At 34.3% G+C, this 72089-nt stretch overlaps 6 protein-coding genes and 1 pseudogene across 7 annotated transcripts; 2 read left to right on the top strand and 5 right to left on the bottom strand.

Annotated features, from left to right (window-relative positions):
- Positions 1 to 11201: 11201 nt before the first annotated feature.
- On the bottom strand, positions 11202 to 11813 carry LOC110690066 (protein FAR1-RELATED SEQUENCE 5-like). Its single transcript, XM_021866890.1, has one exon. The coding sequence runs from the start codon at positions 11811 to 11813 to the stop codon at positions 11202 to 11204; it is 612 nt and encodes a 203-aa protein (XP_021722582.1).
- Positions 11814 to 18806: 6993 nt separating this feature from the next.
- On the bottom strand, positions 18807 to 19456 carry LOC110690065 (protein FAR1-RELATED SEQUENCE 5-like). The gene is made up of 2 exons (XM_021866889.1): positions 18914 to 19456; positions 18807 to 18818 (listed from the first exon to the last, which is right to left on the bottom strand). Exons 1-2 carry the CDS (start codon positions 19454 to 19456, stop codon positions 18807 to 18809), a joined length of 555 nt encoding a protein of 184 aa, XP_021722581.1.
- Positions 19457 to 34306: 14850 nt separating this feature from the next.
- Positions 34307 to 45958, top strand: LOC110689994 (vacuolar fusion protein CCZ1 homolog B-like). Of its 2 annotated transcripts, XM_021866813.1 has the most exons (10): positions 34307 to 34802; positions 35797 to 35890; positions 36672 to 36855; positions 36941 to 36979; positions 37086 to 37195; positions 41602 to 41697; positions 41811 to 42260; positions 42711 to 42866; positions 43124 to 43353; positions 45708 to 45958. In XM_021866813.1, the coding sequence occupies exons 1-10, from the start codon at positions 34618 to 34620 to the stop codon at positions 45730 to 45732; spliced, it is 1569 nt and encodes a 522-aa protein (XP_021722505.1). In that variant the 5' UTR covers positions 34307 to 34617; the 3' UTR covers positions 45733 to 45958. The 2 variants fall into 2 exon arrangements, with proteins under 2 accessions (XP_021722505.1, XP_021722506.1); XM_021866814.1 differs by lacking the exon at positions 36941 to 36979 and having other exon boundaries at positions 34308 to 34802.
- A 1305-nt stretch (positions 45959 to 47263) lies between these two features.
- Positions 47264 to 49611, bottom strand: LOC110689991 (annotated as a pseudogene).
- A 143-nt stretch (positions 49612 to 49754) lies between these two features.
- Positions 49755 to 51604, top strand: LOC110689993 (histone H1.4-like). The gene is made up of 2 exons (XM_021866812.1): positions 49755 to 50087; positions 50983 to 51604. Exons 1-2 carry the CDS (start codon positions 50042 to 50044, stop codon positions 51264 to 51266), a joined length of 330 nt encoding a protein of 109 aa, XP_021722504.1. The 5' UTR covers positions 49755 to 50041; the 3' UTR covers positions 51267 to 51604.
- Positions 51605 to 55800: 4196 nt separating this feature from the next.
- On the bottom strand, positions 55801 to 56403 carry LOC110690064 (protein FAR1-RELATED SEQUENCE 1-like). Its single transcript, XM_021866888.1, has one exon. The coding sequence runs from the start codon at positions 56401 to 56403 to the stop codon at positions 55801 to 55803; it is 603 nt and encodes a 200-aa protein (XP_021722580.1).
- Positions 56404 to 58966, bottom strand: LOC110690062 (protein FAR1-RELATED SEQUENCE 5-like). The gene is made up of 4 exons (XM_021866887.1): positions 58672 to 58966; positions 57185 to 58146; positions 56553 to 57026; positions 56404 to 56472 (listed from the first exon to the last, which is right to left on the bottom strand). The coding sequence occupies exons 1-4, from the start codon at positions 58964 to 58966 to the stop codon at positions 56404 to 56406; spliced, it is 1800 nt and encodes a 599-aa protein (XP_021722579.1).
- Between the last annotated feature and the right edge of the window lie 13123 nt (positions 58967 to 72089).

The raw sequence follows: 72089 nt of genomic DNA, 5'->3' as shown, positions 1-72089 counted from the left end.
CCTGAAAATCCCGTTACGAATAACGGGGTTTTTCATAACAGACACTTGATAAGCCCGTTACAAATAACCCGTTATTCGTAACGGACACCTGAAAAGCCCGTTACGAATAACCTATTATTCGTAACGGACGGTGCCCGTTACGAATACGAAAGGCCATCCGTAACGGCCGCATACGTAATGGTCGTTGCCCGTTACGGATGGGAAGTTTTTGCCCGTTACGGATGGCCTTTTTTCCACTAGTGGCTGCAATATATAAGTAGGTTCATATCAAAACTCACGGCGATATGTGAACCTCTATTCAAGAAGCTTAAGAAAAATGTCCCAGTCACATGGGATAATGATTGCCAAAAAGCTTTCGACAAAATCAAAGTGTACCTGGAAAACCCACCCGTGCTAGCACCAGCAATGCCTGACTTTCCTCTTCGACTCTACCTTACGGTCACAAGAGAAACGATGGGGGCAATGCTAGCACAAGAGATCGAAAGCAAGGAGAATGAAATTTACTATTTGAGCAAGAAACTTCAAGGATATGAGACACGATACACACCGCTCGAAAAGTTGTGCCTCGCACTTGTGTGGGCCACTCTGAAATTAAGACATTACATGCTCACTCATACAGTGCATGTCGTGTCCAAGATGGATCCTCTTAAGTACTTGTTCAAAAAAGCAACACTCAATGGCAGATTATCAAGGTGGATAGTCAACCTTGCTCAATTTGACTTGAAATTTGTTCCATAAAAAGCCATCAAAGGTTCTGCGATTTTTGACTTCTTAGCAGATTTTCCGCTAGAAGAAGTTGAGAAAGAAGAAGATGAGTACGATTTCCCTGACAAAGATTTACTCATGACCAAAGATGATAGCTGGACGCTATATTTCGACGGAGCTTCAAACCAAAAGGGTTGTGGTGTAGGAGTCTTGCTCGTATCACCCAATGAAGAGCATATCCCAATTTCCATGAAGCTCGACTTTGATGTCACCAACAATGCCGCAGAGTACGAGGCATGCATTTTGGGATTAGAAACAGCTGTGGCCTTGGGAATTAAGAAGCTTAGAATCTACGGTGATTCTTCACTAATCATTAACCAGATCTCCAAGAGATGGAAGGTGAGAAGTGAAAGTCTCGCTACGTATCAAGCTCATCTGGAAACTCTCACGGAGCAACTAGATGAAGATGAATATACGTACTTGCCTAGAGAAGAAAACCAATTCGCCGACGCACTGGCAAAATTAGCATCAATGGTGCGAATTCCAACGGATACAATCAGAATGTCGTTGACCATAGAACGAAGATATGAGCCGGCTGATGTTCAGGCACTTGATGATGAACAAGAATCACAAGAAGAAGATGAAGAGACATGGTATACAGATATCCTTAACTACGTGACAAAAGGAGAATACCCTCCTAATACTGATTAAAGGGCACGCTGTGCTTTGAAGCTCCTGGCCTCACAGTATGTGCTTATCAGGGGAGAACTCCACAAAAGGACTACACTAGGGAGAAATCTCTTATGCATAGCCAAGAAAGAAGCACACAAAACCATGGAAAATCTTCATGCCGGCATATGTGGAACGCATATGAATGCTAAGATAATAGTCCAGAAGATTCAACGACAAGGTTATTATTGGACTACCATGGAGAGAGATTGTCACGAATACGTCAAGAAATGTATGAAATGTCAGGTCTATGCAAATTTACAGCACGTTCCACCTTCGCTTCTCTACACATATACCTCTCCATGGCTTTTCTCTACTTGGGGTATTGACATCATTGGAAAGATAACGCCACCAGGACAAGGGGGGCATGAATTCATCCTCGTAGAAATCGACTATTTCACCAAATGGGTCGAAGCTGCCTCATATGTTAAGTTAACGGCAAAACACGTAGCTCAATTCGTTGAGAAAAATATCATATGCCGCTATGGGGTACCTCATGAGTGTTGGGGTTTGGTAAGTCCAACTTACCGCAAAAACGACCCCGACCCAAAGAACCACTCGCAATTAATAAAATCATAAAGCAAAAACATAAAGCATAACAAATAAACATAAAAAGGTAGAATCGTAATTTTACCTTTGACGCGTGTTTTGCCCTCATAGACGGGCTCTTACTAGAAATCTTTAGCCCCGCTCACACGAGAGCCTCCAACGGTATCCACCCACTAAGGACGAACACCGACTTTTTAGGTCCGCTACCTTGGAGTTAGCAAGGTCTGACCAAAACCCGAGTGATTAAATGAGTTCAAAGGTTTTCACAATAGTGATGCCCTTTTCAACTCTCACTCAAGTGATTTTCCCAATACCCCAACTTGGGTATTTTATAGGGAAATCAAGAGAGTGAAAAAGCTCTCCCACCAATGTGGGAGAATTTGATTTTTTCCATTTTATTTTAAAGCTAAAATAAAATAAATAATCAAACTAGTAATAAATCAACAAGTGGCAAGCTCATGAGAGAGGTTAGGTGAGGAACATTTGGAGGGGGGGGGGAGACAAAACTTGCTCCCCACTCCATCTCCAAAAATTGCCACTCATGCCTCAAGCTACCCCTCACAATGCTCCACATGGCACCACACTTGGGCACCAAGACAACCCAAGGTGGGCTGCAATGTGCGGCTGCCAGTAGGCCCAACACAAGCGTGTGGGCTGCTTGGCGCTGCTGGCCTAGCACGCCCAGCACTTACTTGTGCGGGCTGCTAGCTGAGTGCCTTGTACCTTGCGCGCGTTGGCCCAGCATAGCTAGCATGCGGTGCTAGCATTGGTGCGCCAGCACGCACCAGCCAGCCTAGGCTCGGCTTGGTGCGCATGCTAGCCACCATGCTATACCAAATGCCCCTAGCATTCGGTTTACTCGAGGCATTCCGATGCTAGGAATATTTTGGTCTTGTTAATTTATTATTTTCGTGTCTCATCTTTTAATATTTTGACTTGACTTCCGACGCTCGGTTTCGACGCTCTAAGCTCAATTTCCGACGTCTAAATATTTAATACTCAGACGACGAATTAATTTCTTCCGAATTAATTCGTCAAGTCGGTTCGTATATTTGCTAGGGTGTGACCCGAAGGGTTCAGTCAAGATTAAGCTGTAATATTAACTATACAATAATATTACTAATCGGAAGCGGCCTCCACCCAGGCATTCCGATCACTTGACCTTGCTGAATATATTAGCTTTCTAATAATTCTGAACCCGCTATTAGAATAATACACTTGTTCGAAGGACACCATTCCTTTCAATCTCCCACTTGTCCTTCCGGACAAGTGCGCATTTAGTGTACATCCTTTTTCCTATGTCGCTTAATGTCTCTTCATGAACTATAAGGTCAGATTATTATGTTATCCTTATTACTCTAGAAGTGTTTCTCAATTCCAAGTCCGACTGCCAAAAAATAGATGATTTCTAAAATCCATCCGAGCACGGCCATGCATTTTACAATCTCTATCTACGAGAGGCCTTGTATACAACAAAGACATCTTCCCTATTTTAGGAGGGGGACATTCCCAGTCTTGTAATGTAGCTCCTCTTACTGAGAGTATCTAGCCGCCCAAGTGTTGCCGTTATAATCTCCTATTACGGCAGACGTTTGACAACATCAAAACGGACTAGTACTCAAACAAGAGAACTCAGAAAGCTCATGGTCAAAGAAATAGGTTCCGATAGCCATATTGAGAAGTATACTTATGACGATTTTTAATCTCTTAAAGTATTCTCATAGGTCGATCCAGTATGGTTCTAAACCAATACCTGTGCAAATGATTTATGACAATCATGTCCTCGTAGCACAAGAAACAGTGCTATAAATCAAACTACACACTAATCTCAATTGGTCATTAATCGTCCATTGTTTAAATGACCTCGATTAGGGACAATTTTCAATTATAATATTCAATGTTCACTTAATAGGTGTTTCCTTATCAAGACTGGTCTTGATACCCTATTTTTAATATTTCATGAATCGAATGGACTCATTATTTAATCCTAAACCACAATTAAATAGCAAACGGAGTAATAAAATATTGCATGAAATTTATATTACTCCAAAACTTGAATGATTTTTCTTAGTGTCTTACATTAAGAGTTCAAAATTTAACTAAAACACTAAACAGGGAAATCAAAGCCAGTCTCCTACATGCCTGATTCCCATTGCCTCAACGTGCTTGTTGTGCTTCACTTGAGGCAAAGGTTTAGTAAGTGGATCGGCTACGTTGTCATCCGTTCCAACTTTGCAAATTTTGATTTCACCTTCTGATTTCCATTCTCGAATCATGTGAACCCACCGTTTGACATGTTTGACTTTCTGATGTTCCCTTGGCTCTCTGGCCTAAGTAATAGCTCCGTTGTTGTCACAATAGAGAGCTATTGGACCCTTTATGAAGGGTACAACATCAAGTTACCAATGAACTTACGAATCCAAACAGTCTCCTTAGCCGCTTCAGCAGCTGCTAAGTACTCGGCTTCTGTCGTAGAATCTGCAGTTGTACTATGCTTGGCACTCTTCCAAACGATTCTCCATTCAGATAGAATACATATCCAGATTGCGATTAGAAATTGTCTTTGTCTGTCTGAAAGCTTGCGTCGGTATAACCTTCAACAACTAATTCTTCTGAACCACCATATACCAGGAATTTATCCTTGTTCCTTTTGAGGTACTTTAGGATATTCTTGGCCATAGTCTAATGGGCCTCTCCTAGATCTGATTGGTAACGGCTCGTAGCACTCAAGGCATACAATACATCTGGCCTAGTACATATCATGGCATACATGATTGATCCAATAAGAGAAGCATATGGAATCATATTCATTCTTTCCCGCTCATCAGGTGTCTGTGGACACTGCTTCTTACTCAGGGCTATGCCATGTGACATTGGTAGGTGACCTCTTTTGGCCCCTTCCATGCCAAATCGAGCAAGTACCTTATCAATATAAGTACTTTGACTCAATCCAATGATCCTTTTTGATCTATCCCTATAGATTTTGATGCCTAGTATATACTGAGCCTCTCCTAAGTCTTTCATTGAGAAACATTTTCCAAGCCAGGCCTTTACAGACTCTAACAACAAAATGTTGTTTCCAATGATCAATATGTCATCGACATATAAGACTAAGAAGGCGATGTCACTCCCACTGACCTTCTTGTAAACACAAGATTCATCTAGATTTTTGATAAAACCAAACTTACCAATGGCTTCATCGAATCGCAGATTCCAACTTCTGCTAGCTTGCTTTAGTCCATAAATGGACTTCTTAAGCTTACAAACCTTCCCAACATTTTTTTGGTCGACAAAACCTTCTGGTTGTGTCATGTACACAGTTTCTTCTAAAATACAATTTAAGAAGGCGGTTTTGACGTCCATCTACCATGATCCGAACGGATTTAAGCATTGCGACTGGTGAAAAGGTTTCATCGTAATCAATACCATGAACTTGTCTATAACCTTTTGCCACCAATCTAGCTTTGTAAATGAATACATTTCCATCTTTTTCGGTTTTCATCTTGAAAATCCATTTGCATCCGATAGGTGTATAACCTTCGGGTAAGTCAACCAAGTCCAAGACTTGATTTTCAAACATGGAATCCATTTCAGATCTCATAGCCTCATGCCATTTAGCAGAGTCGGTGCTTGCCATCGCTTGCTTGTAGGTTGTTGGTTCATCTCCATCCATAATTAGGATGTCCTCTAATATCTCGGTTAACACTAAACCAAGATATCTATCAGGTTGAGATGGCCTCTGAGACCTACGTAGGGTAATGGATTGAGCATTTGCATTGTCAGTTTGACTTTGCACATTTTGATCATTTTAACCTGCGTCAACAGATGTTGTTTGAGCACTTTGACTGTCATTCTGATTTTGTTGCTCATCCTCACGAACTTCGTCAAGTTCGATTTTCCTCCCACTTGTCATTTTGGAAAGGTGTTCCTTCTCCAAAAAGACACCATCGTGAGCAACAAACACTTTGTTCACCGATTTTTTTGTAGAAGTAATACCCTTTGATTTCTTTTGGGTAGCCCACAAAGTAAACCTTGTCAGATTTGGGATGAAGTTTGTCAAAAATCAATTTCTTGACATACGCTTTGCATCCACATATCTTTAGAAAAGACAACCTAGGAGGTTTCTTTGTCTATAATTCATATGGAGTCTTTTCTACAGCTTTTGATGGTGCACGGTTCAGTGTTAGTGCCCCAGTTAGAAGTGCGTGTCCCCAGAAAGAGATAGGAAGATCACTAAGACTCATTGTTGATCGTACCATGTCCAACAAGGTTCGATTTCTCCCATCGGATTCTCCGTTCCATTGAGGAGTTCTCGGAGGTGTTAATTCTGAAAGTATACCTTTTTCTTTCAGATGGTCATCGAATTCTTGGCTCAAGTATTCACCACCTTGATCCGATCGAAGGGCTTTGATTTTCTTGGCAAGATGATTTTCAAATTCACTCTGAAATTCTTTGAACTTTTCAAATGATTCAGATTTATGTGACATTAGGTAGACATAACCATATCTACTATAGTCATCTGTGAAGGTGAATAAATATCGATGTCCGATTTCTTGTGGTTGAGCTCATTGGTCCACACACATAAGTGTGTACTAGACCTAATAAGTCTCCTGCCCTTTCTCCTAGCTTGGAGAATAGTTGTTTAATCATCTTACCTAATAAACCTCCCTCGCAATTCTCAAACGATTCTAAATCGAATGAGTCAAGAACACCTTTATGTAGAAGTCTCTTGATGCGTTTGATATTAATGTGGCCAAGACGACAATGCCACAAGTAAGTTTGGTTTGACTCCATGGTTTTGGCTCTTTTGGTATTATCATAAACAATTTTGTCTAAACACACAAAAGGTGTAATTTCCAAAAATATAAACAAGACATTTAAACAAAAGGTCTTGTGATCAAGGTTTAAAATGACGTCCAACGTCGCAAGATCAAAGTATGGTAGATAAAGCTTAACAAGTTTTAGACAAAAAACATGAGATTACAAGCTTTCTTTGGATAGACTTTCTTCATCTTCCACTTGTGTACTCATGACCACTTGAAAAACATGGCTCATTTTGTTCCTGAAATAAGAGCATAAAATGAGTCAATTTTCCGGTATCTAATACCTTATAAATTGTTTTTTTTTTCAAGTGTGTGGATGATACCTGAGATTGAGGCTATCTTTCCTCTTGCATCATCTTTTAGATATTCACTACATTCTCTTTTGTAGTGGCCTTGCTTACTACAATAGAAGCAGCGCATCTTTGCCTTGTTTTTGAACTCCTTTTTGTTGAACCTTAGAGCATACATAGCAGTCTTGCAAGAATAGGTTTTCAGGAGCTCTTGGACAACTTCCTTGTAGGACAGTTTGTTTCGATTGTTGGTAAGTTGCATCTTAATTGCAACATACCCCGAGTAGAGTGATCTTAGAAGCATATGAGCCGCTTGCTCATCCTCCATCGGTTTACCAATCTGTTTCAGATGGTTAAATAACCTTATCATCTTTTTCACATGGGCTTGAAGTGGCATCCCGGGTCTAAGTCTTGCACTATAGACCCTAGCCCATACTTCTTGCCTTTCTTTGCTAAGACATCCATCTTGCGGAGGCTTGATCCTCATGTTAGATAATGACCTAGTCACTTCTTCCACGAGTCCATCATAGTTGCCCTTGTCGCTCTTTGTTACCCTCAAATTAACCACATCTTCTAGAGCTTTGAGAAGTACATCCGGAAGGTAGTTGGAGAATTTCTTCTTCCACTGTTTCGGATAGAGTTTTCCATGAGTCGAGAGAATTTCTTGCAATCATAAATCCACTCCTCATGGGCCATATCGCTCATAATCCCTTTTGAGTAGAAACTCGGGATGGGAGTATCCAAGATATGCTCTAGGTAGAAATTGCGGAGGGTCAAACGGAGTTCTTCTTCCCATTCCTTGAAGTTTACCAAGTTCAAGCTAAATAATAACTTCTCGGGAAGTTTTGGGAACATAAGATTGTTGTCGATAGTTGAAGACATGGTTCTACATTTGAAAGAATTTTAATGAAAAACCATTCATGAAATTTAAATAAGATTGAATTCATGCATTTTAATCAAACTTATTTAAAACGTCTTATTCACACATTTAAAGTTGTCCCCAATTTGGTGAAAATAAGTCGATTCCAAGATCCGAAGAAACAAAGAGTGGTTAAGCATGCTTTGGCTTGTCTTAACACTCAATCTCCTAAGGTAAGCAACGCTTTGCCAATGGCTCCAAGCAACTCTTGGTTGAATAAATCGTCGCATCTAATGCTCTCTTAACAATTTATTCACTTTTCCACGACATGTTAGGACTCCATCACTCATATCGTTGAGTACAACCAAAACCAACTAGCATACCCGGTATGCCTTACTTCCTAGGAGAGGTAGTGATGGCTCGCTTTGGCGTAGCCCATCACTACCCTTGTTCGGCCAGTAAGTGTTGTTTTTGAATTGCAAGTTTTTACTCAATATTTAGGGACCTAGGGTTTCTATGTTGGTTGATTTAAGTGAACTTAATTAATCATCACAACATTCGAAATCCTAAACATACATCTAACATATAAAACATATATATATATATATATATATATATATATATATTGAAAAAAAAAATATAGATGCATTTGACAACTAGCATGACCCCTTGAGATCTTCAAATCTTCAAATGGTCTTCATTTGCAACTTAATGGCTACGTCTTCCAAGAAACTCCATCTTCAAGACTTGACATAATTAAATGCAACTACTAGTATCTACGATTAGGACTAATCTATATATTAAGGTATATAAATACTTAAATTAAAGGTACGCAGACCGTATTTAGATTTACAAAAATACATCACGGATCGCAGTCCGTATTTTCTATCCTAATCGGGCCCCACTAGTTGCCATTTCATAAAACCTGTGAGGGAATATACATTCCATTCATCCATTCACTATTCGTGAATGACCCATGCATTTTACAACGGTAAACAAGTAACAATGCAAAAAACACGCGTGAACTAGTAACTAATCTAGGTGGTTAATCCAATTAACACGTCTAATTAAAACTAGTCAAAGTTGTTTTAACTGGTTATGTAAATAAGTGCAATTTAATATTTGAAGCTCCAACTAAATCCCGCATCCAACTTAATTAATCTAATTAATTGAGCCGGTAATTCCCAAAAATTTGTCAAAATATATTTTGCCAATGCTGCTCAAAACCGAGACCTAGCCTCTATAAATTTATTAAAATAATTGAAACAAATTAGATTAATAAAATAATTAAAAAGACAATTTTTAAGCAAAATTACATAGTCCAAAGTGTCTAAGTGCCTAGCACTAAGACACGAAGTGCTCACATTTCGCACAACCGTTAGATGCTCAATGAACGTGGGAGTGGGCCCGATGTCGCTAAGCGTTACACCGCTCACATTAGCGAACTTTCACACATCAAAAACATGGCCCTTGATGGCCATGTTGAACAAATTCATTGCACTACATCGCTTCGCGAGCAACGTCTACGCATACCCCTAATTACATAATACATGCACCAAGTTTAAACGATGCACCATGTGCTCGTGCCCCGCATCACCGCGCCACAGCAGCCTCAAGTGCACGCAACACAGCACACATGCCCGCACATGGCAGCGTCCTGCTGTGCTGCGCTGCTTGTGTTGCTGCTGCTTGCGGCCGCGCGCACCAGCCACACAATGGCTGCACGCACAGGGCATGGCAGCCCCTTGGCAGCCACATGCGGGCTACTATTCAGCCCGACTAGCCAAGGGTGTTCATGCCTTGTTTTGCGTGCCATTAGCCTCGGGATATAACATATGTATAATCAGGAATGAGAATCTAAATGTCAGGAATAAGATATATTTGGTCAGGAATAAGTTTAAATATTTCAGTAAAAACAATATTGTTTTCTCCTTGGGCCATAAGTGTTCTTGTATCAAAAAAAGTTATAAAAATATGAAAATTTAATATATTTTATTATCAAAAATTTATACAAATTTGACTGAAGTCATAATAAAGTCATATAAAACTGAAAAAGTATTTAATTGCAACTTCAAAAAGTCATACAAATCTTTAAAAACTAAAAAAAGTATTAAATTGCATCTTCAAAAAGTCATACAAATCTGAAAAAGCTGAAGAAGTCATATAATTTCAAAGTAATTTATTGCATCATGAAAAAGTCATAAAAAACAGACAAAAGTCATAATTTCTTCTGTTAAATTACATGCTAATTATTGATGTTCATACATAACTATTTTCTATTTAAAGGCTATTTAAATCAAGTTTTTTCTATAAAAAAAACCTTAAATTAACAACCTCCATTGTTTCTATATAAGGTTGAGTCTTATATCATAACTTCACAATAAGTTATATTTTTTCTTTTATACAATCTTGAAGACAATAGTTGATTTCTATGAAAATTTGACAAAATGTTCTGTTAAGTTCAGATCACCTTATCGGCTTAGTTTGGTAAATACATTAAGCTTTATACTTATATATTTGTTTTGTATCTTAGTAAATATTTAATGTTTTCATTCTATTTTGTGTGTGTGTGTGTGTGTTTTTTTTATATATTTCAGCCACTTCATGCAAATTGGAAAGGTTTTCTTTTAAGATTCAGAGATCCAGTTAGAGTCTATCGTGGGAATAATGGCAGATTTTGGGAAGTTAGAGTGTTAAGCGTACCACAAAACACAGGAACCTGTGGTGGTTGTTTTATTGATGATGAATGGACAAGCTTTGTATCATCAAATAATATTGTTGAAGGAGAAAGACTGGATATGTATCATGATATTGATTCAAATTTTTACATTAGAGTTTTTAATGCTGATGGTAATGAGAGGATTCCTACTGAAGCAGAAAATGGTATTAATGTATAAGTTTCTCTGTTAAGTTTATGTTTGTAATAAATAAGTTTATATTTATCAAAAATAATAATTTTTATATCAGGTATAAGTTTATGTTTGTCATAATTAAATTGTTTTATCAGAAGTAACTATATTTTTTTTCAGAAAAAAGAGTATTTTTGTCAGGAATTATATAATATTTGTCAGGAATAAATTCTTATAATTAGGAGTAAAATACTTTCATTTTATATTTAATTAACAAATAATAAATTTTAAAATAACAAAGTATGTACGTACCTGATTCATTCTCATCCCATATAATTGATTTAGCAAGTTTTGTCCAGCATTTCAGAACGTATCTCTCTTGTATAGCATGTATGTTTTACATTTGCATTATCTTAAGGATGTGAAAGCACAGCAATTCGATCTCTGTGAAGCACATAAAAGAACACATAAACTCATTGTTTTGACAGTGATATATGACTTTATAGGTGTGCTTATAATCTTCATCAAGTGAAACATCAAAGAGTTTGACGTATTGCATTGAAGTTGGCTTTTCCTTTGCATATGCTCCTAGACTTGTGTCAAATTCCAAGTTAAAATCCTTGTATAAGTTTAGAGTATAAACTTCAGCAGCATGTTTTAATATTTTTGTTGTTGTTTTTGGTTTCTCAATAGTACATCTGAAGTTGTCACTCTTTTCAGTGCTTCTCCATCTTCTCACAGTAGCTTCAAATATGTGAAAGAACTCCAAAAGTTTAGTGGTTCTGTTGGCCTTAAATGAAATTGCTCTGTTTGTTACTTCTACTCTTTGAGATGAAAGAATTCCTGCAGAGAAAATATCCTTGCTCAATGTTGTGCTCCATTTTTCTCGTAGCCCGAATAACCTATCAAACCACTCTTTTTTTCTAATCCATGTTTTTGAACCATCTTGTTTCCAGACATCTTCAAATTCTGATTCTGAATCACAGCTACTTAAGCACTTGTGAAACATATTCTTGAATTTATGACTGTTTTTTAGAGTTCCAAAGTGTGATACAAAATTCTTTTGTAAATGCCATAGACACAATCTATGTCTTGAATTTGGATACACCTGCAACAATTATAGAACAATTTGATTATTTTCTTCAGTTTTTTAGATTATTATAATCAGGAATTATATGATATTCATTAGGAATTAGCAAGTTTTAGTCATTACTTAGACAACATAAATCAAATAATTGCATTTTATAGTCAGATATTAGATAAATCATGTGAGTAATTGATATATTTTTGTCAGGAATAACAATATTTTAGTCAGGTATTAAAGAGTCACAGTCAGATATTATATAACTCACGTCATATTAGTCAGGAATTAAAGTGTTTTAGTTAGATATTAGATATTAGATATTAGATTTTGGTCAGCAATAACAACAAAGTCTAATAGTTAGAGTTTTTCAATTAACATTTTTAAGTTTAACATTATATAGGTTAGGAGTTAAGTAGTTTTTTAAATCAGGTTTAACATAATAAAGGTCGAGAATAAGATATTATTAATTAGCAATTGATATGTTTTATAGGGTTATAAAAAAACTGTGAATACTTAGAGTTTTGCATTTAACAATTTTAAGTCAGAAATAAGATTATTATAATCACGAATTAGCATACTTTATTCATATTATAGTTAACTAAATTAAGTTATTGGTGTATTTTAGTCTGGCATAACATTCTAAAAGTCTAAAAATAGCAAATTTAAGACAGAAATAAGATTAATAACATCAGGAATTAAAAATTATTAGTCAGGAATTAGAATGGTTTAGTCAGATATTAGATAATATATCTCAGTTATTGTTGTATTTTATTTAGGAATAACAATCTAAAAGACAGAAATTAGCACTTTTTGTTAGATATTAGATAACTTATATTAGGTATTGGTGTATGTTTATCAAGCATAAAAATATTTAATAGTGTTTGATTTTACTTAGAGTAGCTCTCAGTACTTTGTGATTTGGATAAAGATATTTAAAATAAAGATATTTAACATAAATATATTTACCTAGACTTTTGGATAAAGATGATAAAAATGTAAGAATAAGAAATAGAAAATTATTTTAAAAGTAAAGTATTTTTTTAATCTTTTTTATTTGTCTATAAAACCATGATTTGCTCATACATTTTGCATGTTTGTGTTTCTGTATATTCTCTCTCCTAAAATAAACTCTTTTTCTTTATTTCTCAAATATGGAAAACAATTCTCAATCTTCTACTTCATCAAACAATCCAGAAGAAATTTTTTTTGACAACTTTGAAAAGAGATTAAATGATCTATTCGAGAGAAGAGATAGAGTGAAGGATGGGTTGATGAAGCTGTATGAAAAAATTGAAAAGAATGAAATCGAAGAATTAAGGAAGAGAAAGAAGGCGGAAGAAAAATTCCAGGCAGAACAAAACAAAAAAAAAAGAAAGAGGACGATCAACAAAAGAAGGAACAGGAAGAAGAAAAAGAAGATCAAAAGAAAAAACAAGTTTAAAATCTCAACAAGAAGATTAAGATTCTAACTTTTTTTTTTGTCTCCCTTTCTTGAGGATTAACCTCAATTAATATCATTTTAATATATGAAAAAAAATGATATGTAATAATTAAAATTTCAAAAATATATTACGAGTATATTTTTTGATGGAGTTAAGACATCTTTTGGTGATCAAGTTTTCACGGAAATTACCATTTGGTGATCAAGTTTTTTGACATTACAGTTTGGTGATTGAGGTGTATTTTCCGGTGAATTTAATTAAATTGTGGGAAAAAATTAATCACTTCTGGTGAAAAACTTAGTCATCTATGGTTAACCAATAAGAATTAAGCTGATTTAAATTTTTTTTTTGTAATCGAGGACGTCAGTTATCGAAATGACGTTTCTGCTTCTTTGTTCCCCAATTTTGCGCCCTCCCCCCTCTTCTCTTCTTGTGTACTATTTACTCCAGTGAAGACAAAAAAAAGGATATTCTCCTCTTCCTTTTCATCTTCTATTCTCTGTTGGAGTGAAGCCATTTCTGGAAAAACTTTGCACGAACGGATCATGATTGCATTTTAAGGTAAAATTCTGATCATTTTACACATTTTTTTTGTAATTGCTTTTATTTGTTGTGTTTTGGTGATGATTGGTTGATCGATTTAGGGTTTATCATGAAACGTTTTAAATTTTTAAAAAAACACCCTTTCATCTGCTAACTGTTGTTATTGTTAGGTTTAATCATAGAATTATGTTTATATTATGTCAATTTTGTGTTTTTATTAGTATTGATCGAATTTGATGTTTGTTACTTAAGTAATTTTGTGCATGAATTATGTGTAATTGTTTTTGAAAAATAGAGTATTTGTTTGCATGAATTATGTGTAATTGTGGTTGTGTTAACACCATAATTATTGGGTGTTTTGTTAGGTTAGATGGATCCAGTGGCGACCCTCATCATATGGCGGCTCTAGAGGATGCCCCACATGCGTTATCAATTCCAGAAATTTTATGCATGTACATTTTCCCTAAGTTGCCCCCTAAAGCCCAAGGCATGTGCAACTGTGTGTGTAAGCACTGGAATGAACTATGGTTTTTTAAGGCCTGGATCCCTGATTATGTTAGAGCCTAACATGAAAGTGAAAGGTGGTGGGTGGCTAAAGATATAATGAGGAATAATGGTTATGGCTTTCATAATGGGATAGTTCAAGATTGGGCTGAATTTTTGGATGGGTTGCGTTGGTTATTTAAGGATGAAGAAGCTATGTACAGCAAGAAAAGGAAGAGGGAGGAAGAAACTCAACCAAGTGGGCAGAAGAAGAGGATTAAGCTTGAGTAGTGTTGTTGCTGTTAGGTAAATTGCCATGTAGGTTGTTTTTTGGGTAACTAGAGGGCATAATTTTGGCTTTAAACTGACCTATAAGTACTTGTTGTTGTTAGCCTTTTAGAGGCAGTCAGTTAAAGTAAAACTTGATGATTTAGGTAGGAAGTAATGTATAGAATCTGATCTAGTTTCTTTTTCTCCCTTGTCATGGTTTAGTGTGACAGTGTACTTTTTGCAATTGTAAGGCAATGTCGCAACTATGACAAAGATATGGATGTAATTATTTGATTATAATTAATGAAATGATGATTTTAAAGTACTAAGTTGATACTTTTTGTGTTAGTTTATATGCTCTATCTTCATATTGAATATATTTATTTATTTGCCTTGGTTACATTATTTGTAGATGGAGGACCTACCTATGTCTCTTATTGTGCATTATGGTGGTGAATGGAAAAAATCCCTACTTTGGCCTATGTTGATGGTAAAGTTGGAGTATTTAATGAACTTCCTTGTGACTTTAATGTGGCTGGGTTGAAAAGGGTCATTGATAGTTTAGGATATGATGACACCATTAAGCTACATTATTGTGATCCTAGTAAGACACTGAATAATAGGGTCAGGTTTCTAAGTTATGATGATACTACATTTGCAAAAATTTTATGCTTGCTAGTAAAGTATAGAATAGTAACTATGTACACAGAGCATGAGGTTGGTGAAAGTGATGCTGGCAGTGTGCTTAGGACTGCTAGGGGCATTGAAAGCTGGTTAACTAGGAAAAAAGAAATAGGAGATTATAGTAACAGAACATAATCTTTTTTGGGGCAACATGGGAGTGACTATGAAGAAGAGCAAGTTGATGATGAAATAGACTATGATGATGAGGGTAGTGACCAGTCTGATGAAGAAGTTCAGAAGGAAAGAGAGGATTTGCTACTCCATAATAAGAAGGAAAGGAATGGGATAAAGAAGTGGCCTCCCTTAATGTAGGGGATCTTAGTGATGCTGATCTGTGTGAAGAAAGTGACAGTGACTGTCCTGACATCCCTGATGAGTTAGATGAGGAAGATTATGGTCACTTACTTCCTAGCAACCCCAAACAGAAGAAGAGGAAGAGACTGACTCATTCTGCTCATATGTTGACATTGAGGCCTGATGATGAGGGGCATTTCTTCTTAGGACAGCAGTTTGAGGATGCTGTTGAGTTTAGGAAGGCGTTAACCAACTATAGTGTAAGCGTGGGAAGAGATTTAATGTTTACCAACTATAGTTTAATATGGTAAGGATGATGAAGTTTATTTATATTGTTTTGTTTCTGCTATGGAGAAGAAGGAAGAAGGCATTCACTTTGTATATTGTAACGGCTACTTTTTTGGGAAACATAAATTTTGTAAATAAATCTAAACTTATTTCAGACAGGTGATTATGTTTTTAAATGATGTGATCATGTTTTTTGGAGGTGACTAAGTTTTTGTATGGGAAAAGGTGAGTTAAACAACACTCAGGTGAGTTAAATTCATCGGAAAATACACCTCAATCCCCAAACTGCAATGTCAAAAAACTTGATCACCAAATAGTGATTTTTGTGAAAACTTGATCACCAAAAGTTGTCTTAACTCTTTTTTGATGTATTACATTTTTTGAAATATATGAAATCTGTAGCCTATACATTACTGAGTATTTATTTAGTATTGTACTTTGATTTTATTTTGTTTTGTCATGTATTGTCCTTTTTTTTCAGGAATTAAATTATAATAATCAGATTACAGAACTTGTTGGTCAAAAATTAGTATATTTAGTCAGGTAATAGATTTAAATTTTCATATAATGGTTTATATTTTTGTTAGGAATAATAATATTTTAGTCAGGAATTAAAGAGTCACAGTCAGATATTATATAACTTACGTCAGTTATTAATCTATTTTTGTCAGGCATAACAATATATTAGTCAGGAATTTAAGTATTTTAGTCATATATTAGATAAATAATTTCAATTATAATAATCAGACAATAATACTTGTTGGTAAAAAATTAATATATTTAGTCACGTAATAGATTAAAATTTTCATATAATGGTTTATATTGTCAGAAATTAGATTACACTACATTCCTTATATTACAATATTTTATATTAGGACTGAGTATAATTACGTGGACAAATAAAAAGCCAGGAAATGATGAATTGATTAATTTAGAATAAAATTACTTGGGAAAACGCGCAATAATAACTGATTTAAATAAAGTATTTAAAAAATCATATTCTCAAAAAAATCTGTACACCCTTTCATATTTCTCTTCTGTTTGTTAAAAAAAACCATCCATTTTTAGTTTTTCAACAAAGGAGATTTAGTAGTTTTGTTCAATTTTTATTTGAATTCAACTAAATTGTAAGGTACATTTTTCAAAATCATATTCTCTTTTATTTTTATTGTTTTAATATTGAAATTAAGTTTAAAATATTATTGGTATTGTATGATTAAGAATTGTATGTTGATCATCAGTTTTTTTGTGTAAATGTATATAATGTGTTATAACGTGTGGAATTTATGTATTTTGTTACTCAAGTAATTTAATGCTTATAATTGGTTGATGATCATTGTTATTTTTGAAAACATAGTATTTTTTAGTTTGAATTATTTTAATTTGTGGTTGTGTTCACACTATGATTATTGGGTGTTTTGTTAGTGTAAATGGATCCAGTAGACGACTCTCATTACATGGCTGCTCTACAGGAAGCCCCACATGCTTTATCTATTCTTGAAATCTTTTGCATGTATATCTTTCCTAAGTGCACCCCTCGAGCCCAAGCGATGTGTAATTGTGTTTGTAGGCGTTGGTATGATTTGTGGTATTCAAACACCTGAATTCCTCATGTTGTTAGAGCTAGACAGGCCAGTGAAAGGTGGTGGATTGCAACTGATATTATGAGGCATAATGGGTATGGCTTTCATAATTCAATGGTTCAAGATTGGGCTAAGTTTCTGGATGGTTTGCGATGGCTATTTAGGGATGAGGAAGATATGTGGAGTAAGAAAAGGAAGAGGGAAGAAGCTATTCAACCTGGTGGGTCGTAGAAGAAGATTAGGCTAGAGTAGTGATGTAATTAGTGCTAGATTAAATGCCCGGTAACTTGGTTTTTGGTTAACTAGAGGGCAGTGTTTTGTATAAAATGAATTTTTTTTGCTCTTGTCAGTTTAGTGTGACAGTTTTCATTTGCTTTTGTAAGGCATTGCCACCAGTATGACAAATTATTATGTACTTAATTGATAATTATTAATGAAATGAAGAAATTTATATACTAATTTGGACTTATTTTTTTGTTTTTGTTTTGGTTTATTTTCTTTTATGTGCATAATGTTGGTGAATTAAAAAACACTCCTGAATAATTAGACTATGTTACCTCAACCAGGAATAAAATTCTTTCAGTCATAAATTAGATTAATTTCATCAGGGAAATTTATATTTTAGTCTGGAATTATACTAATTTAACCAAAAATTAATTTATTTTTGTAACTAAATATATATTTTAAATCAGGAATAATATTATTTCTTTCAGGATTATTATTCATTTAGTCAAGTATTATATTATTTAGGGCAGGAATTAAATCATATTTCTCATAAATTATTTTTGTTGTATTTGTGTAAGGAATTATAAAATTTAATTCAGTTATTCGTATATTATAGTCAAATATTAGATAATTCTTGTCAGATATTACTATATTTTAGTCAGAATTTAAATATTTTTAGAGTTTAATTAGTGTTTCGGAATTAATATTTTTAACTCATAAATAAGTTTAACTTAGACAGGAATTAGATATTATTAGTCAGATATAATTTCTTTCATCTTAGGCATTGGTTGATTTAAGTCAGGCATAAATTTTTTTTCAGGTATTAGATTATGTAGGGCAGGAGTAGTTTATATTTATCAGGATTTAAAGAATATTTGTCAGGAATATAATTACTTATACTATTAAATACATTTTTAAATGAGAATAAGATAGTTTCATTCAGGTATTATATTACTTTTGTCAGGATTTAAAACTTAAACATCAGGATTAAGATTTCTTACATCATGATTAAATAGTTTGAATTTAGGAATTAAAAAAAATTGAATCTGTTATTAATATTTTAGTCAGTTATTGCATTATTTTTCAAAGGAATTATATTTTTTTAGTCAGGAATTAAGCTACATTAAAAATTACTTAGAATGTGTTAAGTTATAGAATACAAATAATATATTACAGTAAAAAATACAAATATTATGAAGCTAAAACTGCTTACCTCTGGTATGGCGTTGCACAGTGCAAGATCTTGATCAGTGAAGATTGATTTTGGTTCAATTCCACACATTGACTTTTTGAAGATTGAAAGCAGCCAAACAAATGTTTCAGTCTTTTCATCAGTTATGAATGCACATCCAAACATTGTTGTTCTCCAATGATTGTTTATACCAACAAATGGAGCACATATCAACCCATATTTGTTTGTTCTGTATGTTATATCGAAGATTAAAACATCACCATAAGCTTTAAAATCTTCAAGCATTTGAGAGTCACGCCAAAAATAGCTCACAACATTATTCTCTTCTCCAAATTTCAGTCTATAGAATGAAGGATCTTGATCCGCTCTTTCTTGAAGGGTGTCTAATACATTCTGCATGTCTCCACCTTCAACCATACTCATTTTCACCCTTGATACATAGTTAAGGTGATCTCTCTTAGTATGACCAACACATTCTTCTCCTCCAGCTTCATTGTTTATATAATTATAAGCATCCATTGGTTTCATACCACTCTCAATCATGCTCTCAATTAGTTCACCCATTAGAGCTGATATTTGCCTTTCTGATCTTAGATGATGTCGTTAAACTGTTAATACTAGTTCATGATTATGTTCCAACTCATGTGTAAGAACAGCAAATCTACCTCCTGCATTTTTCTTAAAACGAATATGAGCTTTACATCTAGTTCTTGTTTCATTTACTTCCCTTTCTTTTCTCTTTCTTTCATCAGTTTTACCCAATATGGGTATTTCTACTGAATCTTGTTCACCTGCAATCTTCATTTTACCCTTTGTCTGTCCTTCCTTAGAACATCTAAAATAAAACTCATACAGTAAATCATTATTATCTCTTCTCTTTGTTGATTTTCTGACACTGATACCAACATATCTTGAATGAGCTTTGTATAAAAAATATTCATCATTGTAGTCTGATACTGTATATCCTGCTAAACATCTACTTATGTTTTCATCCTTGTCATATTTGTAATAATCTGCAGCAAAAGTAAATATAAATTATACAAAAGTCAGGATTTAAAATATTTTTGGTGTAAGAAATTATAAAATTTAAGTCGGAAATTAGAATACTTAACTCAACAAATATATCAATTCAGATATTTTGCAAGGAATTAAAGGAATTCAGTCAGAAATTAGATATTATATAACATGAATTATTGTTAAACTATCAGGAATTAATTTTAAGCAATAACACGAATTAGTATGTTTCAATCAGGAATTATATATTTTATGTCAGGTATTGAACAATTTTTGTCAGACATTACAATATTTAATCAGAAATTGAATTAGAACATTACTATGTTTTAGTGAGGAATTATATTTATATATCAGGTATTAATATATTTTTGTCAAGCTTAAATATACTTTAGTCAGGGGTTAAACTTGTATTAAAAATTATTAATTTAGTTAATTATTAGCATCTTTTATTCGGGAATTAGATAAGGAAATTTTGTGAAAAACTACCTATTATAGTCAAGATTTTGCGAGAAACTACCTATTATAAAAAAATGTTGTAATTTACTACCTAAAATTTGAAAAATGTTGTAATTTACTACCTGTTGCCGGATTTTGTAGTTTGACTCGTTTACTCCGGCGTTGACTTTGTCATGTGCTACTCACGTGATACTTAATTAAGCTTTCTTTCCCAAATTTTCCCCAAATTGCTTCCCATGAAATTTTTGAAAAATCACTGTGCCCTAATTACTCCATCTCCTTCAATACGACTCCGTCAACCAACCTGATTTGACTTGATGTGCAGAGCTCTGATGAAAATTAATGGCGAATTCACCAGCGCATTCAATTAGTTCCCTCAAGTAACTTAATTTGGTAATTTTTCTCACTGTAATTTCTTTTTCAAGTACGAAATTGACACTGTTCATCGTCTTCAATTACTGACAAAATTTCCTTTCTTCTTCTAATCTAATGGTTAAAGGTTCTGGTAAACGCAAACGTGGAGGTGGTGAGGGGACCATATGGTACATAATCCAAAAACCCAGGTACGATTTTCTCTGCCATTGAATTTTTTATCTGTAATTGAAGTTGGTCAAAGGTTGGTGCTTGTTTTTGTACTGGGTATTCATTTTGGGGTGTGTGTTGCAATATTATTAAATCATGTTGGAGTTTGTGTTCATTTTTGTATAATATCATGTTTAGTGGGTTATTTTGTATATAATTTGAAAGGCTTAATTGAAATTAATTTAATATTAGCAATCTTTGCTACAGGTTTAACGGTAGAGATAATATATTCTTTCCTTGGTATAAGTTAATGGAAGGGCCAATTAACATCAGATTGTATTAGGGGGGTGTGTTTGTGACTAAGAAAAAGAGTAAGAAAACTACTTATGAAAAAGGGGAAAATTACTATGGTGTTGGTCTGTATCCCAATGTTGATGAAGTTTGCTATTTCGAATTTGCATATTGGATTAAAAATAAGCTTAAGTATGATAGTGTAGGTCGGTTGTGGTTTAGGAGGAGAGGGTGTACATTATACAATGGAAGGAAGGAGATTAAAAATGATGTTGATATCCCTGAGTTTTTGGAATCCTCTGAGTCTGATGGGTGGTATAATTTATATGTTACCCATACAAATAAACCTGATAATGTTGTGGAGGTGGGGCTCGAAACTAATATGGATGGGTTGGGGCTTGAATCTGATTTGGATGAGGTTGTGGGTGACATGGGTATGCAGGGTGAGGTGGAAACTGCTGCACATGAGAATCTCATGCACAACAATGACTCAACACTTGTGGGGGGTCCGCCAAACATCCTTCAAAACCCTAGATCTGAGCTAGATAAGTAACAAAACTCAGCCAAACTGCCTACTTCTTCTACTTTTGGCCTTACCCTTTCCAAAAAAACACTGATTCCATACCAAACAAAAGAATCAGATCCAAAACTTCCTGTAGATCCAAAAAATGGAGGGAAATGGCTATTGTGCAAAGTACAGATGGAGTTGCTTCAAATGATGAAATTGATGAGGATGATTCAGATGTTGTCTTAAGTGAAGGAGACTATGATGATGACAGTCATGATGATTTATTTTCTAATAATATTGAGAAGGGGTTAGATGAGTTGGTGAGTAGGAGTTTGGGGGGTGCATTAGTGAGAAGTTCAGGTGAGATTAGTGTACCAGTACCACAACTGACTCAAGGAGATGAAGCTGTAGAGGATGGGGAGAACATCTTAGTTGGGAGTGAAGATGATTTGAATGACTCGGAAGATGAAGTTAGGAGCTTGGAAGGTTCTAATGATGAGCAGGGCATTCACTACCCTGTATTTAACCCATTTGTTGACTTCAAGGACAAAATCAAGCTATCTTTAGGTCAAAAGTTCCCCTCAGTTTATGTATTCAGGAAAGCAATTAGGTACCATGCTGTTGAGAATCAGTACAACTATTATTTTTTGCATAATGGTTTAAAGAGGGTGATGGTTTATTGTAAGAACAGATGTGCATGTGAGTGGAAAAAATACAGATTTGTGCAGGGGTGTGCTTGTCCAGAACAAAGTGTGTGTAGGTTCAAAATATTTGGGGCTAAGGTGAAGGGGGAAGAAACTTTTCAGTTGAAGAGGCTCAACTTAGAGCACATCTTTGGTAGGCAACATCAAAATAACAAAGTCACATCTCAATACTTGGCTGAAAGGTTCTTAGATGAGTGGAGGGATACACCAAGTTGGAAAATTTCTGAGTTTATGAAAAGGGCAAAAAGAGTGACAGGGGTTGAGATTGGGTATTATAAGTGTTACTATGCAAAAATAGATCTAAGGAGAATAAAAAGGGTGCCTATGCTAGACTTATTGAGGAAAGGGTAAATAAAAAAGAAATATAAAAAAAAAGTTCACGAAATCTTGTCGTTAAAGCTCGCCTCTTGTCTTTTGTTGTTTCCTTTATCATCACTCGCTCTTCTTGTTAACTGGAGGTATGGGAATCTTGTTATTATCAATCAAATGTTGGATAGCCTCCTTCAGCTTCTAACAGCTCTCAGTAGCATGACCCCTACCTTAATGGTACTTGCAGTGTTCATTTGGATTCCAACTAGGCACTCTCTTCCCAGGCGGGGAGTCTTGAAGAGGTCCAATAGGAGTAATGATTCCCTTGGCATGGAGTCGATCGAAAGCATCATCATATCGTAGCTAATTCCAATAGGGGTAAATTCCCTTTTCGGTTGCTTTCGATTACCCATGGCTAGGATCTCACTAAGGTCGAAAGTACCAACACTATTACTAGAGTAGGTGTTTTCGGAAGAAGAAGGATAGTCGTTCTTCTTCCCTTTACAGCCACTGTTACTATCGTTACCAATCTTGGCCTTCTTGTCGCGCGGAGGAACATGAAGGAGATTTGAATCAATGGAGTCTTGAACACGATCCTTGAGGGCGAGACACTTTTCGATAGTGTGACCGCGACTTCTATGGTATTGACAATAGGAATTTGGATCCCAATTGGGAAAACGTTTTTCAGGTGGAGGATCTTGACCTTGATCGTGAAGACAGTCAAAAGCTTCATTGTAAGTCATTCCTATTGGTGTGTATTCTTCAATGGTCCGTTTTGCCCGTGGCTTAGGAGCATTGAGTTCTTCATTAAACCCTTGGCAAGAATTTTGTTCGATGGCCATTACCCAATTTGCTAATCTTTCTACCACATTCAAGAGCATGGCAATGACATCTTGCAATTTTCGAACGTCCTCTTTTAGACTTAACGGGTCTTCCCTGGTATTATCTAAGAAAATACTTTCATCCTCCCCAATCATGGCCACCTTATCGAGAGAGGTTATATAAGTTGTCTCGATTATGGGCTCTCCTACAGGTGTGATAAGAAGTGATGGGTCGAAGGATGCTTGGTCATATTCGATGGCTAGAATCTCAGAAGTTTCATTGTTACCGATCAGATCTTGAATAGCTTCTTTGAGTTTCCAACACTCCTCAGTGTCGTGACCCTTTCCTTGGTGATATTTGCAGTGCTTATTAGGGTCCCACTTGGGTGGCCTGGCTTCTGGAACCGGATCTTTGATAGGCCCTATGGGCATGACTAGTCCTTTGTGGTGTAACTTCTCGAAAGTTGTTTCATAACTCATACCAAGTAGAGTGACCACCCTTTTTTATCTTTGGATTCGTGGTTTAGAGGCGTTCGTGGCATGTACCTCATTAATGGGAGAGGAAGAAGAAGGATGGTCGTTCTTCTTTCCTCTCGCACCATTATCTTTCAGAAGGTCATCTTCAATGTCAATGCCTATATTATAGACAGCCTTGAAAGTATTTAAATTATGTTAGTACTTTAAGTGCCTTGAATACTTCCCTTGGAGATTCTTGATAAACATCCTCACAGATTCTTTTTCGGTAGGAGCCTTGACCATATTAGCGGAAGTTTCCCTCCATTTATTGAAGAAAGACGTGAACCCTTCGTTTTCCTTTTGTTTTAACATCTCGAGTTCTCTACAGTCTGTTTCGTCTTGGATGTTTCACTTATGTCTATCTATGAAAGCGCTTGTTACCGACTCCCAAGAAGAGGTTTTTTCTTTCTCGAGATAAAAGAACCATTGTTGACAAACGGTTTCGAGAGATAGTGGGAACAAAGAGGGGAAAACCTTCTTATCGATACCCTTAATGCTCATTATAGTTTCAAAAGCTCTTAGATGAAAGTAAGGGTTCTCTGTTGCCTTGAATTTTGGGATGTTAGTGGCGTTGAACTTATGCGGAAGAAGTTCCTTGTCCAGCGAGACCCCTTGTGAACTCATGCCCTGAAATTTATAGTCATTAGATAGCTTGCTCAAGCTTTCTTGCATGAGGTTCATTTGTTGTTGCTTCACAGGGTCATCAATTTTGAGAGTTAAAGCCTTTAACACCTCTGTCACGTCATTCAATTGATTCCTAAGTTCATTGACCTCTTCTTGACTTGTCATTATCTTTTTAGCCTTCCTCTTTTGACGAATTGGTTTATTAAAAAGTGAAACTTGAATAAAGAGGTTGTCCTTGATTAATCGCCCTTCTTTCCTCGACCAAGTACTGTGGAAAAGGAATTTGGGGATATTCATTGTTAATTATTTGACGCAAACTTTATTCAACGTGCAATGGATGGAGGAAGTGAAGAAAGATTGGAATAGAATGCGAAGAAAAAATGATGTAGATGGAGGGATATGGAAATTTGGAATAGAATGTACCCCCAACTCAAATGACGGAAAAGACCGACTCATGCATGAACCTAAGACATGGTCATGGTGACATATACTCGAAGTGTGTGCTAAGACTAGTGAGTGTAGGTGACATGTTAAGACTCGTGCCATGATCATGTGGCTAGACTATGTGACTTAGTTTCTAGACTCAATTAATGACTCGACAAGGTGTTATTGACAACGAAATTTAACCGAATTAATTAGCAAACTAGTCAACTATACACTAGGTGATGACTCGATCAATAATTCGAACTGTCGGCAAAACGACTGGACTGGCGTCGCACTGTGTAGTGTAGCGCCAAACGACAGAGATGTCTCCAGGCGCCACACTCCACAGAGTGGCGCTACAGTTCAGACTTTGGCGCCAATGCTGGAGCTTCAATCTGGGACTGTTTTCGGTGTTATTAATCAACAGGGGTATGCCTAAAGTCGTACTAGGTCAATTCTGATAAAAATATTAAACTTTATTGACTCAAATTAATTAATTAGGCAAAGTTCTTTAAGTCATTATTTTATTTAATCTCAACACAAGTCAAACAAACGGTTAAGAAAACATAGAATATATGCACAACAAATAATGCACAATTAGTCAAGTAGGCACAATATGATGCAATGAGTTTGCAACCTAACCATGGCTCTAGTTCTCTAAAGTTCGGGATATGGTTTAGTCAATAAAGGGTCCATGGTTAATTGTCCGAATGCACTGCACGGAAGCCTAACCGTGAAGGGTTGGCGCGAGTGGATGGGACACCACGAGTTTTAGAAAAAACTCGCTTCCATAGTTTGGTGAATTCAACATTCTCGGATGTACCCTTTGTTGCTCAGAGCGTTCAATCAGGTAGATGGAGCATGAATTCCCAGAGGGTTATTTCCATATGTAGAACACATATGGGTTTCAGAAAAGTGAGAAAAAATTCAATCAAGAAGTAGGATCGAGCAAACAATACGAAAAACTGGTCGAAATTAGAACGCATATTTTTGGCTCGGTATTGGAAGAATTTGGCGCCAGTAAACAGAGACTGGCGCCAGGTTTTAGCTGTAGCGCCTGGCGCCAATGCTGGCGTCTGGCGCTACAGTTAAAATTCTGGCGCCAATGCTCTGGCCCCTGGCGCTAATTCCTACATGCCTCAGCAGCTTTCTGTGCTCGATAAAATTTTCCAGTTTCGCGCGGTGTTATTTCGGTCCTAGTTGTGAAAGATATTTCTCAAATTTCCTACGTGTAAAATCCTATGTTTTTAACTCATTACGGATGGTCTTTCCAATGAGATCTTTTTTTATGCATATGACAATAATGTTAATCAAAATTACGCACATGAAATGCTTAGAACGTTTCGAGTCTCATCCACTCATTCTAAATCATTGCCGAAACAAATTCAGGAATTAAAATAGAAATCCTCCCCAGCGGAGTCGCCAAAAACTGTAGGGAATAATTTCAAGCGTTAACCCCTAGCTTGAACCCCACTGTGATCATACACTAAAGTACGGTGGCGTCCAAAAGGGAAGAAGATAGAGCAAAAGAGTCGCCAACAAGTTTTAGGTACTTGTAAACCGTTCACGGGGTGAAGGTTACACCCCTTAACGATCGAAGAGATCGTCAACTCCATAAGGTCTTGAACCAAATAAGGGTTCGGGGATGAAGGTACAAATCCAACCGTTCACAGGGGATGAAGGTGAATCAAAACGGAGTTTTTACGACGTTATTTATAGAGAAAATCAGCCAAAAAGATAAAATATCAAAACAGAGTCTAGCGCACAAAAAATAGAACCAGCGCCAACGCTGGCTGTTTTCTTAAAATAAGTTTTCAAAAACAGAGAGAAGAGAAAAGAAATTAAAACTATCCGCAACACTAAACTTTCCACACTTTCACTTCATTCGATTATGATTCGACGTGAAAGGTATTCATCACTGGGTTTGGTTTTGGGGAGACACAAATGGGTGTCTACAATATGACTTCTAGAAGGTAGCGGTTTTCTTTGTATGATTTTCTAGCATGTGAGTCAATTGCTGCAATTCGTGGTGTTGTTTGTGGATCAAAATGGTGGATGTCGACAATTTGGGATGGTGTAGGTCACCGCAGGGGCAGCTGGTGGACGTGAAAGGAGGCTAGTTGCTTATGCAGCGCTGTTGGTGGTACTATTTGCAGGTGATTGCGAGGTGAGTTGGTTGTTGGTGTCATTGTTGTGTGGGTACTATTGTTCATTGTTTTGCAGCTGCTATGGTGGTGTGAATTTGGTAGTGGTTGTTGGCTGTGATTGGTGGCAGAGGAATAAGAAGGTTAGTGATGTTGGCAGAGGTAGAGGATTTTGCGTGAGGGAGCAGCAGGGGGAAGGCTGAATTGGGGTGGCTGTGAGTGAGGGGTATGGATTAAGCATGCAACAAGTACTTTTATATATTTTTAAATGACAAAAAATGGTAATGAGGTGGATGTGCTTCTTTTACATATTTTCCATTATTGATTTATATATTTTTAAAAGAAGCCCATAATAATATAATATGTTGCTCATTAGCTAGAATTGTTATACCATTTTGTTGTACTTATCTTTGTTTATTTTTAAAATCGACTTTGTATCTTTGTTATACCATTTTGTTGTACTTATATTGTTCTACTTTGTAAAATGTTGGGTTTCATGAACCTAGTATAGCTAGAAGCAATATGTACTTTTCTTAGTTGTTTGTAACTTCTATGCCCTATTATATTTGTGCCATAGGCTGTGAAGTAGTGTTTTATGTCAGAAGTTAGAACATAGAAAAAAATTTAGAACATGGACTTATAAATTTTAGAACATATGGGAATAAAAATTTAGAATATTGTAAAAAAAAGTTAGAACATAGGAAAATATTTAAATTATTGAAAAAAAATTAAAACATAGAAACAAAAAATTTAGAACATAGGCTTAAAAAATAGAACATAAGAAAAAGTTTTTGAACATTGAAAAGAAACTTAGAACATTAGCACACAAGAAAACAAATTTTGAACCTAACTAGAAAATGTTTAGAACATATGAAAAAAAATTTAGAACATAGACATAAACATTTAAAACATAGATTGAGTTTTTTTTTTTATTATTATTTTTTTTTTATTATTTTTTTTTTTTTTTATTATTTTTTTTTTAATGTAGTTGATGTGTTGATTAATTTACTAATCTATGACCATTTGTTGGGTATTCGAGTGTTATGTGTTATAGTAGTAATGGGGACATTTGAGTTTCTACATGTGATTGTTTTCTTCCCTATGGAAGGGGTGGTGATCAATAACAAACAACTAAAACCTATTAGCTCAAATGGTAGAGCACTATGCAAATGTATAGAGGATGTAGGTTCGAATCCTACATGGGCTATCTTTATAAATAATTAAAAAAAAAATCTTCAAAAATAAACCTAATTATTTCACATTATAGCCTATAATTTTAGAACATAGGCTTTGAACATAGATTTAGAACTTAGGAATATACTTCTTTATGTGAAAACTTTACACTCTATATATGTTCTAAGTTTAATCCTATATTTTGAATCCTTTATGTAAAAATTTTCTACTTATGTTCTAAATTTTTTTCATCTTATGTTCAAAATTTTTTTTGTTCATGTTGTAAAATTTTTCTACTTATGTTCATAATTATTCCCTATGTTCTAAATTTTTATTTATTTATTTATTATTTTTTTTATCTTATGTTCTAAATTTTTGCATGTTCTAGAATTTTCTACTTATGTTCTAAATTATTCCCTATGTTCAATATTTTTTCTGCTTATAATCTAACTTTTAGTCTATGTTCTAAAAATTTTCTACTTATGTTCTAAATTTTTTTTGCTCATGTTCTAAAATTTTTCTACTTCTAAATTTTTTTTCGTCTTATGTTCAAAAAAATTTTTGCTCATGTTCTAAAATTTTTCTACTTATCTTCAAACTTATTCCTTATGTTCTAAATTATAAGCAGATATTCTAAATTTTTTTCTTATGTTCTAATTATTTTTCCTACGCTCTAAATGTTTCTTTATGTTCTACAAATGAACCTACGTGGGATTCGAACCCACATCTTTTGTGCTTTTGCACAATGCTCTACCCATTGAGCTAGTAGGCTAATGTATATAACATTTGAACTCAACCTATACTTACACTACACTAAACTAACTCATCGACACAATTGAATAATAACACTTATTTAAAATTATATTCATCTGAATCCCAAGTTGCATGGAACCTAATCACTAATTATTATAGCACCACTTGAATTCTTTACCTAATCAAACTAACCTATTTCCATGTGCACTACTCTCTTGAAGTATAATGTTCATATCCATCATAGCAAAAACAAAGTAATAAGTTCCAAGTGGATATGATAATAGTGATTCTATGTCAATGAGTACAAACATACGTATATCAAGAAATACGAGTGAGCTATTGCTTCAAAGTTTGATGATATTATATCTGAAAGATTGGCCAGTATTCAAAAGACAGAAAGCAATTGCAACAACTGATCTTCACTCAGCTTCATTATATAGGTTACCTGTAATAATCAAAGTCATTAGAAACACCTCAATAAAGGTTCCTGCACTACTTGAAAATCAGTCCATATTAACCAAAAATCACAATTGATTCCACCCATTTTACAATTTTACACAACACAAGGTCTGCTTAAAAGCAACCATTATCATTAAATTTGTTACTAAGCTGAATGATGTGGAGTGAACCCAAATATCAATCAAAGAATAAACATTAAAAGAGTAAATTGTTGCCCATTCCTAGCTTAATTTTATGGCTGCCTATAAAGACAAAATTGAGTGGAAATGAAACTCCATGGAAGCGTTTATACGATACTCATTCCTAGCTTAATTTTATTGCTGCCCAAACACAAAACCAAACTAATCCCGACAACTATGAAACCACAATTAAGCAAAATCGATCTAATTAAATCGAACAAAAATTATATAAAAAAAAAAAAAACCGAACTGATGAATTGCAATTTTCGAACAGATAAATGATGGAACTAAGAAACTAAAAAAATGAATAGAAATCGGAAAAAAGGAACAAAAATCGCAAAGGAAATTAAACAAAAATCGCAAAGGAAATCGAACAAAAATCGCATATAAAATCAGGAAAAAAAATCAAAATCGAATAAAAATTTCACAGAAAATCGCAAAAAAAATGAAAGAAATAATATAAATCAACACAATCGAACACATAAATTCAATAAAAGAAAGAATAGTAATCATAAGAATAGAATAACAAACCTTAATTTCTGAAAGTAAACCCTAATTTCTTAAACGAATTTGCTGCCAAAATTGTGAGAGAAAGGGGAGAGAGAAAACTGTATCAAGGCTAGACTCTAGAGGAGTAGAGAGAGAAAGATTATGCGTTGAATGAAGAGGGAGGGTTGGGATAAGTTTCCCCTAAAATTACTAAAATGACATTACTACCATATTCATTTTGGGCGGTCAGATTTACACCAATTCTATGGTTCAGATGGGTTCTTATATAAGATTGGTTCTTATATAGAGGAGGGTTTTTACATGAGCCTTCCAATATATATATATATATATATATATATATATATATATATATATATATATATATATATATATATATATATATATATATATATATATATATATATATATATATATATATACTCCTCCGTTTCTTATTTCTTGCAAGATTTGCCATTTTGAGGTGGTTCACATTTCTTGCAACAAACTTATTTTTTTCCTTATTTAGAAACTTTTTTCTGTCAAAATGACCAATATACCCTTACTTAAAATTTTTTAACACATAATGCTACATATAATTATATTCCATTATAACTTTACTGTACAGTAAATTGATTATCTAAAATAATCAAACCCATTATCTCTCTCTCTCCTCCTTCATCTATCATTTTATCATCTTCATCTCTCATAATCAAACTAGTATAGTGCCCGTGCGATGCACGGATTATAAATTTAATCAAATTATTAAACCCGTAGGAAAAATAAAAAAAAAACAAAGGTAATTCATTTACTATTAAAGGACTTGTACTAATGGTCAATAAAAAAAATAAAGGAACGTTATTTGAATAGTATTTTATGTTATTTGAATTTCTTTTAATTTTTTATAATGTTATTTTATAAATTGAAAAATAATTGAATAATACTCCACATAGCTATATAAGAAGTGGACTAATTTATTTATATCTCCCGTTGAATAAAAACTAAAATTTTCTTATCATACCATCCGCATCAGTAACTACAATCAATCTAATATATACGTGTTTTATTTACCCGTCACACTCATTAAATCTATAGACACAATAATAACCTTATATTTGACCTACCAGAACATATATTTTCCTAAGTTAAGCATTGTGCCAAAAACTATATATTATATAATAGTCATATATATAACCAACAGCTGATTAAATATAGTATACGACACAAATACTTCGTATATAGGTATGGATACTGATAATTTTATATAAATAAAATATACGGAGTATATATTACTAAGATTTATCCCTACCTTAATTATAAAAAGGTTAACAAAACTCTTATAATAGTGCATGAACATTTATATATCTAAAAATATTCTTTTTACATATATTTTCCCCCATTTAATTTTAAATGCCTTAAAATTGTCTTTTGAATTCGCTAAATTGATTTAAAAGGTTATGTTTATTTCAATATTTAAAGCCATTTACTATTTTCATTTCCTTTTGTTTTAATTTTTCTATTTAGAATTTATTAGACTATTAGATTTCAAGATCGAAGTCAATATGTTTTTACCGTACAATCACTAAATCAAAGTCGCTCAACTAAAGTTTTGGACATTGCATAGCTACACAACATCCAACACATTTAATGATTACATGCAAATAATTTTAATAAAACTACGCATTCGATATAAGTTATTAAACAATTTAACTATATATACATTTTGATAGGTTTATATCTTTCATATTAACAAAAATTTACAAATGTTATTATCATATTTTGAAAAAAAAATAGACTTTGGAGTTTTGTATAAGATAGATAAAGGATAAGTTAATTTCTGTCATATATGCATTGAGTTTTGGGTGTTCTATCCGGTTCACTACCCTTTGAGCTAATCTAGATTTGAGGATCAGTTCTAGGTTATTAGGTTCCACTCCCTTCCGATTGTTGTTGCAAGGGAGCACACTGGTCCTCCCTACCAAGTGTAGTCTCAATCACCACTACACCAACAACCAATTGGTGTAGTGGTGATTGGAACTACACTTGGTATGGAGGACACGTGTTATAAAATATTATATTATATACGTATACTTTTTTATATTATAAAAAATATTATATTATATACACATACTATTATAGTTAAAAGTATTATTATGTATAAAACAACATAAATTATTGCACATGATTGTTGTATATCTAGTATAGTACATGAGCAATGCACGATTTTTATTTCAAAATGTTAGTTTTTCTAAAAAAAATTCATAAGTAATTGCATTGTTAATACGAATATTACAATTTAAAACCTGAGTAATAGTTATAATATATTTTATATCTATCCCTTTTCCGTCAAATGTCTAATTCAATTTAACTTTTATTCCTCTTGTTTAGATTGGTTATTGGTTCAGTTTTTTTTTTTTTTTTTTTTTTTTTTTTTTTTTTTTTTTATGCAAGAAAAACAAAAGGTCATTGTAAAAGACATTGTAAAAGACATTGGAAGGCCGATTAAAATTAAATTTATGTTCAAGATTATGTATTTTTTTCCAAGACAACATTTCGGCTCAACATTCAGTATTTGTCAAGGAGTACAACAAACGATAAAAGTAATTTTTACACTAAAAACTTTTGTATCAAAAACTTTTACATTATTTTGGGTAACCTTTATCAATAAAGCATAAATAACTTTCATTCATTACAGGATAACTTTTATAATAGGTGCACAATATTTTATTGTACATCTGATATTTTGGGTAACTTTTATCAATAAAGCATAAATAACTTTCATTCATTACAGGGTAGCTTTTATAATAGGTGCACAATATTTTATTGTACATCTGCTTTTTTTTAAATGTTTGTATTGATTTCATAATTGACGTCAAACTAAATATTATCGATTTTATTTAATTTTCATAAAAAAAAACAATATTAGCCTTTCAAAATACGAAATATTTGTTTCCTTAATTATGCCACTTTAATCATATTGCTTCAAATTAGTTATTATTCTTTAACTTAACTATAAATAAAGATTTGAAAGATTTTATGGATTATTTGTATTATTGGAAAGTATATATTTATTATAAAAAATTAAATCAATATTTATGTTAGGAAATCATGAAAATCTTATGCATGTATAGAAACTTGCTTTTATTGTTTGAAGTTTAACAAAAATAACTATGCTTAAATATGTAAACAGTAATTATATAAATTTATTTTATACATAAGATAAGCCAATGAGAGAGTGACATTTGTCATCCTCACATTGAGGCGCTTGTCTTTTAGTATAATATAAATAGATTCCAAACTACCCTTTAAGTGGGCTTCAGATCTGGTGTTGGTGAGTTTGGTGGTTCGTCGGTGCTTTTGGTGGTGTCGCGGGTGGTTCTAGTGGGTCGTCGGTAGGTTTTTGTGGTTTCGGTGGCAAAGGTGGTTTTTGTGGTTTCGCAGGGGTGGAGGAGGATCATGGGGTTGGTGGCGTGGGTTTGGTAGTTTCGTGGGTCTTAGAACTGGTTGTTTTCGGTGGTGTTGGTGGTGTCGGTGGGTCAAAATCTGGTAGTGTCGATGGTGTTGGTGGTTTCGCAGGGGTGGAAGAGGGGTTTTGGTGGTTTCGTGGGTTTGGTGTGGTGGGTCTGGATGGTGGTTGTGGGTGGCGTGGGTTCTAAATCTAGGTGGTTTTCGGGTAGAAGTGGTTTTGTTGGGTGATTTCAGGTGGTTCTGGGTGGTTTCTAGGTGGTTTTGTTGGTGGTTTTAGGTGGTAGCTTTTCGTTGCTGGTGGTTCTGGGTGGCATCCTCGTTCATCGGTGGTGGTGCTGGACTTTTAGTTGTTTAATTAATTATTCACCCTCTCTCCTTAATACATTATTTACATGCCCTTACTTTTTAACAATTATGCTTAAAAACTTTTGACTTGGGTACCGTGCAACCCCCATTTGTTGCAAGAAATAAGAAACGAAGGGAGTATATATATATATATATATATATATATATATATATATATATATATATATATTACCCAAATCTCAAATTTATAGATATTGCTACCACTTAACGGAATCTGTTAAGTGAGAACCACTAAATGTGAAGTAGGTGTTTCGCTTGTAGCAGTGTATTTGCGACATGATCGATAAACCATAATTGCAACATAGATCGCCAAAATTTCTTTTTTCTTTTGAAATCATAAACTTTCATGCAAAAATTTCTCATTTCTTATTGGCATGATTGTGAATCAATCTTAATCTAATAATCTTCCTCCCTTGTTGGAGTAGATTCAACACCGCTAAAACCCTAACTTTTCATGGTTTAATTTACTGAATTTTGCATAATTTTTGGGGCAAGAGTGATTTCGAAGAATGGGGCTTTACTCAACTGCGACGATCTCAGCTGACGCCGTGAAATTGTGTGTGTTTGACCTGCGAAGGGGACAGCGAGAAGGTGAAGAGGTTGAAAAAATTCTGTATTTCTATCCCTCCGAATTGCCATTGACTGATCAACTCTCTGTGATTGGGCTTAGTGAAGGTTTGATCACCTTCACAAGGTTAGTTAATGCTCTTGCATTTCTTGTTTGCTTCAACCTAATTTGCTTTGGTTTGCGGAATTGACATGTGTATTGTATTTGATGATTGTTACCTTGTGTGTTATGATTGTAATTACGATTGTAATTACTGGGGAAATTGCTGTGTATAATTTAGAGGTTATTCTTTTCGAAATTGCAAAGTAGGCAATACTGTGCTAGTATAATTTATAGGGGTATTCTTTTTTACAAATAAATGGAAGATTGCGAAGTAGGCAATACTGATTTTTAGAGGGGTATTCTTTTTTCTACAAATAAAAGGGGAATTGCTAAGTAGGCAATACCGTGTATAATTTAGAGAAGTTTTCTTTTTCTACAAATAACTGGGGAGATCGCAAAGTAAGCAATACTCTGTATAATTATAGGGGTATTATTTTTTACAAATAACTGGGGAGACCGCGAAGTAGGCAATACCGTGTATAATTTAGAGAAGTTTTCTTTTTCTACAAATAACTGGGGAGATCGCAAAGTAAGCAATACTCTGTATAATTATAGGGGTATTCTTTTCTACAAATAACTGGGGAGATCGCGAAGTAGGCAATCCTGTGTATAGTTTAGAAGGGTGTTCTTTTCTACAAATAATTGTGGGAATTGCAAAGTAGACCACATTGTGTATAGTTTAGAAGGGTGTTCATTTCTACAGATAATTTGAGTTTGTTAATGGGTATAGGCTGATTGTTAAAGTTGTTTGAGGTTTGATGTTTATTTATTTATTTATTTTTTTAACTTTTGGAGTAAAATGGAAATGGAGTTTGTGTTTGTTGATGTCTCCACTGATTTGTTCAAGAGTTTTGTTTTTTTTTTTTACATTCTTTTTGAGATTGTGTGTATGAAGTTAGTGCAGTCGAATGCATGTACATGCTAACTTGATGTGATGAGTGTTAATTTTTTAGTATGATCTGATCGTATGTGTAGAGTTTTCTGCTCACCAGTAGCAAAATTTTTATCTTTTCTGTAGAATCTTCTCTCCAGATGCTGCTTGTGAAGTCATTGAGGCTGAGAGGCATTCCCATGTTTTCTATGAAGCAGAGCCTGACGTTTGGATGGTGATGGTATGTATATTGTGCTTTTACTAATAAATATCCCTTCCAGTTAACTTGTATGACTTTTATTATTGTGAGGTGGGCCTTTGTTTCTGCTTGGGTGATGAGGAATCTATCTCTAGAAGCTTGTGGTAGGCTAAGAGCTAAGACTTGATTTGTTGTTTGTTATAATCTTAATTGTTGTGTACTGATAATAATGCTTAACTACTTAAGTTGAATGCAAATATATCTGAACTGGGTTCAGAGCTTGTACCCTGTAGATTGTATTTTGATTGTTGGAGATGCCGGTGATGACAGATTGTAGTTAGATTGTTGGAGATATTGGGGAAAGGGATATGAGTAAGAGAGGAAAACACTCCCTCTATCATGGTTTATAGTCAATTTGTCCCATCTTTCCACAATTGAGAATATATATGATTTCACTTGGTGCCTTTTTTCATTTTTTTCTCCACCCCTTGGTGTAATGTTACAAATTTTTTGAATATTTCTTTCTAATAGTGGAAATGTGTTTTATCAAATTAATTTATTATACATGCTTATTATATTACCATATGGTAGACTTGTAGATTAAAAATAAAGGAAAAGCTGACATTACTGCCATTTTACTCTAGCATATTATAAATACATAACTTTACGATCATATATGGGTTTCATTGGGGCATTAGGAGAAAGGACAATGCATTCATCCCACGATGAGGCCAACCGAATGGAGATTTGAATATCCAACAGCTTCATATACTATGTGTGTTCAGTATCCACTGTATTTATTCTGTGGTTTTGTCTGTTCTAGGTAGTGGAAAAGAATAAGGAGTTGGAAGGTATATGGCGTATCGAGGCCCTAAGGGGAATGCTTAAAGAAGTGCATTCTCTGTTTGTAATGTTCAATGGATCCATAAGAGCAATGCTTGACAAGGAATCTACTGGAGCACTTATCCGCTCACATTTATTCTCCTTTATCACTGATTATCTGTTTGGTAAGGCCTGATTCTTTTATAAAATTGAGATTGTCTTTCTACTGTCTTAAGTTGTAAAAATTTATTTTAAGTTACTAATTGTCAGCATGTCAAAAACGGTATGCTTTGGATTTCTGCTGCTGGGGTAATGCTGAAGTTCCTGTGTCATTCTTCATTGGATTTGTGCCATTGTGGCATAGTGCTGAAGTTGCTTCCCTCGTGCCTCACTTAAAATTTTCTCTTTGAGGCAGATTTCCTTGCTGGAAAGAAACTCCAACTACCATCCTTCCATGATTCTTTACAAGAAAGAGGAACTGTGCAGATGTTGACTGTAGGACGTGAGGCTGCAATAGAAATTCAGGTATGTAATTGGGTTATTTATTTTTTATAGTTGAAGAGATTCCTAACTCTTTGTTAGTTATTGCTTCATCTGATGCGTCCTAGATTGATGTAATTAAATTATTTTGTTCATTGGTGGTGATGTATTTTAAATGTAGCTTATCTTATTCTGAGTTATCATCTGTCTCAGCCTTAGGATCAGAAATTGGTCCAGAATCAGTGACAGGTGATGTGTACTGCATCATCTGGCAGGAAAAGCTCACCTGTTATTTTCTAGGACCTAGGCAGTGACAAATCAATTCTCTTATATCATTGTAATCCTAAAATTAATTAAACCTGATTAAAGAAGTCTTAAAAGAAGCCCAATCTTTACTTCTAGTTCTAGAAATACTGCTATAATGATTTTTGTGAAAAACTGGCCATATAGTGCTACTTGCCTTAGTTGCCTACTTCAATCTTTTGTAAATGTTTGCATGTATCATAAAATGTATAGTGTTTGTGTAATACTGTAATAGGATGTTCAACGAGTGAGAGGATGTCTGCAATGGCTGGTCTCCCTCACTTTTTCTATTGATTCCATCAGTAGTGCTTAGTTTTATCTTTTTACCTAAAAAATAAATGGGGGCTAACATTCATTTGGAATACAGATGGCAAAACGGGTTAATAGTAGATGAGAGATTGATAGATGAGGAACTTTGATCGGTTAAGGTGAAGGTAAGAATGAACATATGTAATGTGGACCAGTGTGGCGGATACAAGTGATGGTTAGGACTGTATGCAACCCCGATTGAAGGAATAGGTATTTTGGGGTTGTAGTAGGTGGCCTCATGTGCAGTTGTTCACTAAGGTTCTTCTAAAGTTGTAAGAACCCGAGCCATTGATTACCAATCTCTTATCTGAACTGACACTTGAACGACACTTCTTGTTGTCTTTCTTTCTTTCTGTCATAAAAAACCTCCTATACCCATCCAATCCGTAAAGTCTGCCAACGCCCCTTGCTCTCTGTGGAGCCTCTGATCTGTCTCTTCCATCTTTTCAGCTTAGGAACAGTTTCTGCTCTCCCTGTGGTCTCTATTGTTAAGTCAACAATAGGGGTCATTAAAGCTTTCCCTCATCATTCAAAAGCTCTAATTGTAATCCTGTCTGCCCTAACTTTGATGTGTTCAACCATGAATATATTAAATCCTTTTGTATATCTTTCGTATCATCATCAATTAGTATTTTACCGTGCAGGAACTGGGATAATCATGCCTGTAAGCACTAACAATTTCTTTTCTATGAAGCTAAAGATTATCTAGTTCTTCTACCAAAGAGGAAGTATACCCTGGTTGTAGCCGATCCCATTTCTGGGATTAAGGCTTTGATTGTTGTTGTTGTTGCTATTAGGATCCTCTGGATATATCTTTCAAATTCTATTTTTTTATTAAGGGTTCTCCTGAAAAGTTATGTAGGACATGTTTCTTGTGCCCAAGGTTCTAAATGTTTTTTGGCTGTTCCTTTCTCTAATAGTTCCAAATGCTGGGAAACTCTTCTCCAAATTTTTTTGAGGATTATATGTTATACCGGGAACTTCTTTCCATGCATTTTGGTCTAGCTTGAAAGATGACCAGCTTGTCAAATCTTAGGTGTGTTGATTACAATGGACAAAATTATTATCATAGAGACCTAGCTTTGACTTATTCTCTGTTTAGTAGCTACTAGCTAGTCAGTTATTTGCAATTTTTATTCTATGCTTTAGCGTACAGACTGTTTGATTGGTAGGTTTATGGGTGCATTAATTTTACCCTACGCCTTTCCCTTGTTGGCCCCTTGCTTGAGGCATCAGTGCTATCAGATGGTATGATGCTGTGACTGATCCTCGTTTGAGCATTTGCTTGCTGCGCTCACCTGTGGGACTGAGGTTGCAGTATGTTATGATCGGTTGATTCTGCTCAACCGAACCATCGATAACTTATGCTATATGTACATGAAATTACACACTGGATGAGGTGGCCTTGTAATCTATAAAGCAGTCAGGGCATGTTTATATATGATCAATGGCACTTGTTACCTATGGAGTGGCCTTGTAATCTTTAAAGCAGTCAAGGCATGTAAATTATTGTCAATGGCTATAGAATGGCCTTGTAATCTGTAAAGTACTCAGGGCATGTAAGTTTATGACCAATGGCACTTGTTACCTATGAAGCATGAGTACGCCTGTTATAGAGTGTATCCTGTACTGTAGACGGGGAAGGGACAATTACGTTGAAAATACTTCCCCAGGACGTCCCAAAGTGTATGTTGATCCCATTACTTCTTGGGGATGGTAATTGGGTGTATTTGTGTCCCCTGGTACTAAATTTAACTGTTTACCCATAAAAGAAATTGATAACTTATTCATTCCAAACTTCCAAGTATTCATCAAACATTGAGATTACGGTTGAGTAGTGAATCCGACATTTTTTTTTGAGGCTCTATCTTTCTCACCTCCCGTGGGAATACTGATTACTGAATAAATGGATAAAAATTTCACACTTGAATGCAACACAGCTTGTACGTAATTAGTACACCTCTTATTGTCTTTGACTCTTTCACTACCCTCTTGGCCTCTTTGCCTGTTGTTATGTAATGGGTAATTCATCAATTATTTTTTTATTTACTTTTTACTTGTCTAATTCTAAAGCTTTGGCCTTTAACCCTCAAATATTTTTTAGCGGTTTAATTTCTGCAATGATTGTTAAAAAAAGGAAAAATTCACAGACTTATTGTTTGAGAAATTATAAATAAGAATTGATAGATATTAATCATCGATATGTTTTTTTATTTTGATTTTCTGTTTTTCATCAGCTTTCTCGTTTATCTCTGTTGTCTGTATTGATGCTACATGCCTTGTTACTTAGTTGAGTTCTTGAAATTTCTTAATTTGACCTGGAACTATGACTTTTAACTTTCAAGAGAAATGGGCCTACTGTCCTTGAGTTTCAGAAGATTTTCAGAAACTTCTTGCAGCCAATGAAAAAAGATGGGGTCAAATAGGTAGATCTGCAACCTGCAAGTATAAAGGATGTCCATGTTGGGCCATACATTGTAAAATTCTTGATTGGTCTATTATTTCTTAAAAAAAGTAGAAAGGACATTGAACCCTTGCAATAGTTTTGGAATGCTATAATTCTAAGCTTAAAGTAGCAAACCCTTTGGCTTCGTTGACAAGTGGTGCAGGTTTTACTTGCATGCAAAGTGTTGTGCTAAAGCAAGTATGCAGACCAAATGACCATTACTACATGGTATGTGGCTATGCAGTATGATAGGATTCGTGGTACGGGATTGAGAACACTAAATGGTACCCGTAGCAATTTGGGTATGCAAGGAACAATTGTGATTAAAAATATTTCAACGATGCAGGTTATGCAAAGTGTTATGTACATATGGTAAAAGCAAGTATGCAGACCAAATGACCAATGCTACATGGTTTGCGGTATGATATGATTTGAATACGGGAACGAGAACACTAATTGGTACGCGTAACAAATTGAGTACACCTAGGAATGGAAATGAATCATAAATAAAAATCTTCATCAATGCAGGTCATAGGCTTGTTGAACCTGGTCGCAGGGTTTACCTAATTGGGTTGTATTATCAATTAGTCTATCAAATTTGGTTCAAAATCAGGGGTCCATACCATGTTTCCGGTAACACTGATGCAGACTGATGTAATAATGGCGTGCATCGAAAGTGTTTTTTGATTTCCCTTTTTAAATGAGGTATGAGATGCTATAGATAGTCTTCTATAATTTTGTTCAATACTGATCACCTTACTAATTTGGTTGTTCCATGTGGGAACTACATACACTTTCTGGTTTTGGGTGTCAACTTCTTCACAATTATTACTGTATATGCAGGTTTCAAGACTTGGGGATTATTTTTTTGTACTCCTGTCTTCAAATTATCTTCCTGTTAGATTTGGACACACATATTTAGGATTTAGTAGGGTTGGTTGATTTTTTAGTATATGATGGGAAAATAAAAAGTAAATAATAGGTAGTGGGTAAGAGAATCCGCATAATGTAGAATGTAGAGTATGAATAGAGTTCCAGAGAGAGAGAGAATGGAGAGGTCCACATCACATGGATTGAGAGGGTATAATAATAATTTTAAGTAACTAGAAGATTTTTTGTAGACATTCTTAGAAGGAGCACAAGAAGATTATGTGGCTGGAGGGAGTAACTATCAATTCGTTCATATTTGGTTTGTTTGTTGTGGGTATTAAATATCGTTTTTGATGCTGGAGTATTGGCTTGTTTATTTATATCATCAAATATGCATGCTTCTGCCAATAAATGCGAAATAAATTTGAACAATAGGTTATTGTTCCCTTTTTCTTTTGTTTTTTAAATCTCCCCTTTTGATGTAACTACCTACTCTTACCTAAATGAAATGGGCAATTTGCAGTCACTAGTACGAGTGCTTGAATCATGTGCTGGAAGTGCAGGGTGCCATTCCCTTGTCTTGTTCCATGATCTGTTGGTGTCAACTTCTGTTTGTCCGGTATTTTCTGACTCCAATTTGTTTAGTTTTATCATTTTCAGTAAAAGTTTTGTTGGGTACATCACAGCACGCCAAATATATTTAGAATGCTAATATCTAACGTGATTTTCCAGGATGACACTGTCAACTTATATACTTATGCTGTTTTAAGGATGACTCCTCGTGCTTTATCTGCCAGTGGTAGCTCATGGTCCTATTTACGCAAAGGAAATACTGCTGCTCATCTTACAGCAGGATCCATCCTTCCAACTTCATCCACTTTTACAGAACGAGTTCAAGGATCACGAGATACCTCCCCTAGTGGAGAAAGTAGATATCTCATTGCAAGGCCTTTGCAGCAGGGCAAGTGGTCAAAAGGGAAGGATGGTTTTCTTGTAACTAACCAATGGGGATCAGATATGAATGCTTCATTCCTCACTGTTTTGCTTCAGCAAACGAAAGAGAGAATGTATCTTTGTGCACATCAGCACAAAAATGTCACCATTATTCTTCTGATTCCTGTCACCTCTATTAATAATGCAGAAAGAGAGATACCTGTGCTGAAGCAGCAGCTTTTGGAGAATGTTAGTATCTATTTCTGCTCCGTATTTTAAAAGAATATGAGTATATCTTTTGTCAGTTGCCAAAAAAAAAAAAATGCTAGCATTTATACTGCATTATGCAATCAGTGACTTTTTCCATATGTTTCGGTAGTTTGCTACTTTGCTTATTATTATAGTTCTTTATTTTTGTTTGGTATTAATTTATTTACTGTGTCTTTGTTTGTGTCTTTGTTCATTAATGCAATTTTCCATACATATATGTAGATCTACTCCTAAGTTATTTTTTTTTTATTTAATCCCCTATAATTTTGTTCCTTCTGGTCCTATTTAGCTTGGTAATCTTATAAAATTTTAAATCTAGTGCTTTTGACTTGTCCTTCTTTAAAAAAAATTTTGTTTAAAGGTCATCCTTATGCTGATATTGTCGAAATTCTTTGTGTTTAATGTTGTTTATTTTATGTAATCTGATAGGCATCATTAAAGATCTTGAAAGTTGAAGAAAAACTTGCAAAAGGTTGGGGAGGTGAGAATGCGTACCATGTCAGTGGTTATCGGTATCTGTTAGTGGATGGTGATAGATGCGTGTCCAGGGCTTCTCCTGCAGCAAAAGCTGCAACCTTAGCAAAGGTAGCTTCTGATGCTAACAAATTTGCTACATTCACTTAAATTGAGTATTTTTTACCCATAACTTTTACTTTGTCTTAAGTTACCTCCCCCCTCCCCCCACCCAATAAATAAAAAATATATTATAACACCCCAATCAAAGCTTACAATATGAGTAACAGTGGAATTCATAGCATCTGTCCATTATGCATAGCGTTATATATGAGGTTAGTTTTGATTTTAATCATACTGTTTCGTTTAATTCTATCTGGTATTTCCAGGAATCTTTGGTTGCAATGTGCAAGCTGAGGGAAGAGGTTGACATGGAAAAGAGTAGAACTAAAGATGATGATGTAAATCATGATAAAGACCTGGAAGTGTGCATCAGGGCCAAAAATAACTCATGGGTTGTTGCTCGGATATTGAGAGGAAAAGAGCTCTATGTGGTTTTGGAGAAAGCCAACGAAACACTTCTTTATGCATCAGATGCCATTGAAAAGTTCAGCAACAGGTAATTTTTTAATTATTATTTGGAAAAACTGTCAAGAATAATATGACCTTTCGCCCATCTCCCAAAAATAAAATGAGCTTTTGATTATCCCAGAATAATATAACCTTTGATGGGCATTTGCTCAAAATAGAACATGACCGGGTAGTAACCTGTTCAATTAGTTAACTAGGACACGTGTCATATATTGATTGGGTAGAGTTTTTTTTATATAAAAAATTAGCATTTAAATTAATTTTAACAATTAAATTCTTAAAAAAATAATTTTAATTTTTTTTTTTACTACTATTAAAAAACTGATTCCACCTTTCCCCTTTTCATCTTCTCCCTCTATAAATTCCTGCAGGAGCACTGTCCAACAGCACCACCAAGCGCACCATTTTACGCACAACTTTCTTGCCCCCAGCCACGACATCACTGTCAAACATCCTTCATTCATCACCACACAAACGACATCCCACAAACACCCACAAGCTGCCTCCCCCTCCGTCAAACAAAACTACCCACCATTAAGCCTCCTAATGCCACCCTCGAAAACCCCAAAACAGATTCACCAACAAAACCACCCCCTTACGCTTGAAATCCTTCAACCACTGTTTAAGGGGGAAAAAAAAACTAAGAAAAGGAAGGGGGTGATTACGAGGGAAGTGCTAGTATTTGGGTGAGGAGTGACGACTGATAAGTTATGAGTAGGTAGGGGCCTAGGGGGAGGGGAAGGTGTATGACAGTTGATGGAGAAAGGGAGGGGTTGATGGGGGAAGATTTATTTTTTATTGAAAAAATAAAGTTAAAATCCATTTTGTTAAAAAGGAAATTTTAAATTTTAAATATTACTCCCTCAATCCCCAAAAGTTCAACCCTTTTAACCTAATTTTAGTCCCAAAATGATTGACCCATTTGCATTAAAATACCTACCAATTTACAACAATATTTGTGCAAAATTAGCTTCCCCATATCAATTTTGTTTTTTCATGTATTACTCTCTATTTTTTTATAAACCCCATGTAAAGTTATATTTCCAATACAATTTTAGTTCTTTTTATTTAACTTTCTTAATACCTGCAAAATCAGCCTAAAAGGGTCGTTCTTTAAGGGACGGAGGGAGTACATCCTAACCAATCAAAATGTGCCATGTGTTATGGTTGACCCATTAAAACAATTACCAATTTTTCATTCTATTTTGAGCGGATGCCCATCAAAGGTCATATTATTTTGGGATAATCAAAAGGTCGTTTTATTTTTGGAAGATAAGCGAAAGGTCGTATTATTCTTGACAATTTTCCTTTTTATTTAAGATTTAGCTTCGTGTCTTACTATTTTCAAAAGCAGGGTATTAGCATTCGGCCACCTTACTTTGAATTACATAAATATTTAGACCATCGGATGTGATTAATCAAGTCGCACATTTTTTCAATCACTTAGCGCATAACAATTCATTGAAGGAACTAAATGGTAGGCAAGTAAGCTTAATTTTATGTTGATGATCTTACTGGATGATAGAGTTCAAGGATGCATTTTGGTTTTAGTTTCATATGCATTACTTAATAATATAAACTATCCTAGCATCGTTAGTATGTTACTTGGACTCCAGTTATTATGTCAGATGTGAATATGATTCTAGTGCGAATACCCATGGTGGGGCACAGATACTTGAGGTGAAAAGAAGAATCTACATCACATAGACTCGATGAGTAGTGCTTCACCATTTTGTATTAAAGTGTCCTTCCAATGCATCCTAAAGTAGGCAAGAAACCTGTATGTCTTGCTGGTTTAGTATGGCTCATAATATAGAAATTTTCTGTGAGAGGGCGGCTAAAACAATTGAAATGATCAGGTGAAATTTTTTAACCCATGGAGACTGGTATTTTTTGTATGTTATGATTCTCAAACTTGTTTCAATGGTTGCGTTATCAGGCTGTCACTCCCTTCTCGGCCTACCTTGGTTTTTAGTTTGTTTTTCTCTCTGCTACTTGGAACATATTCTCATTCTTTTTTGGATATTTAACTTATTTTTGGTACAAGTTAGGCAAGGTTGGAGTGGATATATTTTGTCTTTCACGAATCATTAAGTATTATACCCTCAGCTAGTCATCCCTGTTTTGGCTGTCTTGCGTAGCCTTCTCAGTGGTTCATTAGCGTTGGCTGCTTACTTTTGTTGGCCATTCATTGGTCATGGTGATAGTTCATTGTAGTGTCCGAGGGCTTCTTTAAATTTGACTAACAGCAGAACTAAATACTTTAGATAAAGTTCCTCATTTTCAAGTCCCATATTTGCACTTTCATGTTACACTAATGGGACTTGTAATGATGCATTGCTATAATGTTCAATTATTCATGTTCTTCACTTGAAATTGTAGGTATTGCAATGGAATTTTCTCATAGAGTTCATATTCATGGAAGCTAAATGCAAAATGAGGCGGAGAAGAAGCTTGTATCATTCTTTAGACTTTTGCTTAGAATCATGGCACCTTATTTTGTACATTTTTGTTGAATATAGGTGGATAAATGTCCAAATAGTGTCTAGTTTATTTTAAAATGTCCACTTCTGTATTTGATGTTATCTATTCACATTGTTGGATCAATATTATTGCTGTTATAATTGTGCATATATGGGTGTTTTTTTTTAATAAATTGGTACATTAAGGCCGAAAAGTTGTTTATTTCCATCCTCATCATTTTTGAACACCATCGTTCTTGGCACAGCTGCAAGGCCTGCAACAAACGTAAAAGAGTACGAGTTCGGCTCAGCAAGTCCTAAACACTAAACACATACTAATCGCAATCAGGAATTACCAAAGAAAATTGCGGTTTCTTAATGTAGCATATTGATGTGGGAACTGCCCATTAATTTAAGCCATTAAGTTTTTAGAAACAACGATTTTGGTGGGTTTAAAGGAAGAATTTTATCCTTTTCGTTATTTTTCTTTTATGGTGATTTAATTTAGTGATAGAATAAATAAAGATAAAAAAAATAAAAAAGTTTGACGAATAGAAACAAGATAATGATTTTGGGTTATATCAGTATGACAGTATCAGACAACATCCAAAATCTTGTGTTTTTTTTTAAAAAAAATTCCTTATATCTTGATACACGGATTAATAGAGCAATTGTTGTAAACTTGCAACTATTAAAAAACGGATGATGTACGAATTAATAGCCTATTATAACCAACAGACATAGTAATGAATATGAAAATACGTAAATGTTTATATTCATTAATATTATAATTTCCGTCAAAAAAAATATAATTATCAAAACTAGAGTAACAAAGTAATCTCTCCGCCTTTTAATTAGCCTTGTAGACCTAAAATTTGACACTTTCAAATAATATAATCACATTCTGGATGATATAATCACTTTTTTAGACAATATAATTATATTTTTGTGAGTTATATAATTATCTTTAGGATGATAAAATTTAAAAATCATCTTTTAAATGATGTAATTTACTATTTGATACTTTTTATAATGATAAATTCACTTTTTGAGTGATACATTTACCGGGTCTATTTTAAGGTAGAAAAATATTCAGGAATGTTCCATAAAGATTGTTCAATTCGTGGGAAGATCAACTACTAAGAGACTTTTCAAAGAGGCGAATGTCTTAGGAATTGCTCCATGGAACATATTATAACCCATAACCAAAAGTTTGAAGATCAGGTAGGCTACTAAAGACATCTGAAATCAACATTAGTTTTAATACTATAGACCCAAAAACATAATCTGATTTAATATTAGTTGCCCAATTCAAGAAACACTTCACGTTTCACTCAATCCTAATTTCCAATAGTCCCTTATCAAACACCTTCTGTTGATCCGGAAGGAACATGAATGCTCACTGGGAGTTAAGCACAAAGTAATCTTTTTCAACACAAAATTTCAAGGATTAAAAACAGTAACAACAATTAGTACTTGTATTGTTCCGAGGAACAACAATAACGAAAACGAAAAGAGTACTTTATTAACAAACTGAACTTAGGGCAACCTTGCCTAAAAAAAGAACACGGAAATTAGATATTGTTCCAAGAAACCTCTGCTACGGATTACTAAACAAAGTAAAAACAATGGCCACAAAAGCTTAAAACCACAGCGATCTCAACCAGACATCATTAAAAGCCACCACGGTGACGAAGGACAAGGTGAAGGGTGGATTCCTTCTGAATGTTGTAGTCTGCCAAAGTGCGCCCGTCCTCCAACTGCTTACCAGCAAAAATCAACCTCTGCTGGTCTGGTGGAATTCCTTCCTTGTCCTGTATATCTTAGTCTTGACATTATCGATAGTATCTGAGCTCTCAACCTCCAAGGTGATGGTTTTCCCAGTCAAGGTCTTAACAAATATTTGCATTCCTCCTCTTAAACGAAGCACCAAGTGAAGTGTAGACTCCTTTTGGATATTGTAGTCAGCAAGGGTCCTCCCATCCTCGAGCTGCTTCCCTGCAAAGATCAACCTTTGCTGATCTGGGGGAATGCCCTCCTTATCTTGAATCTTTGCCTTGACATTGTCAATGGTGTCTGAACTCTCGACCTCCAAAGTGATCGTCTTCCCAGTCAAAGTCTTGACGAATATTTGCATTCCACTTCTTAAACGGAGTACAAGATGGAGGGTTGACTCCTTCTGAATGTTGTAATCAGCAAGGGTGCGCCCATCCTCAAGCTGCTTTCCAGCAAAGATCAGTCTCTGTTGGTCAGGGGGAATGCCTTCCTTATCTTGAATTTTGGTTTTGACATTGTCAATGGTGTCGGAACTTTCAATCTCAAGGGTGATAGTCTTCCCGGTGAGGGTCTTCACAAAGATCTGCATGCCACCTCTTAGACGGAGAACCAGGTGGAGGGTCGACTCCTTCTGGATGTTGTAATCAGCAAGAGTGCGGCCATCCTCAAGCTGTTTCCCGGCAAAGATCAACCTCTGCTGGTCTGGGGGGATACCTTCCTTGTCTTGGATTTTGGTTTTAACATTATCAATAGTGTCAGAGCTTTCAACCTCAAGGGTGATAGTCTTCCCAGTGAGGGTCTTTACAAAGATCTGCATGCCACCTCTTAGACGGAGAACAAGGTGGAGTGTCGACTCCTTCTGGATGTTGTAATCAGCAAGGGTGCGGCCATCTTCAAGCTGCTTTCCGGCAAAGATCAACCTCTGCTGGTCTGGGGGAATACCTTCTTTGTCTTGAATTTTTGTTTTGACATTATCAATAGTGTCAGAACTCTCAACTTCAAGGGTGATAGTCTTCCCGGTGAGGGTCTTAACAAAAATCTGCATCCCCCCTCTAAGACGGAGAACAAGGTGGAGGGTCGATTCTTTCTGAATATTGTAGTCAGCGAGTGTTCTGCCATCCTCCAGCTGCTTTCCAGCAAAGATCAGACGCTGCTGGTCTGGGGGAATTCCCTCCTTATCTTGAATCTTCGTCTTAACATTGTCGATTGTGTCAGAACTCTCAACCTCGAGAGTTATGGTTTTGCCGGTAAGAGTCTTAACAAAGATTTGCATCTGCAGACAAATCATAAGCAAATCAATAATTGCACAGAAGGGATTATATTGGACTGATCATATTGTTAAACCAAACAATTACCTATAATCAACCCAATCAAAGCAACATATGTAAACCAGCAATGCTTGCAATAAATTCAGCCATAACAGATTATATTCATCAATCTCAGATAATCGCTAACACAAGTAATAATCCAATATATAATCCAATATACATAATCAATGGTCAATTATAGAGCTTAGCATATATAAATAAATTTTAAATAAATAAATAAATAAATAACCCTAAAATACCTAACAGAAATTTAATTACCTAATTAAATAATAACAATCGACCATTATAACACGAACTCAATTCGAATAACAAAACCCTAAAAAGATGCTGTGTGGAAAATTAAGAAGTTCAATGAATTGTAAAACAATTAGACCTAACAAAAAGCAATTTGAAGCTAGAAAATTAACAACAAACAGCTATTCAAAGTCAGAAAATTACTAACAACAGCAATTCGAAGCCAGAAAATTATCAACAAACAGCAATTGAAAGCCAGAAAAATATTAATCAGAGAAAAGCATCTCAAATCAGCGGCTATATATGCAGATCTATTCATGAAATAGAATCGGGTGTATTTCAAATCAATTAGATCCAAGATTAATCGACAAACAACTTTCAGATTTTAGGTCGACGAGACCAACAATTCAGGATTCAAAATTCAATCAAATAAATCAATTGCTTCAATTAAAATTAAAGAAAGAGATAAACAACGCATAATAATACGATAGCCAACGATAAAACACAAATTTTAAAAAAAAAACCGGTGTTCATTAATTTAATGAATGGCGGAATTTTTGGACAAGCATCAACTGCCAATTTAGTGGGTTTGGCACGTGCTTCCTAATGATTGCCAAAATAAAGAAAGAAATAGAACTTTTCTCTCTTCATTCATTCACTATAGCTTTCTCTCTCTTCGTTTTTCTCTCTCTAAAAAGCAAGTAACTGGCGATTTCGAGCGTTTTCTCTCTCCTCCATTGTTGATTTTCGAGCTTTTTCTTTCTTCTTTTTCACTGGTGAAGTTGTTATTTGCTTAATTCAGGTTCGTTTACTTATTTTTTTTGAGATTTTTGTTAGTTTAAATTGTTTTGATTCTTCGATTTTTAGGTTTTTTGATTTTGATTTTGTTTTCGATTTTCGTAGTGTTGATTCTGCAATGGTGAAGAAGAAGATTACAAAGAAGGCTGTAGATGCTGAAGAAGGTGTGTTTACTTAAATTTTTCATCATTTTTTCAAATTTTTCAATTGAAATTTCGCTTATATATGTCGAATTAGTAGTGCATGTTATTTTTTATAGTTTTCAGTTGATTTTTTATGCATATTATGATAATTGAATTTGAATTATGAAGTTATTATGTTTAATTTTACTTTATTTTATTGTTCATTGCATATAATTGATTCAAAATTTTGCTTATTATTCTTCAAATTTTGTATGTTAGGTTTTAGTCAGAGAATGCTAATTAAACTGATTATTTGTTTAGGTTTTATGTTTTAGTTAGATTATGTGTATAATAGGCATATTCGCATTGTGTTTGTGCATCTGTGTTTGATTAACATGCATATATGCATTGCTCATTGTGTTTGAGTAATAGACATGTGTGTCATTTATATGTTTTGACAATGTTCACTTTATGATGTTAAAAGGGTGACTTTATGCTGTTAAAAGAGTCACTATATGTTGTTAAATGATTAACTTTTTCAGTTAAAAGGGTCACTTTTTGCAAAAAAAGGGTCACTTTTTGCATACAAAAGGGTCACTTTATGCTGTTAAAAAGGTCACTTTTTGCTGTTAAAAGGGTCACTTTGTGATGTTAAAAGGGTCACTTTATGCTGTGAAAAGAGTCAGTGTATGTTGTTAAATGAATAACTTTTTCAGTTAAAAGGGTCACTTTATGCTGTTAAAAGGGTCACTTTATGCTGTTAAAAGGGTCACTTTGTGATGTTAAAAGGGTCACTTTGTGCTGTTAAAAGGGTTACTTTGTGCTGTTAAAAGGGTCACTTTATGCATTTAAAAGTGTCATTTGTGCACATTATTCTATATTTTTCCATGAGTAATTTCTGAATTTGTATTTATATTACTTTAATAATTAAATACAGGTGGTTCAATAGGTGGTTATCGTTATAAAAAGCCTACAAAAGGAAAAGGAAAGCCTAAAGAGCCTGCTAAGCCTAAACCAGTACCAAAAAAGACCCAGATAGCTCCTGAGAAGAGCAAAGCAATATCTAAAAAGGCTGGGAAAATTCCTGAGAGTGACAAACCAGAGTCTGAGAAGGCCAAAATAGTTCCTAAGAAGGCCAAAATTGTACCTAAGAAAGCTAATACAGTGGAAGATTCTGATTATGAAATGATTTCTGAATCTGATTCTGAATCTTTTATGTAAGTATACATATTTTTTTATTACATTTTTAATTATATTTTGTTTTTATTTTATATTGTTTTAGTTACATTTTCTTTCTTTTTTTTCTATTTAGGGAGCAAAGAAGAATCATTGCAAGATGTAGACCCTATTCATTGGAAATATTGCTGCAGAACTTTAGTCCTGAGCAAAAACAGGCTGTTGAAGAAATTGGTTTTGGAGGTTTATTACATCTTAAATTGAAAACTCTTAATCGTCAAATGCTACCTTGGCTTGTTGAAAACTTCAATGCTGGTAGCTGCATGTTTACCATCGCTACTGGTAAAGAATTTGTTGTTACTAGAAATGATATATGCGATGTGTTTTGCTTGCCTTTTAGTGATATTTGTGTTCCTGAACTTAATAAAAATTCTGAAGATGAAAGTGTAGATAAACGTATCATTCAGGCATGGAGATCTGATTATGGTCTTTCTGGTAAGCAACCTCTTCATTTGTCAAAATTGGAGTCTAGGATGGTTGATTTGGTTGATGGAGGGGAAGAATTTAAGAGGTGTTTTGTTCTTCAAGCTATGTCTAGCTTTTTAGCTCCTACTACTAATAGGACTGTTTCATTGAAGTTGCTGAAAGCTGTTGAAAAAGTTGATGAAATTAAAACTTTTGATTGGTGTTCATATGTTTTAAAAAAGTTAAAGAAGGCTGTTCAGAAGTATAAGGATGATGAAAATGCTCAAAATGTTAGTGGTTGTTTGCTGGCTTTGCAAATTATGTATTTTCATCGTCTAAATTTTCAAGGTGAAAAGGAAAGTAGTACTCTTCCTTTAATTCAACATTGGACGGATGTAAAGATTAAGAAGCGAATTAAGTTAGAGATCAAAGCTGGTGGTTATGGGCAGGGACCATTGGATACTATTACATATCCTGTGTCACAGCTTAATTTTAGGGGAACTGTTTTTAAGCAAGCTCCTACTTTGGGTTATGATAAGGGTCCTTCTACAAGTGGTACCACTGGTCGCATTGTTGCATTTGAGCTTCCAGAAGGTATTATGACCGATGAAGAAATTAAAAAAATTTCAACTGATGTAAGTGTTCTGTTTTCTTATATGTTTAGTTATTATTGCTTTTTGTTTACAAAAGTTATCCTTTTTGTGTACAAAAGTTACCCTTTTTGTGTACAAAAGTTACCCTTTTTTGTGTACAAAAGTTACCGTTTTGTGTACAATAGTTACCCTTTTGTGTACAAAAGTTACCCTTTTTGTGTACCAAAGTTACCCTTTATTTGCACCGAAGTTACCCTTTAGTTGCATTAAAGTTATCTTCAATATTAAGTTAAAAAGGGTTACTTTATTCATACAAAAGGGTAACTTTTTTCATTTAAAAGGGTCAGTTTATGCATTTAAAAGGGTCACTTTTAGCATATATTTAGATTTCCTACTTATTTTATTATTTTTATTTGTAACATTTTTTTTTCATTGTTCATATGTTTGTAGGTTGTTCATTTCTTTTGTTTAAAAGAAATATGGATGTTTTATTATTTGTTCAGTCAACTGGTTTTCAAACCTTGAATGATCTGATTACTTCTCGCAGAAGTGTTTCATTATCTTCTGATGATTTTGTTTCAGTTTCTCAAACTGAACTGCTACTCTCTGATCCTCATTATTTGAAGATTTTAGATGGTTTAATTGATGAGTGTAATAAAATGAAGTCTGTACATGATATGTTTCGCAGTTTTTATGAACCTACAGAAGGTAACAAAGATTTTGTTCCTGAAAAAGAACCTGCACAAGGTTTCAATGAAAATATTCCTAAGGATGATGACAATGGTCATGGAAAAATAGTTAATGAAGGCCTTAATGGTTCTGGACCTTCTGCTATCATTCCTGGTCCTACTCAAAATATTCCTGTCGGGCATATTGATCAAAATGAACCTCCTCGACTCAGAGCAAATAAATCTCTATGCTCTCTGGACTGTGGACATGTAGGTGTGCAGGTGCCTTTTGTAACTCTTTTTGTAAAGAGCAATGCTCAGATTTTCAAGAATTTGTCTCAGTTACATTTGGAAATTCTCGATTATTGTTTGCTGAAGGATGTTTCAATGGATAAGAAGTTAAGTGTCCTTTTTTATTATAATTATTTTTTTATCTGTTTTTTTTCTTATATATTTTTTTTTAATGTTGATCTTATTTTTTATTGTTTCAGTGAAAGCCTTGTTACTTTTGGAATGAACTTTTTAATTCCAAGAGAAGACATGGTGTCCCTTGTTGCTCCACTCAGGATTCGATGGTGCGTTATTGATTGCTTCTGTCTGTATTTGAATGAGAAAGCATGTTTTCAGGCTACTGGTCCTCGGAAATTCTTCTTTGGTGTTAGGCAGAGTGTAAGTTATTTCATTCCTTTTTTTATATCTTAACACATTTACTTTATATATATATTATTGAGATCTTATACTTTAATAGTTTTCATTCTTGCATGTTTGTGACAATATTGGCAAAGGTAACATATCTAGTGCTGTTAAGGATTTGCACGACATATGGGAAGGTTGGGTTAGCTATGAGAATCCAGAATGTAATATAATGGATGCTGATCTGGTATTTTTATTCTAAACTTAATGTAATAAATTTAAAAGAGTTCTCTTTATGATATGCTCTGTTTAAATCTCTTTAATTTTGCTGTTTCAGATCTATTTTCCTGTTCTTATTGAGAATCACTACATTTTGTATGTTATTATCATACAAAAGAGTTGGTATATTATCTTGACAACATTATCTGGACTGATTCTGCTCTTGTTTATACAAAAGAATTGTGTTCAAAGATGGTATGTTTATGTTTGTTTTTTTTGTTATGTTACTGTTGATTCATTGTTTCCATTTTAACTTTTTTTATTTTAATGTATTCTAAACTTTTATATTTTATGTCAGTGTGTTCAAATAGGTGCTTTTCTTGGCAAAAGAAATCATCCAAAGAGTTCTCAGCTACCTTCTTATGGTTTTGAAGTTGTTGAGTTGGAATGGAGAAAAGAAAAAGTTGACAATTTGGATTGTGGGGTCTTTGTCATGTATCACATGCTCCATTTTGTTGGTGAATCGTTCAAATTTAATGATCTCAAAACAGTAATTATGTATATAGTTTCTGTAGTTTTTTCCTTTCTAATGCTTTTATTAATTACATATTGATAATTTTTATTTTTTTTGTTGTTTTGAGATTAATGGAAGGAAATTTTTACGAGGAGAGATCTGTACCACACTGGTACTGTGTGATTTGAATGAATCTAGGAACGATGTGTTGTCAGAATTACACAAGTTCAATGAGAAGAAGAAAGATCCTGCTTATATCAATGGAATTGAAGAAAGATTAAAGGCTGCAATTGCTGCAAAGAAGAAGAGAGAAACAGAAGAAAGAAAAATGGCAGCAGAAGCAGAAGCAAAGGCAGAGGGAGAAGAGGAAAAGAACAAAGGAAAAAGGGCAAAAAAGCAGGCAAAAAAGTTTACTCCTTCTAAATAGTGAAATAATTGATAGTTGTTAGCTGATTAGTTCAGGGGGTTTTTTTAACAATGAAAAAACTTAATGTATGTGCATACATTAAGTTTAATGATGTAATTAAACTTAGTTTAAAGTCTTTAGTTGTTTTTGGAATACTGATGTATGTGAATACATAAAGTAATTAAAAGGTTTATTTTTATGTTTTTTATGGGGTAACTTTTATGCAGAAAAGGGTAACTTTTATTTATAGAAAGGGTAACTTTTATTTATAGAAAGGGTAACTTTTAAGCAAGAAAAAGGTAGATTTTATTGTTAGAAATGGTAATTTTAGCAATGAAAAGGGTCACTTTTATGTAGAAAAAGGGTCACTTCTATTCATGAAAAGGGACACTTTTTTCTGTAAAATAAAAGGGTCAGGGGTTTTATGCATGAAAAGGATAACTTTTAGTGATAAAAAGGGTAACTTTTATTAACATAAAGGGTAACTATTAGAAAAGAAAAGGTTGATTTAGTGGATAGAAAGGATAACTTTTATGCATGAAAAGGGTCACTTTCATGCATAAAAAGGTTTACTTTGTAGCATAAAAAGGGTTACTTTTGTGGGTAGAAATAATAAGTTTATACATGATAAGGTATACTTTTGTGGGTAGATAGTGTAACTTTTATGCATGAAAAGGGTAACTTTTATTGATAAAAGAGTTAACTTTTATTAATAGAAAGGGTAACTATTGCCAAAGAAAAGGTTGATTTAGTGGATAGAAAGGATAACTTTTATGCATGAAAAGGGTCACTTTTATGCATGAAAAGGGTTACTTTTATGCATGAAAAGGGTTACTTTTATACGTTAAAAGGGTAACATAAGTTGATGTGTTCCAATAATTAAACATGTGCTAATAAAAGTGTCAATCACATTTTCATTAAACTAGTCATAGAGTAAAAAAACAAAAGAAAAATAGTTTAACAATACAAGGTATATTAATTTCGAAAAAAAAATGTTCTAAAAAAGATCTTAAAAGAGTCGTAAGTTAGGTGTCTTTGATCCAAATTCTGAATTTGGAGGTGGCAGTGCTGGTTTTCTTTTTCACTTGCTTTTTTCAAGTCCTCCTTTTGCTCTCTTGCTTCTTCCTTTTGTTACAGCCCTTTTAGGATCAAGAATTATTGGTACACATGTGCTTGTACTCGATGCTGAAGAAGCGTCAGTATTGCTTTGAGTGTTGTCTGCCACATCAGGAATGTTAGAAGCAGCTTCTGCACTTTCTTTCTGAGCAGCACTAGCAAGTAAGTCTTCCACCATTTTAAGACTATTTCTGAAGCTTTCTTCCATAAATGCTCTTGTCTCTTCATTTTCTTGACTTTTTAAGATTAGATTGTAGTATTTCCTCATCATTGTTTGCCTCCATGGAATATATTGCTGTTTAGGATCCTGATTCTTCAACCTATCCCATGCCTCTGTTTTTGCAAACTTAGTCCATCTTTTTGAAACATACTTGTCTGGTATTCTTGTTACTGAATGCAAATGTAGAATTCTGATGCAATGATAACATAACCATCCAGATGCTTCAAAGTTTTTGCAAGTACACCATACAGTTTGGCTCTCTTGTATATAGTTTACTTGATGTGCAGACCATGGCTTGTCTTCTAGTGTTACTTGATAAAGTAGGCATTCTTCATTACTGCCTAACATCTAAACAGTTGTTGCCATAGAGTATCCAAACTCCTCTTCAAAATTTCTGAAGAGTGATAAAGTGAAAACCTGTACATCAAAATCATGTAGCTTCATTTAAATTGCCATATATTAGGTGTAATTTATGTACTTGTCAGTTAACTTTTTACCTGTGCGGCATGCTTTAGCATTCCAGATAGAGGCAATGAAGTGAATGCTATTGACTTGCTACAGGTAAACTCATCATATTTCTCTGTGCTTCTCCAACGATTAGTTGTCTTCTTAAATATGGTATAAAATTCTGTCAAAGTAGTTGCTTTACTTGCTCTGAATCCTATGACATGATTAGTGCTTTCACTCCTTTGTGACGATAAGATCCCTGCTGAAAAGAAATCTCTACAAAGGGCAGGACACCATTTGTCTTTCAACTCATACACTCTTTTGTACCAAGAGTGTTCTGTCAACTCATATTTTTGCAACATTGCTTGCCACTTTGCTTCGAATTCTTGTTCTGTCACACACATCTTTAAGCACTGGTTGAATGCAAATTTGAATTCTTTGTCTTTTTTAAGAGCTCCAAATCTGGTTATGGCATTTTGCTCCAAATGCCATATACAAAGTCTATGTCTTGTATTAGGAATCACCTGCATTGAAAATAAAGGGGTCACTTTATGCTGTTAAAAGGGTTACTTTATGCACTAAAAAGGGTAACTTTATGCAGCTAAAAGGGTAACTTTATGTGAAAAAGGAAAACTTTATTGTCATAGCTCAAATCTGTAAGATGTCAATATAAATCTTTTACCTCCAGTATAGCATTTGCCATTGCTTGGTCCTGGTCAGTGAATATTGAAGTTGGTTTTCTATCCTCCATAGCTTTGAAGAAGGTTTGTAGTAACCACACAAATGAATCTGTCGTTTCATCCCCAATAAAAGCACAAGCAAACATACAATTATGCCAGTGGTTATTTATGCCAACAAATGGAGCACATATAAGATTATATCTGTTTGTTTTGTATGTTGTATCAAAGACAAGAACATATCCATATATCCTATAGTCTTCTAGCATCATTGAATCTCTCCAAAAGATATTGCAAATTCTTCCTTCTTTGTTAAACTTCACTCTAAAAGAGAAGTTTGGATCCTCTGATTGTTCCTGACTTAAAATGTTCACTAAAGTTTGAGCATCTCCAGCCTCAATTTGTTCCATTCTTAACCTTGAGCAGAAATTCAGGTGATCTACAACACTATGGCCTATATTCTGTTCTCCTCCAGCCTCTGTAGCCATGTAATTGTAAGTGTCCATTGTAGTTACACCTGAAGATTTCATTGTTTTGATTGTTACAACTTTTTCCTCTGTCATTTTTCTTTCAGAACGATGCAAATAATGCCACTGTGGCTTTGTTAGCTTGTGGTTATGCTGAATAACATGAGCCACCACCTCAAACTGTCCTTCTTTATTCACTTTTGCTCTTATGCATGCCTTGCAATTTGATCTTGTAATGGATACTTGTCTTGGCTTTCTTGTTTTTACATTTACATCCTCTTCATCAACCATTTCAACTAACTTTGTTTTCTTCTGACCTAAATGTCTCTTTCCCTCAGCAGAACACACATAGTTTTTCTCAGTTACTATTTTTGTGTGTTGTTTGAATCTAGTTGTATGTTTTCTTATTGAAAACCCCAGTATAGCAGCATGTTTTTCATACAATTCCAAAATTTCTTCAAAAGTTTCTCTTACCATACCAACAAATGATCCTCTAAGATCTAAACCATAAGCATCAATTGGATTTGTATATGTTATTTAATACAAACAAATCAGATAATAACCACAGACAGCATAAAAAAAGGGTAACATTCGTTTGAAAATAGGGTAACTTTTATGCATGAAAAAGGTAACATTTAGGCATTGAAAGGGTTACTTTTTGCATACAATCTGAATTTTCAGCATACAATTTGAGTGTAACATTTGAGCATAAATAGGGTAACTTTTATGCATGAAAAAGGTAACATTTAGGCATTCAAAGGGTTACTTTTTGCATACAATCTGAATTTTCAGCATACAATATGAGTGTAACATTTGAGCATAAATAGGGTCACTTTTAAGCATGAAAAGGGTAACATTTAGGCATTCGAAGGGTTACTTTTTGCATGCAATCTAAAAAGTTCTGCATTCAATCTGAGGGTAACATTTAGGCATAAGTATGGTCACGTTTATGCATGAAAAGGGTAACAATTATGTATTCAAAGGGTTACTTTTTGCATACAATCTAAAAAATTCATAGAAATTACTTTCAGTTGCATCTGATTTGGTTGTTTGTTCTGAATTTGAATCAATTGATTTATCAGGAACCACTTGATTTTCTGCATTGTGAATTGCGTCTTCTGCATTCTCAATTGCTTCATCTGCATTGTCTGGATTGTTGAATATTGGTACGAATTCATCTCCAAAACAATTAGTTTCTTCTTCTTCTATAATCGATCGATTTAAATCGATTTCAAATTCAGTCTCAATTTGCCTCTGTTTTTGTAGCAATTCGTGAATGAGATTGCTGCAATTTGTTGTATCGAAAGTCGAATTCTCCATTGATGATCGAATTCTGCAATTTGTAAGTTTTCTCACTTTCTTTGTCCTTAATTGATGATCGAATTCTTCTATTTGTGTGTTTTCTCACCTTTTTTCTCCTCGATTGATGATCGATTTCTGCAATTTTTGCGTTTTCTAACCTTTTTTCTCCTCGATTGATGATCGTTTTCTGCAATTTTTGCGATTTCTCACTTTCTCTCTCCTCAATGGATGATTGATAGCTGCGTTTTCTCACTTTCTCTCTCCTCCATTGTTGTTCTGCGTTTTTATTTTTATTTTTAGGTATTTGAAATTCTGCGATTTTTTTTTTAAAAAAAGCACGTGCGAAAACCCGATGTATAGTAAAAATACTGTACACCGGGTACATGCAAATGGGATTGACGATAAAATCATCAAATCACGAATCCAAACAATCATGAACCAAAACAATCCATAACAGTTATAATTCAACAAATTAAAGCAAAAACAACCAGATAGAACGATTGAGAAGAGGAATTCAGGATTTTACCTTTGATGATTAAGGAACTTTGGAAGAAAAAATATTGTTTGTGTTTTCGGGATCAAAGAGAGGAGATGATGTATTTAATTGAATTGTTTTCATCGCGATGATTGAATGAATGAAGGAATCGAACCTTTATAAAGAGTTTGGGAACTAGGGTTGACCTATTCGGCTAAGAAAAGAGAACCTTCTAGAATTGCATCTATGCTGTTTCTAGGATAATCTTATAATATGTGTCCCATATGTCACGGCATATGTCACGACAAACGTCATAGACTCATAGCTCTATTTTTGGCAAATCTTGTCTAGAGATGGCAATGGATCGGAGGTGGGTCAGGTGATGCTTCATCCGCCTCCATCCACCAACGATCCATCCATCACCCGACCCATCCATCACCTTTTTTTTAATCCACATCCGATCCATCCGTCATCCATGGATGAATCGGGTGGATTGGGTGATAATTCGGGTGAAATAAATATATAAATATAACTTTTCATTTTCATAATTAAAATCAAGATTTGAAAAAAAAAGTGATTAATTTTATTAAAACTTTGATACATATTTCTAATACTTGTTCATTTTTACTACATTATAACAAATGTCAATTCCTAACACTACAATAGACATTAAATTATTAAAAAAGATATTTAAATTTATTTTTGTATATATAAAATTTAACGGGTGGATGGATGGGTTGGGTGATGGATCGGGTGATGGGTTGGATGTATCATCATCCGTATTCGACTCGATCCATCCATCATCCATCCGTCATTCGCTTAAGTTCGGGTTTTCATCCATATATTTGGATCGGTTGGATGGTTATCCATCGGGTTTGGATGATATTGCCACCCCTAATCTTGTCATTTATTTACCCATAATAATTAGGCCATTAATACTATTAACAAAAAAAAAAATCTTGAGTGGACCTGGTCCACAATAAACTTATTGTGGACCATAAGTCTCACGTGCCAAAACCACTAAGAGAAACATGCTACAATCTTCTTAGCCCAGCCCACTAACAATTAAACCCATAAAACCCCAAACAAAAGAAAAAGCGTTGAAATCTCTTTCCTTGCAATCAACTTCATCATCGACGCCATTAACAACTTCATCTCAGAGCTCAAATTTATTTTCTCTCTCCTTCTAATCAATTCTAGGGTTGTTAATTTCTCCATCATCAATCAATTTCTGCAAAATTCACGGCAAATTCTTCTATACAATCAATCAAAATTGAACTAAAACGAAGTATGCAGGGCACTATAGAAAACTTCGATATTAATGTCATCAATTTCGATCCAAACGACGATGAAGCTCAAATTGAAAGCAACTACGAAGGTAAGAATTATTAAAATTACTGATCTGATCATCTATTTGTATTTGATTTTGATTAAATTGTGCAAATTAAGCGATTATGCAATTGCAATTGTTTGTTTAGAAAATTAAATTAGGCATTTAAGTATAATTTCGTATTAATTGTAACCAATTGTATGTAATTTATGTTGATTGGAAATTAAATAGGGTTACAATAGTTGGAGTCTTGGAGACATGCAAAGCCAATCTATATCCATATATATATCTATCTATACTTATGTAGGGAATAATTTCAAGCGTTAACCCCCTAGCTTGAACTCCACTGTGATCATACACTAAAGTACGGTGGCGTCCAAAAGGGAAGAAGATAGAGCAAAAGAGTCGCCAACAAGTTTTAGGAACTTATAAACCGTTCACAGGGTGAAGGTTACACCCCTTAACGATCCAAGAGATCGTCAACTCCATAAGGTCTTGAACCAAATAAGGGTTCGGGATGAAGGTACAAATCCAACCTAAAAGATATTGAACCTGCTGCCCTAATAATAGGCCTCTACTTTATTCTGATCGTATTCATGTGCGCTTTCTTACTAACATGCAATCAATAGGATTACCCTAAACCTGTTTATCTATGTTGGTTGAATTTAATGCATAAATAAACCTATTATTGGCGATCACTTGAATTATAATCAAATTAACCCTAAACAAGATTATTAATTATCTTATCAAGCGTGATTACAAGTACAAATTCCCTTTAAACATGCATAAAAGGTGTGATCAAGCAATAACAATATATATTGTATCAAGCAACATATATAATAATTATAATAAAATTATAATCATAACAATCATAATAATAATAATAAAAATAATCATAATTAAAATAATCATCATAATAACAATCATATTAATCACAATAATAATCATGTTAAAGCATAGCAAGATCCTAGGCATGATACTAACAAGATTAATAACAAACCCTAGCATGTCACTAAGCAATAAAAATCAAATCTTTAACCCTAACATGATACTAACAATCATAAATATTAGGAAGAACATAGAAAGCATCGTACTTTTAATCATATTTGATATTAAAATTACCCTAGACATGATACTAGGAATATCATAATAACAATCTAAACATGATCTCTACATCATAACATCAATAAAAACCATTAAACCACTTAGTTTGATGCCTCGTACCTCTTTCTAATAACAAAATACACACGTTAGTAACTTCAAGGAAAATAATAAACAAAACAATTAAATTAAATAATGGAAATAGAGATTTGGGACCAAACCCTCAGAAATTAAATCTTTCACGTCTAGGGCGAAGGCAACTTCGAATATGGCTAGGTGTTTCTAGATCTAATGAATGCGGAATTCTGTATGTAAAAGGCTAGTTTAGAAAAAGAGAGAGAGAATAATCAAGAGAACCTTGATGAGAGTTGGTGAATGATTATAGATGAATGAAAATTGGTTGTAGGTGAATGAAAATGGAGTTTTTACGACGTTATTTATAATGAAAATCAGCCAAAAAGATAAAAATATCAAAAAAGAGTCTGGCGCACATGAAACTGAATTAGCGCCAACGCTGGCAATTGGCGCCAGGCGCCTGGCGTAGCGCCAAACGCTACAGCTGGCGTTTGGCGCTGATTCAGAAAATCACGCGTTTTCTTAAAATCAGATAAAAATTGCCGTACAGGAGGATAAAATCGTATTTCCCTCAAAAATGCTCTTTGATTTTAACTAAAACTCTGAAAAGTCAATTTATCAATGCTAATTGAATTAGGAATGAGAAGAACCTTCTAGAAGAATCTAGAAGACTAAAAGCCATTCCTAATTGCATTAGGAAGGACAAATCTATATTAGGCCCTCCCTTAGATCATTGGGCCGCATATAAGGCTCAAAACGGGCCCAGTTCAGTAAATTGGCCATAACTTCCTCAATATTCATCGGAATTGGGCTTATAATATATCGTTGGAAATCTCTTGTCAAGCCCCATCCAACTACACTACTATTGGACCCATATGATGGACCAACCAAACTGGATTGGATGTTTTCTTACAATAAGTTTTCAAAAACAGAGAGAAGAGAAAAGAAATTAAAACTATCCGCAACACTAGACTTTTCACACTTTCACTTCATTCGATTATGATTTGACGTGAAAGGTACTCATCACTAGGTTTGGTTTTGGGGAGACAAAAATGGGTGTCTACAACTTATTATTTAAAAACACAAACCATAAATCTATACTAAGCCACATGTCACCATGCATAATCACTCACATGCCACATGTCACCTCCCTTAATCCTTTCTTTTTAAATTCCCAATTTAATATAAAAGAAAAATATATAAATAATGTTTGAGTCTTTAATCTTTATGCATTCTAAAACTTACAAATTTAAGTAAGAAAATTAAGTGTTTCATATTCAATATAATAAATTAAAGTTAAACTAATTAGTGTTCATTACATTAACAATAAAATGGTCTTTTCATCTCCTAAACTTAAATATAACTTAAATCAATGTGTCATTTCATGCCCTACAATATCTATGTATATATACCTAACTAAATTTCACACAACAACGACATTTTTCAAGAAAAAATAACCTAAGTAACAACCCGTGCATCGAACGGGTCAAAAGGTAGTTTTAAGTAATATATTTACCTTTAGTGATAGTATAGTGCCTTTTAAAAAAAAACAAGTGATAAAGCAGGCAGATGAGTATTTAGATAGCTTACCTTCCCTTGTATCAAGGTTTTCTATGATCAACAAATAAGAAATCAAGAAAATAAAACGCTTAAATCTTTTAGTATTGATTATTATGATATAGTGTCTTTTATGATTGACATAGTAACTTTAATTTTGAGATATATAATTTTTTGAATAGTAACCTTTTTTTTTTTTTAATAATATAGTGATCTTTATTTCTAAATAGTAATCTTTATTTAATAGTCTTGTATTGTCAGTTTTTCACCATTAATTAACATATAGTCCTTAATTTTGACATAGTAACCTTTATATTTGAAATAGTAACCTGTAACCTCATTATTAATATAGTGGTCTTTGTGTAACATTATATAGTGACTCTTTCGTCTCATAAAGTCACCCTTTTTAAATGTAGTAACTCTTTTATTTGTTATACTTTTACTTAATGTTTTAAAAAGCATAATCACCCTTAGCTACATTAAATAACCATATCAAAGTTACCCTTTTAAATACATAGAGACCTTTTTTTTGTCATATAAATAACTTTTTAGCATATAATTAAATACTCATGATAATATTATTGTAGGGAATACTTCAAGAATTACCCCAAACTTGAACCCCACTGTGATCATACACTAAAGTACGGTGGCGTCCAAAGGGAAGGAAGCTAGAGCAAAAAAGTCTCCAACAAGTTTTAGGAACTTGTAAACCGTTCACGAGGTGAAGGTTACACCCTTTAACGATCCAGGAGATCGTTAACTCCTATAGGTCTGGAACCATGACTGGTAGTTCGGGGATGAAGGTACAAATCCAACCTAAAAGAGATTGAATCTGTCCTAATATTAGGCCTCTACTTTATCCTGATCGTACTCATGTGCGCTTTCTGACTAACATGCAATCAATAGGTTAACCCTAAACCTGTTTATCTATGTTGGTTGAATATTAATGCACAAATAAATCTATTATTGGCGATCACTTAATTATAATCATATTAACCCTAAACAAGATTATTAATTATCTTATTAAGCGTGATTACAAGTACAAATTCCCTTTAAACATGCATAAAAGGCGTGATCAAGCAATAACAATAAATATAGTCAAGCAACATAATCATAATCATAATCATAATAATCATGTTAAAGTATAATAATAGCAAGATCCTAGGCATGATACTAAAAAGATTAATAACAAACCCTAGCATGTTATTAAACAATAAAAATCAAAGCTTTAACCCTAACATGATACTAACATGAACATTAGGAAGAGAATAGGAAGCATCGCAGGAATCACAATTGTCATATTTGATATTAGAAATTATAGTTGTTACCCTAAACATGGTACTAACTTATTGTTGTCATTCTAAACATCAAATTAAGAAAAACATCCTAACATGATATTAGGAATCAAAATAACAACTTAAGCATGATTTCTATATCATAATATCAATAAAGTAATTAAAGTACTTACTTGGATGCCTCATACCTCTTTCTAATAACAAAATACACGCGTTAGTAACTTCAAGGAAAATATAAAAATCAAACAATTAGATAAAATAATTGAAATAGTGATTTGGGACCAAACCCTCAGAAATTAAAACCTTTCACGTCTAGGGCGAAGGCAACTTCGAACAATGCTATGTGTGTCTAGATCTTGTGAATGCGGAATTTTGTATGCAAAAGGGTTGGCTTAGAAGAGAGAGAGAGAGAGAGAGTAATCAAGAGATTCTTGATGAGAGTTGGTGAGAATTAGATGGAAAATTGATGATTCAAAACGGAGGTTTTAGGAGGCTATTTATAGAGAAAATCAGCCGGATATGATAAAAAAATCAGAGTTTCAAAAAGAATAAAACACGACCGCAGCGCCAACGATAGGATCAGGCGCCAGACGCCAGACTCTGGCGCTAGACGCCAGGAGTGGCGCCAGCCGCCAGGCGCTGGTCCTATCGCCAGGCGCTGGAATCCAGTTTTCCACGCTTTTTCTTAATTTGATAAAATTTAGCCGTACGAGAGGGCAAAACTGTATTTTCCTTAAAAACACTTCTTTTATTCTGATTAAAACTCTTAAAAGTCAACTAAAGTCAATTTATTAATGCTTATTAAATTAGGAATGAAAAGAATCTTCTAGAAGAATCTAGAAGACTATAGTCAATTCGAATTGCATTAGGAATGATAAATTCATATTAGGCCCTCCTTTAGATCATTGGGACGCATATAAATATCAAACCGGGCCCAGTTTAGTAATTTGGCCATAACTTCATCATTATTCATCGGAATTGGGCTTATAATATACCGTTGGAAAGCTCTTTTTTGAACCCAACCCAACTACACTATTATTGGACCCTTGATATGGACCAAACAAAACTGGATTGACTGTTTTTATTAAAATAGGTTTTCAAAAACAGAGAGAAATAAAAGAAATAAAAACTAACCGCAACACTAGACTTTTCATACTTTCGCTTCATTCGATTATGATTCGACGTGAAAGGTACTCATTAATGGGTTTGGTTTTGGAGAGACACAAATGGGTGTCTACAATTATGCTCTTAGACTACTTTCAAATTTTTAATTTTCATCTATTCCTTTTGTTCAGAGCATATATTGGCTCAACATGGAGATAACAATTGATAGAATGGATTGTCAATGCTTAAATATTTGGCGCTACCCTTTTTATCATAATGTAGACACCCATTTGTGTCTCCCCAAAACCAAACCCGGTGATGAGTACCTTTCACGTCGAATCGTAATCGAATGATGTGAAAGTGTGGAAAGTTTAGTGTTGCGGATAGTTTTAATTTCTTTTCTCTTCTCTCTATTTTTGAAAACCTATTTTCAAGAAAATAGCCAATCCAATTTATTTGGTCCATGATATGGGTCCAATATTAGTGTAGTTGGATGGGGCTTGAAAAGAGCTTTCCAACGATATATTATAAGCCCAATTTCGATGAATATTAAGGAAATTATGGCCAAATTAATGAACTGGGCCTGGTTTGAGCCTTATATGCGGCCCAATGATCTAGAGGAGGGCCTAATATAGATTTATCATTCCTAATGCAATTAGGAATAACTTTAGTCTTCTAGATTCTTTTATAAGTTTCTTTTCATTCCTAATTCAATTAGCATTGATCAATTGACTTTTGTTGACTTTTTGGAGTTTTATCAGAATAAAAGAACGTTATTGAGGAAAATATGATTTTATCCTCATGTACGACAATTTCTATCTGATTTTAGGAAAACGCATCAAAAACTTAGTCAGTGCCAAACGCGAGTAGTAGCGCCTGACGCTAACGTCAGCGTCTGGCGCTAACCTCGTTTTGCGCGTCAGAACTCCGTTTCAGTTTTTTTTTATCTTTTTGGCTGATTTTCTCTATAAATAGCTTTCTAAAAACCCCATTTTCATTCACCAACTCTCATTTAGATTTTCTTGATTACTCTCTCTCTCTCTCTCTTTTCTAAACTAGCCTTTTTACAAATAAATAAACTCCGCATTCATTAGATTTAGAAACACCTAGCCATATTCGAAGTTGCCTTTGCCCTAGACGTGAAAGGTTTAATTTATGAGGGTTTGGTCCTAAATATCTCTTTCAATTATTTAATTTAATTGTTTGTTTATTATTTTCCTTGAAGTACTAACGCGTGTATTTTGTTATTAGAAAGAGGTACGAGGCATCCAAATAAGTACTTTAATGGTTTAATTGATGTTATTATATAGAAATCATGCTTAGGTTGTTATTATGATATTCCTAGTATCTTGTCTAGGGTAACTTTAATATTAAGTATGATTAAAAGTATGATGCTTCCTATGTTCTTCCTAATATTCATGATTGTTAGTATCATGTTAGGGTTAAAGCTTTGATCTTTATTGCTTAGTGACATGCTAGGGTTTGTTTTTAATCTTGTTAGTATCATGCCTAGAATCTTGCTATTATTATGCTTTAATATGATTATTATAGTTGTTATAATAATTGTGATGATTATTATGTTGCTTGATTATATTTATTGTTATTGCTTGATCACGCCTTTTATGCATGTTTAAAAGGAATTTGTATTTGTTATCACACTTAATAAGATAATTAATAATCTTGTTTTGGGTTAATATGATTATAATTCAAGTGATCGCCAATGATAGTTTTATTTGTGCATTATATTCAACCAACATAAATAAACTGGTTTAGGGTAATCCTAATGATTGCATGTTAGTCAGAAAGCGCACATGAATACGATCAGAAGAAAGTAAAGGCCTATTATTAGGGCAGGTTCAATCTCTTTTAGGTTGGATTTGTACCTTTATCCCCGAACCCTATTTGGTTCAAGACCTTATGGAGTTGACGATATCTTGGATCGTTAAGGGGTGTAACCTTCACCTCGTGAACGGTTTACAAGTTCCTTAAAAAACTTGTTGGCGACTCTTTTGCTCTATCTTCTTTCCCTTTGGACGCCACCGTACTTTAGTGTATGATCACAGTGGGGTTCAAGCTAGGGGTAACGCTTGAAATATTCCCTACAGTTTTTGGCGACTCCGCCGGGGAGGATTTCTATTTTAATTCCTGAAATTTATTTCGGCAATGATTTAGAATGAGTGGATGAGACTCGAAACGTTCTAAGTATTTCATGTGCGTAATTTTGATTAACATTATTGTCATATGCATAAAAAAAGATCTCATTGGAAAGACCATCCGTAATGAGTTAAAACATAGGATTTTACGCGTAGGAAATTTGAGGAATATATTTCACAACTAGGACCGAAATAGCACTGCGCGAAACTGGAAAATTTTATCGAGCACAGAAAGCTGCTGAGGCATCTAGGAATTAGCGTCAGCGAACAGAAAATTTGCGCCAGAATCTTGACTGTAGCGCCAGACGACAGTTCTGTCGCCAGGCGTTACAGCCAAAATCTGGCCCCAATCTCTGTTTGCCGGCGCCAAATTCTTCCAATACCGAGCTAGAAATATGCGTTCTAATTTCGACCAGTTTTTCGCATTGTTTGTCGATCCTACTTCCTAATTGAGTATTTCTCACTTTTCTGAAACCCTATGTGTTCTACATATGGACATAACCCCCTGGGAATTCAAGCTCCATCTACCTGATTGAACGCTCTGAGTTTAAGTGATTTCGAAATTTTTTGTAGTTAATTGATTTTCGAAATTTTTCTGAGTTTAAGTGATTTCGAAATTTTTCTAGGTTTAATTGATTTTCTAAATTTTTGGGGTTAATTGATTTTTAAAATATTTGGATCGTTTTTTGTCTAGGTACATGCATGAGCTCGTGAACTATTCTGGGTTTGTGAAATATTTGGGTTCGCGAATTTTTTTTTTTTTTTTTTTTTATAATTTAGAGTTTGTGAATTTTTTGGGTACAATTTTTTTTTTCGCATTTTTTGGTAAGTTTTATTAATTCTGGGTTTAATTTATGCAGGTCTTAATTGATGCATCAAGATTCAAGACATGCAACAAGATTCAAGACTTTGATTTTGAAAAATTGTATTAGACGTATTTTTTTTATTTATTATTTTTTATTGTACAATAATTTAAAGCTGAATTTCATTTTTTGATTATAATTCAATGTAATTTTTTAATTTTTTTTAGTATTGTACAATAACAATTTACAATAACAATTCTTTTGCGCTCATGTGATGTTGTTTGCCTTACATTAATTGTTTTTATATTATAGTATTAGTATTATAATTGCAGCAGAAAAGAAAAAGGAAAAAATAAATAAATTATGTAGCTGTTATTGCCAGCGGTTAACCGGTGGCAAAAATGTTTAATACCTAAAAAAAAAAACCGCCAACTGTAATTAACCGGTGGCAATACTTGTTTTTGCCACCGGTTTTGAACCGGTGGCTTTTGCATCAGATTATTGCCACCCCCCAAATGACCACCGGTTCAAAACCGGTGGCATAGGGGGGTTTTGAACCGGTGGCTAATTGCTTTTTTCTACTAGTGATTGTTGAATTCACCAAACCATGGAAGCGAGTTTTTTTTAAAAACTCGCGGTGTCCCATTTACTCGCGCCAACCCTTCACGGTTAGGCTTCCGCTCGGTGCATCCAGACAGTTAACCATGGACTCTTCATTGACTAACCCATATCCCGAACTTTAGAGAACTAGAGCCATGGTTAGGTTGCAAACTCATTGCATCATATTGTGCCTACTTGACTAATTGTGCATTATTTGTTGTGCATATGGTATATGTTTTTCTTAACCGTTTATTTGACTTGTGTTAAGATTAAATAAATTAATGACTAAAAGAACTTTGCCTAATTAATTAATTAATTAATTAATTAATTAATTTGAGTAAATAAAGTCTAATATTTTAACCAGAATTAACCTCGTACGACTTTAGGCATACCCCTGTTGATTAATAACACTGAAAACAGTTTCAGATTGAAGCCCCAGCATGGCGCCAAAGTTTGAACTGTAGCGCCACTATGTGGAGTGTGGCGCCTGGCGACAGCTCTGTCGTCTGGCGCTACACTGCAAAAAGAGGCACCAGTCCTGTCGTTTTGACGACAATTCGGATTATTGATTGAGTCATCACCTAGTGTCTAATTAACCAGTTTGCTAAGTAATTCAGTTAAATTTTACTGTCAATAATACTTTGTTAAGTCATTAATTGAGTCTAGGCACTAAGTCCCATGGTCTTACACAAGAGTCCAAGCATGTCACTTACACTCAATGCACACACCAATACACACACTTTGACCATGTTTAAGAGAGTCTTGTATGCGCATTTTTTCCGTCATTTTTTTAGGGGGGTAAGTCGGATATTAATCCTCCAATTTAAATACCATACTTAGTTCTTAAAAAATATATACATTATTTTTGCCTAAAATATGCACCTAGTTTTATTTTATTTTTATTTTTATTTTTTATTTTTACTTTTTAAAAAACCGTAAAGTCTATGTCGATTTGAGTCAAGTAATTAAAACGCAAAATGGTTTAAATTACAGCGTGTGGTCAAGAAAGGAAGGGAGGTTAATCAAAGACAACTTTTTCGTACAAGTCCAACTTTTCGACAAACCCATAGCTCGTAAGAGGAAAGCTAGAACAGTAATGGCAACACAAGAAGAAGTCAATGAGCTCAGGAACCAACTAGTTACCGTGACTGAGGCATTAAAGCTCCTAACCCTTAAGATCGATGATCCCGTGAAACAACAACAAAAGGACCTCATGCAAGAGAGTTTAAGCAAGCTATCTAGCGACTACAAGTTTCAAGGGATTAGTTCACAAGGGGTCTCGGTGGACAAAGATCTTCTTCCGCAGAAGTTCAATGCCAACGACATCCCGAAATTCAAAGCAATCGATAACCCTTATTTTCATTTAAGAGCCTTCGAAACAATAATGAGTATTAAGGGTATCGACAAGAAGGTGTTCCCCTCTCTGTTCTCACTATCTCTCGAGACCGTTTGCCAGCAATGGTTCTTTTCTCTCGAGAAAGAAAAGACCTCCACCTGGGAGTCCATAGCAAACGCTTTCGTTGATAGATACAAATTCAACATTCAAGTTGAGACTGACCATAAGGAACTTGAAATCCTCAAGCAGAAGGAGAACGAAGGCTTCACCTCCTTCTTTAACAAATGGAGAGAAACCTCAACTAAGATGATCAAGGTGCCGAGTGAAAAAGAGTCTGTAAGGCTATTCATAAAAAACCTTCAAGAAAAATACTCCAAGCATCTCAAGTATCAAAATAATCTCCATACCTTCAAGGCCGTCTACGACATTGGAATCAATATTGAAGACGACCTGACTAAGTTGAAAGCTGCCAACAATAACTCCAACAGTTGTTGGAAAGGAAAGAAGAACGAAAATCCTTCTTCTTTCAAAACCACCCACTCAAACAACGTTAGCACTTTTAACCTAGGTGAAGTCCTTGCTATGAATAATCAAGGACAAAAGAAACCATTTAGGAGGAGCTTTACTCCTATTGGCATGAGTTATGACACCGCATTTGATCGATTAAATGCAAAAGGTATTATAACTCCCATTGGACCATTTGGGGACCCACCAGTCGAAAAGAGGTCAGTTAACTAAAACCCTAATGCACACTGCAAGTATCACCAAGGTAGGGGCCATCTCACCGAGAACTGATGGAAGCTTAAAGAAGGTATCCAAGACTTAATCGATAACAACAAGCTGCCATTGCCCCCTGCCAGTAAGAAGCCCAGTATTGATAATGCGCAACTCGCTCATTCCTTGGCTATCTCTGATGAGGAAAACGAGGTTGACCCCTCGTCTCTCATCAAACCTATTAAAGAAATCCATGCCATCGAAGAAGAGGAGGAGATCTTTTTCGACGCCATGGATAACCTTCCAGAACCAGCAAGTAAAAAGGACATACAATCGCTCACACTGTCTATGATGGAAGGATCGCATTTGCTACGTGAAACTCTCAAGGCTATAAATGAACTTCAGAAGAAATATAACGAGGTTCCACTCCCGAAAGATGAACCTAAGGGAGAATTCACACCCATGGGAACGACTTATGAGGCAAAGCGTTTTCCTTTACAAGTCACCGAAAAACCCAAAAAGAGTAATAGACTATACACTCCAATTGGGATCCCATATATACAAATGTTCGAAATGCTCTCCGAGAGTGGCAAAATCA

Source organism: Chenopodium quinoa, unplaced genomic scaffold, assembly GCF_001683475.1.
Source record: "Chenopodium quinoa cultivar QQ74 unplaced genomic scaffold, ASM168347v1, whole genome shotgun sequence".
Classification (NCBI taxonomy): domain Eukaryota; kingdom Viridiplantae; phylum Streptophyta; class Magnoliopsida; order Caryophyllales; family Amaranthaceae; genus Chenopodium; species Chenopodium quinoa.
This window is presented reverse-complemented; position numbering and strand designations above follow the sequence as displayed.

Bases quoted from the DNA above. Each gene is read 5' to 3' on its own strand.
- LOC110689994 (XM_021866813.1), top strand. From the start codon at position 34,618: ATGGGGCTTTACTCAACTGCGACGATCTCAGCTGACGCCGTGAAATTG. The intron at 37,196-41,601 runs GTATGTAATTGG...GGCAATTTGCAG, and splicing joins AGGCTGCAATAGAAATTCAG to TCACTAGTACGAGTGCTTGA. The intron at 42,867-43,123 runs GTAGCTTCTGAT...TGGTATTTCCAG, and splicing joins AAGCTGCAACCTTAGCAAAG to GAATCTTTGGTTGCAATGTG.
- LOC110690064 (XM_021866888.1), bottom strand. From the start codon at position 56,403: ATGTTAGGCAGTAATGAAGAATGCCTACTTTATCAAGTAACACTAGAA.
- LOC110690065 (XM_021866889.1), bottom strand. From the start codon at position 19,456: ATGGGTGAACTAATTGAGAGCATGATTGAGAGTGGTATGAAACCAATG.
- LOC110690066 (XM_021866890.1), bottom strand. From the start codon at position 11,813: ATGTTTCACAAGTGCTTAAGTAGCTGTGATTCAGAATCAGAATTTGAA.
- LOC110690062 (XM_021866887.1), bottom strand. From the start codon at position 58,966: ATGGAGAATTCGACTTTCGATACAACAAATTGCAGCAATCTCATTCAC. The intron at 58,147-58,671 runs GTAATTTCTATG...CTTATGGTTTAG, and splicing joins CAAATCAGATGCAACTGAAA to ATCTTAGAGGATCATTTGTT. The intron at 56,473-56,552 runs GTAAAAAGTTAA...TTTGATGTACAG, and splicing joins TGCTAAAGCATGCCGCACAG to GTTTTCACTTTATCACTCTT.
- LOC110689993 (XM_021866812.1), top strand. From the start codon at position 50,042: ATGGTGAAGAAGAAGATTACAAAGAAGGCTGTAGATGCTGAAGAAG. The intron at 50,088-50,982 runs GTGTGTTTACTT...AATTAAATACAG, and splicing joins GGCTGTAGATGCTGAAGAAG to GTGGTTCAATAGGTGGTTAT.